This window comes from Vicia villosa, linkage group LG4 (genome assembly GCF_029867415.1).
Source record: "Vicia villosa cultivar HV-30 ecotype Madison, WI linkage group LG4, Vvil1.0, whole genome shotgun sequence".
In the NCBI taxonomy this organism is placed as follows: Eukaryota; Viridiplantae; Streptophyta; class Magnoliopsida; order Fabales; family Fabaceae; genus Vicia; species Vicia villosa.
Window position 1 is genome coordinate 169,226,322 of NC_081183.1, and position 72,089 is coordinate 169,298,410.

Below are 72,089 nucleotides of genomic sequence, written 5' to 3' on the forward strand. Positions count from 1 at the left end.
CCTGGAGATCAAGGGCATACCCTTCAATTCAAACGTCGAAGCATATGACAAGGTTATTTCTCGGGGCACTTCCTTCATGGCTTGGAGATCATAGGCGTCTTTTCCACTAAACATTGGGGCATTGGATCTCAAATCCATAAGACGCACAACATAAGGAGAAGGCGTTCTCGTGCTTTACAACATCTGACAAATCTTTCTCCTAACCACAATCTTCAAAGTTCAAAAAAAGTAGGTATTGGGGAATCGCGCTAGCATCCAACAACCATCCAACCTTGGCGAGCTATATACGCTTGGTTATCAACAACCTACCATTGGGGCATCATGCAAATACATACAAAACATGCATTACATACACTGGTTGATACATCACACCACACCTTTTTAGGTAGTCCTTTCTAAGACATTTTCTTTCTTTAAGAACCTTTCTAGGCAGTCTTCTCTAAGACAATCACCGTCATTTCCAAGAAACCTTTTCAGGTAGTCTTCTTTAAGACAAATCCTACGATCCTTTCTAAGAACCTTTTTTAGGTAGTCTTCTTTAAGACGAATCATTCGTTTCCAAGAACCTTTTTAGGTAGTCCTTCTTCAAGACGTTCTCTTTCTAAGTACCTTTTCAGGTAGTCTTCTTTAAGACATTCTTTTTCTAAGTACCTTTTGAGTTACTCTTCTTCGAGACATTCTCGTTCTAAGTACCTTTTCAGGTAGTCTTTGTCAAAACAATTTGGCATCCTTTTCAGGAATCCCTTCAGGTAGTCTTCTCTAAGACATTCTACGAACCTTCCTAAGTAGTCTTTTCTAAGACATCCGTTATTCTTTCTTTAAAACCCTTTTTAGGTAGTCTTTTTAAGACATTTTTCAGCCTTTCCAGACAGTCTTCTTTAAGACATTCCTCATCCTTTGCTAAGAACCTTTTCAGGTAATCTTCTTTAAGACAAATTTTCATATCCATTCCAGAAACCTTTTTCAGGTAGTCTCATAGAAGACATTATTTCGTTCCACTCATTACATCAATCAACATATGCATGAGCATAAGCATTATCTCATACATCGAAACATCCAATTCAGAGCTCTGGTACTAAACCACATTGTCCACTTGCTTCCCGATAACCTTACCGATGCCAGTCACCTTACTATTGGGTTGTTCTCAATCACCTGAATGACGTATCCCGGTAACCTTACCGATGATAGCAACCTTGCTGTTCATTTCTCTCATAAAACATATACATATGCATTAGCATTAGCATATACATATCATCTAGCGCATTCTCATACTACAAAAAAAAGCCCTGTTCCAACCCTCGTGTTGTAATAAGTATGTTCTCCGACCCACGAGTCGTAAAACTTTTGACATGCTATTGTCTCCAACCCGCGAGTCGTAAAACATTTGACATGCTATTGTCTCCGACCCGCGAGTCGTAAAACATTTGACATGCTATTGTCTCCGACCCGCGAGTCGTAAAACATTTGACATACTATCTTTTCCGACCTTCGAGTCGTGAGTCTCCAAGCAAGTGAATCCTTTTCATACAGGAAAATAATCTTCTATGCAGGTAAACTTGTCTGCACTGGGGCAAGTGGATCCCATCCATTGGTCTAGGTAGGCTTGCTAGGGTTATGGCAAGCGATCCTTTTGGGATTAATCAAAACTAAGATAGTAAGCAGGTATGGCTAACTGCGACGACTTACTAGAACTATAGTAAGTGGTTCATACCATCTACGATTAGCTTACTCCAATTGCGATAGCAAGTAGGTATGGCTAACTGCGACGACTTACTAGAACAATAGTAAGTGGGCCACACCATCTACGATAAGCTTGCTCCAACTACGATAGTGAGTAGGTACGGTCAACCGCGACGACTTACTGAATAGTAAGTGGACCTTACCATCTACGATAAACTCACTCCAACTACGATAGTAAGCAGGTATGGCTAACTGCGACGACTTACTAGACCAATAGTAAGTGGGCCCTACCATCTACGATAAGCTTACTCCAACTACGATAGTAAGTAGGTGTGACCGACCGCGACAACTTACCAGAGCTATGGTAAGTGGGCCACACCATCTGCGACAAACTTACTCAAACTACGATAGGGAGTGGGTATACCAACCGCGACGACTTACTAGAACTATAGTAAGTGGGTTACCTACAAACTGCAAACCCTCTAGCACTACAGCAAGTTAATTATCTTCTACACAGCATTCATCACGTTAGTCCCTCGGCAGTGATCTCCTTCAAATCATCTCGCTGATTAGTATCACGTTAGTCCCCTGGCAGTGATATAAAGCTACGTCTCTTTGCAAATAGGGATTTATTTTCCCTGATCACAACGTTTCTCAAATATTTCTTCAATTGGGTTTATCACGTTACTCCCTCGGCAGTGATCTTTTCCAAAACGTCATCAACAACAATCAAAGGTGTTATCTTTCTTTTCAGAGTTACTAACATACTTTAATTAACAATCATGCATCATTCAACTAACATACCTCATTCATACATATTGCATATACATACACTGCTCTCATTTATTTTGAGAAGCTCAATGCATCATGCATCGCATGCATCATAAACATTGCATAAAGTCAAGGTTGCCTTTTTAGGCCACGCTACGATCTAAATGCGTAGCTCCTTCAAAAAAAAGAGCGTCTGCTTCACAGTAAAAAATAAGGGGGAAGAGAGAGAAAGAATAGTATTCACCTTGGATGGCATCTTTAAAGCCCATCTCCCACTTAACTTCTTCCCAACAAATGCAAATTTCGGGGCATTCTCAGTGTCCAATCATCTTCTACCTTTAGATCACGATAGGCAGACGTGCCTATCTAACTCTTCAGGTTTAAGAAGATTGAACAGGGGCAGCTGTCATACCCCAAAATTTGCCCTCCTCCTTTCATCTCCAATAACTCAAGGCTCAGGGGTTCTTCTCAAGCAACTCTCTCCTAACCGAGGGTCTCAAAACTAGGGTTTGCAGGTTATCAAAGGAATTTGAGTGTCTAAAGTATCAAATGGATCCCAAGGTGTCTCACATGTATCAAGGCACCTCCATGTCAAAATTCAAGCTTATATTCCAAGGATTGCTCATTCAGTGGCTCAGATGATCAATGATCGACTATGTTGACCTAAAAGTCAACTATAGTCAAAATACAGTCAAACTTCAAGATTTTTGGTCAACATCAAGTATATGAGTTTATATCCATCATTTGATCAAAGGTTGATCATGATCCATCAATAGAAACTCAGAAATGAACAAATGCAAAAGGTTCAAATTAGGGTTTCTTTAGGAGAAAGTAAATGCAACTTTGACTGACCATAACTTTCACATGGAGCATCAAAAATTTCCCAACCAAAGCCTATTTTGAAGGAAATTTGATTCTGTACAACTTTGTCTCTCACAAGCCAAGGCTATAAATGCTTCATTCAAGAGATATGGCGCAATACATTATAGGTCCTCCAAAAAGTCAATGAAATATACCTTTTGGGTCAAAGCTCATAACTTGAGCATGGAAGCTTCAATTGGGATGAAACCAAAAAGGTCTTTTAGAGGACTCTTTGAGCTTTCTAAAAAGTCCTAGAATGTATTCATATGATTAAAATTGAGAGAGATGCGCATGGTTGAAGTTGGGCAATTTTCAAGATATGCATGAAACCCTAATTGCCCAAAACTTGGTTTTTGAACTAATGGGCCTAAGATTTTCACTTCAAACATATTCATGACCCAGATGAAGATCTCTAAATCCATCCCCATATTTTCATCATTTTTATTTATATTTATTTAAATTTTAGTCAAATTAAAATGCAAATAAATTAAATAAAAATATAAAATAGATGGATAAAATCTATGCTTTGGTATTGGATCATATTTGCAGCCCAATTAACACCATGAGGGCCTACAAAAACATGCAAGGCTAGGGCATAAGGAGATACTTCAAAAATAGCAACTTTGGTGTGATAACCTTCTCTAAGATTTTAAGGGTTTAAAATAAGAGACCAAGCCCAAAAAGAAAACCCTAAAGGGAAGCATATATATTCTAAAATATTGACAAGGAGAGAGGGGACGAATTTTGGCTAAAGAAACCCTATTCTATGTTTTCAAAAAAGACAAAGAAACTAGGGCAAGGAAGAGTGATGGTGGCAGTCCCTCTCAAGTACTTCTAAGCCTTTCATCGTGTTCAGGGGGCAGTATGGAGTGGTACCAGATCCCAAGCAACATCCAAATGCTCTTGAAACACCCTCATGCGTGAGCTTTATTTACATATATTTGTTTGAAATCGAATTGTTATTTATATTGTGTTTTAATGCAAACTAAGATCACTAACGCGTTCTTAAGGGTATATGAGACAGGTTAGGCCTACTGTTTGAGAGTTATCATGGCTAAACTGTGGGTTGCCATTGTTGGTACTCAAAAGAATTTGCTTTCGGTTTCATGGATACAGACCGCTACAATCCAAACCAATCACACCATTAAATTCACAAGATCTAATTTAGTAGATCTGGGCGGCTTAGGATCATTGGGAATGCTTGCACACGTTCTTGATTCGGGCAGATTGAAAAGGGAAAAAAACCTGCGGAAATCCGCAGGTAATTCCATAAGTGATTCCGCATCAATTTCCGCAGGACTGGAGGTTGATGGTGATGAACAGTATGCGCGGAATCATCAAGACCCAGGTTCGACTCTTGCCTTGGGCGTTTTTGCTGTTTTCTCTATTTCTTTGATAAAACTTCCAGATCCAGCGCTCCCTTCTCAACACAAGACTATCACGCGCCCTCACATCTCAGCCTTTGGATCTCCTACATTCCAATATAACGTACCAGAATTGCAAGGCTCCATCATGCACCTTCAAAGGCAACCACACAGGATTATAACCAGGTTTCTTTTATTTTTTATATTATTTATTTATATAATTGTTTAATTGTCTTAATATATTTTTGATATATGTATATATAATTTAATTATTCAATTTTAATTAGGATTAGAATAATAAAATTAGGATTAGGATTTAGATTAATTTAGGATCTTCCCGATTTATTTTCCCGATTAATTTATTTATTTAATTAATTTTAATTATAAAAACCATAAAAACCTGTATAAATATATTAAGATATTAGGACTCGCTCAATCCCATTGGCCAGTGGCCAGGGTATTAGGATTAGGGTTTTTTCAACCGACCTAGGTATTTAGACAAACAATTTAGAATTTTATTCGCTTCGATTAAATCAATTGATCGCGGTGGATAATAATCAATTAATTGTTTAATTAATTAAAATAATATAATTCAAATAAACTCATTTTGCTAAATGGTTTTAACCAAAGCTATTGGTTACGATGATTAGCATTTTCCCTTTATCAAAATTCGTTATTATTTGTAATCGAATCTATCGATTATGAGGAGTAACGATAATTAAAATACGCACATTTGCTATTCGTGATAATCGAATCTATCGGTTATAGTGGTTAGCAATCCTCCCTTTAATCTGTTAGCCATGGTAATCAAACCTATTGATTATTGCGACTAATGGTAACAAATTAAAATTAGGGTTGTACGCCCAAATCCTAAAACACTTCCCAAATCTAAAACATTCAAAACACTTCAAATCCAATTACGAATTTTCATCCTTTTCAATCAGGCAACTCAAAAAGCCTTCAAACAATTTCAAACAACCTCATACTAATTCAAAGACGCACAACCCTATGCCCGAACTACGTTGACTCTGATTCTCCCTAAGGAGATACGTAGGCACTTGGATAACCAAGGCGAGTCCCCTTCCCTAAAATCTCATTTTTTTCTCCTATTCACTTCCTTAGCTATTAACCTTAACAAATTTAGCCATAAACCTTCACTTAACATAAAACCTTAGGAAAGGGTTGAGGGTGCCTAACACCTTCCCTCGACCTGAATATAGTATCTTACCCTGATCTCTTAACTGCGTAGGTTTCCTATTCGCCTTGGTAGAATAGGTGGCGATTCTAAGCTATAAATTTTTAGGCAGGTTGCTACAGGATGCGCGAGCTCTTTTAAGAGCGATTTTTTAAAGTAGTGATCTATAGTTCATTTTCATCGACATCTTTTTTTTAAGGTAGGCTTAGAAGGATTGATTGGTACTACTTATATCAACCAAGATGCACCTTCTTTTATGTACCTTAACAAATAAGAACTTCATAGTTAAACGTGTTTGACTTTGAGTAGTATTTGAATGTGTGATTTTTTGAAAAGTTTTTCAGAAAACATATGAGTGGAAACAGAGTATCCTAAAAAGATTTGTGTTGGTTTGTGGGGTTAGTCGATAATTCCAAAAATAATCTGGAGCGTTAAAAAAGACTTTGAGAAGCAGGAAGACAAAAAAAAAATCAAAATACAATTTTAAAATGTTTTTGTAGAAAATAAAAAATAAATATATCTAGTTAAAATATATACTTTTAGTTTTAGAAGTATTATAACAAATATTTTAAATTGTTTTAAAAAGTGTATTACAAAGGAAAAATAAACTTCCATTCAAATTAAAGCATCATTTTTCCTTCTATTTTCCTTCCCCATACCTTTTACCTAAAGTTTTCTCCTCTCATCCTAAACTCCCAAACAAATTCTTAAAATATCTCTTGTATTCTAGTCAATAAAATTTTATATTTATAAAAAAGAAGAAATGGTTTTCTAAACATCAAATAGTAACCAACCAACATATCTTTGGCTAGTAAAAACTTCCACATAAACTACATTGGCTAGTAATTCAATTCTCAAATATACAATTATCAAACATCTATGATTTAGTATAAGGATTAAAAGTCAAAAATAAAGTACAAGTTTCAAACAACTATGATCCATATTTACAATATCATGATTAAAAACACACACAAATACATTTCTTTAAATAATCAATGATGTAAAGAAATTAAACTAACAAAAATAAACACTAGAAACTACATAACGAGTAGTCTACAACATGAAAATAAAATTAATGCCAGAAATGTTGGCGTAATTTGATTTATGTAGCGTATTCCACTTAGTGGAATAAGACTTAGTTGATATCCAGAACTTTTAAGAGTAGATAATATCGTCCAAGAGATCATCGAAAATCAAATCATCTATCTCAAGCCCAACACATTCAGAATCAAATTGAAGATTCATCCACCCATCATTTCTTGCTAGATCTTTACTAACATAGTAATCCAATGATTGATAAGCCTCATCAGGAGCTGAACTCAGATACCAAGTAATAAGTTTCCATACTTTATACAGAACATCATCTCTTCCATTTGGCAATCGATGAACATAAGACAGAGAAGATAAAGGTCTAGGATAATAGTTATACGATCGACCGAAAATCTCCAACAACCCTTCATTGATTATATCAAACAAAAGAAGATGATTGCAATGTCCACCTTCACAGTTGCCAGAACAATCAGGATCAAGAAGCAAACATCCCTCTAATTCTTCGTAAATCGATGGATCAAGTGGTTGCTTATCAGAATACCATGTATCAAGAGATTCATTGCTAGTGAAACCTGAGAGGTCTAAAACTTTCTTTACGTAATTAAACGCGGCTTCGTTACTCGTATCAATTTCGTTGCATGGAATTTTATATCCATGTTTAAGAAAATTCTCAACCTCCTCATATTGGTCTATTTTTGATTCTTGTTCCTCATACATATAGTTCAATTCCTCACCAGCTAGCATTGGCCTTAACTCTTGATCTGATTCTGTACATGATGAATTCATATAAACATTGAAATATGATCATAATGTTAAAATTAAAATATAGAAATGTTAAAGTATCTATATATATATAAACATACCTTCTAATATATTTAAGTTTTCCAACTCAAATGTACAATCTAAGAAGCTTGTATCAGAAGAGAAAGCTGAGTTTGCTTCAACCAACATAGTACTTGATTCTGTTGTATAACCAATGTCATGTTCATTGCTACCACAAAATTCACTGTCTCTCATATTTCCTAAACCATCAAATCCTATACTCTTTTCTGACTTTACCTCATCATTAACATCTGAACCTGAATCCGAAGCACTCTTAACGATAACATGTGTTCGTTCGTCTTTCATAATGCTTTCTTCATTTGTATGATCAGAAGGCGAAGGTGAGAAAATATGATTATTTGAGTAGCCATCAAGTGTACTCGAGCTTCTAGTTCTATCTTCAGATTTTCTAACTGAATTCTGAGGAGATAACTGAACAGAAGACTCCTCATTTTGGTTGAAGTAAGATTTTAGATTAGGTAATGAAAGAAACCTCTTAAACGATTTCGGTGTCTGCAGTACTGAACTTTTCTCTTCTGTTTTCAGTTTTAAGGTCTCAGTTTTAGGAGGCTTCTCTTCCTTATTGCTAACTACTTCATTGTGAAAACAAGTGTCGTAAAGCTGAGAGTATCGATTGACCGATTCTTTGAGAGATGATGTCCTCATGCCTGATAGTTGACGGTTATTGTGCTGTTTGAATTTCTCATGGTTCATCAACTTCCTTACATTTTTCGAAAACTTGTTACCACGGGGAATTTTATCGACTACAGCGTCCATAGTAATGCGAAGCTTTTCGTTTTTGCTTTCTTCGATTATATGCTTTATCTTCTTTCTAAGATCCTTGAAGTTCTTATTCTTCACATTGTTTGAAACTGAGGGAGTTTCGTTGTTATGATCTCTTTCAACCGATTCTTGATCCGGACCGAGTAGTTGATGATGATCAGGTTTATGTGAAGAAGAAGTTGATGGCCTATGAAAATCTGCTAAATTTGGAATTTCTGATTCTACCTGTCCTTTTGTATTGAACCATTCATCTACAATGTGCTCAGAATCTTTGGTTCCAGAAGATGATCCATTAACAGGTAATGAAATCGATTTGGCTCGTCTCGATTTACCATTGGGAGAATGTGGTTGAGTATGAAGCTCAAATGGCAAAGGAGAACCAGGATCATTTATATATTTCAACAGAAAGTCTTTGTTTGTGTTGATTAAATCAAGAGCATCAAGAAAGTCCTTGAAAAGAAGCGGCGAAGCATCGGTGGTAAGTATTTTCGCTTTTATCAGTTTATCTTCTTGCACGCCTTCGCTAATCGAAAGATTGCGATGCTTATGATGAATCTTGTCATTGTGTTTCTCCAAAGGGTCACTAGAAAACACTGCACCACATTCAACACATTTGTCATTGGTACTATTGTTGGTGATTGAGTTTTTCCTACCTGAGAAAACCGGTGACAGAACTTCCAATGTTCCTGCAGCAAGATGGTTTTGAAATGTTTCTAGAACTGGTTCTGGATTCTCAACAGTTAGCAGCATTTCACTCAGTGGATCAACTTCCAAGTGATGAACTGAATCGATGCGAGTTAGCTGCGATTTCGTAGGACAGGTTGAGCTTCTCTTGTGTCTCCCTCTCATTTTGTATGTGTCTTCATTAAGAAGTGCTTTTATTTTTGATTTTATTGATTGTTTGTTTTGTGGAGTGGTTTGTACCAGCTTATTTTCTTCAACCTGGAAAACTTTATGTTAGATATTACCCTCAAAACAACTTAATTTGTTTGGTTTGTTTGGAAGCAATCCAAACAAACCCTTCGGGATTGTCAGTATCGTGTCTGGTATCAGTGTAACTGATTCATATAACATAGAACAATATTCAAAAGGGCTAACATATTCTAGTTTACTTACATTGGATAAAGTTGTATTTGGCCTCAAATGCTCTCTCATATCATCATCCCTAGAATCATCAGAAGTTCCTGGAATTTCATTTCCTATAAAAGGCAGAAACAGAAACATTGGTTGCAATATTAAAAAAAGCTAAATGAAAGAATAATTGATTTGAAAAAGTGATTATTATTATATGCTTACTTGAATCATGATTACAAGGCCTCCTATGTGTAATCCTTCTCTTAACATGACGCCAATGATGATACTTGATTATATGAAGAATTCCCCATACTCTTCCTGGATGAGTATGATGGCCATTCATTCCATTAGAAATTCCACTCTCTTTATCCCTAACTCTCTTTCCCATTGCTCCTTAAATTCAATTTCAACACTGTTTCATCAAGAACCACATAGTTTCAGAATTCAGAAATTTTTATAATGACATTCAAATTTTCTAGAATTTTCAGAACTATAAGATCAAAAAATCAATCTGAATAGAAAATGAAATATATTGAATAAAACATCGTTAACATTATCATCATGCATTAACATGTGTGATTAATATGTATTAGCAACTAATTAGATATGAAAATATGCATTCATGAATCATGATCATAGAACAATGTTTACCTCTATGGTGCCGTGACGAAAACCGAAAAAAGAAAGTGACATAGAATTTTTGTGCAAAAATAAAATGTTGGTTTTATTATTCTAACTATGAGAAATGAAATAAGTGGTGTAAAATTCAGCTTAAAAAAGTAAAATTGTATCTATTTTTGTTATATATGTTTAAATAAATCTGAATATGTAAATTGAGATTATTAATGTATTCATTATTAGTTAAAAATAATATTTTTTATTGTTTATTTTACGAAATTATGTACTTTCCACATCATAACATTTTTGCGATTTTCAGTTTTAAATTAAATTTGTTGAAAGTCGTGAAGATGAAAGAAGATGACTCAAAGATCAACAAAGAAAAATAAAAGTGGAAGAAGAGGAAGTGAAATGATGAATGTGTTGGAAAGAATTCAAATATTCAAGGAGAGATAAGAAAGAATGATGTCTCTCACGACAAGAAATTCAAGAAGGTGGATATGAAGGAAATGCAGTGCCACTTTTGTCTCAAGTTTGGCCACTATGTAAGAGATTATTTCAATACATAATCTGATGTTAGTGACAAGAAGAAGCGCAATTCGCACAACAGACAATAGTGATTTTAATTAGGTCATACGAATGGCCAATACGCATTATGTACAAGATAAAATCAATGTATAGTATCTTGACACATGTTACAGTAATCACATGACAGACAACAAAGACCAGTTTATCAAGCTTGATAAATAAGTAAAAAGGGCCATTAGATTTGTTGATAATCGAAAAGTTATGGCTAAGGGTATGAGAAAAATCTTATGAAAATGAAGGATGGACATGAAGCAATCATAAGTGATGTATTATATGTTCCTTCTTTAGAAAGTAACTTAATAAGCTTAGGCAAACTAATTGACAATAATTATACCACGAGATTCTAAGACAAAGAGCTGAAGGTTTTTGATAAAAGTTCCAAACTGATTTCAAAGGCACCTTTGTCAAACAACATAGCTTTTGAAATCATGATCAACATGTTTTACCATCAATATCTTGCCTCAACCATTACTGAGGATCAAAACTATATTTGGCATAACAAATATGACCATTTGAATTTTAGAATTCTGAGTTAAATGCATATGAATAAAATGGTGTATAGTCTTCTAAAGAAGCTAAGTGAAGAGTGTTGTGAATATAAGCAAACAAGAAAGCCATTCAAGCATGAATTTCCTATGAAGTCAAAGTAGAAGTTGTAGATTGTTCATTTAAATGCATGTGGGTCATTTGAAGTAAAGTTAACAGGGGGTAACTGTTATTTCTAACCTTCATAGATGAATTCACCAAGTATATATGAATTTACTTGATGGATAAAAAAGGTGAAGTATTCACTCAGTTAAAGAAATTTAAGTTGTTAATTGAAAAACAAACTAAATATGACATCAAGCGGTTGATAATTGATGGATGTGATGGATATACTTCAACTAAGTTTGCATAATTATGTGAGAAAGAAGGAATTGAGCATGAGATAATAGCTCCCTACACACCTCAACACAATGGCATTGCTAAAAGAAAAAATAGAAACATATTGACCATGGCAAGAAGCATGCTCAAGGCAATACAATTGCCAAATCATTTATGGGAAAAGGCAACCTCAATGGAAGTAAATATTACAATAAATTACCAACAAAGAAGTTAATGAACATGACACCATATGAAAGGGATCCTTAAAATTGAAATTTTGTCGGCCTGGTGGAAAGATGTCAGACACAATGTTCGGCATAATGTGTATGACAAGATAATTACGCGGAAAACAAAATAAAGAAAAAATATAAATAACATAAGAATTGGTAATCCAGCTCGGTGCAAAATCACATATATCTGAAGGGCATTAATCCAATAAAGGAAATTAACTCTTAATAGTTAGAAGTAAAAATTGGTCTTAGTTGAATCCTCTTGTCATACCCTAACTTTTATCCCTTAAGACCCCACCTCATTTACATCTATACATTACATTAAGATCACAAGCTTGGAACTTTCCTATCTTAGCACTCTCGTGTAGGTCTCATCACTTGGGGATCACCAGGAACTATTGTGTATCTTTTGTTTTTAGTTTACTACTCCCTCCGTTTCTTTTTAAGTGTCATTTTAGAAGAAAAAAATTATTTCTATTTAAGTATCGTTTTTATAGTTTAATGTTATAATTTTTCAATTATACCCTTACTTTCTCAATAACTCCACTTCACATTTTTAATAAAATTAATTATTTTCTCCATTAGTTATTGAAAAAAGACAGAGTGTATGATTGAATTTATTGGGAAAGAGAAAATAAATGAGGCTATAATAGGAAAAATAACTCTAACAACCCACTATCTTGGTTGAAGAGCTTTTTGCTAAAACGACACTTAAAAAGAAACTGATGGAGTAACATCTAATCAAAATATAAAAAAATATGTCTTGTTTCTTTCATTTTTATTCGCAAACTAGGGTTTTGATCAGAGACATCCATCATGGTTCCTCGGCTAGGGTTTGAAGGTTCTCAAAGTCAAATCATTATCATCAGTGATTCTTAAAGGCTTATGCATCAAATATTTATCTATAACCCTAGGTCATATTGTAACAGCCCGAATTTTATTATTTGACTAATTAAATTAAATAAGGATTTATTTACTTAATTTGGACGAAGTTTGATAATTAATTGGATCGTCGGTGTTATTGAGAAACGTGTTTGGATTATTAAGTGAAGTTGGAATTTATTCGGTTAATCGAAGAATTAATAAAGTGGAATATGTATAGAAATAATATTAGAAATAATATTATTATTGGATTTTTATTTAATTGAGATAAAGTCGGATTTAATTGGAAAATAATATTAAGGGTAATAATAGTATTTGTTGGAGCATAATTATTTATTTGAACTACTCTATTTTATCGAATTGGGCCTAATTAGTTAGGAAGTGGAATTATATGGGTTAAGCCCAATATGAATAATATAGTAAGGGTTGGAAGAGTAGAGATATCATAACTTTGTTCATTTGCAAAAGAAGAGGAGAAAGGAGACTAAGAGAGGAGAAAGGAGAAAAAGCTAGGGGAAGAACAACAAGGAAGAAAGCTAGGGTTTGAAGCACATTGAAGAGGTAAGGGGGAGAATTCTTATTATTATGGGTTAGTATGATTGGGTCAATGGGTAGAAATATGTTTAGGTTGAAATCCCTAATTTTTATGGTTTTGATATTGTTAGGTTTTGTTGAGAATCCATAAAATTTGATGTTAGAAATATGTTTTGATGTTAGTAATTGATACATTGGTGAAATTAGGAGATGCTAGAGAATTACAAATTGGTATATATATATATATATATATATATATATATATATATATATATATATATATATATATATATATATATATATATATATATATATATATATATATATATATATATACACTGTAGCGCATCAAGTAAAATATATATGTTCTTTTCCTTCATTACAGTAGCGTAGATGCTAGAGAATTACAAATTGGTATATATATATATATATATATATATACACTGTAGCGCATCAAGTAAAATATATATGTTCTTTTCCTTCATTACTGTAGCGTTGTATGGAAATACATGTTTGGTACGAGTGTTTCGGTTTTTGGTTTCATCTACCTACAGTAAGTATGAATTATAGTTTACTTACTGTAGTGAAGCATATATTAGAAATTGGAAGTGATTGTATTGTTTCTTTACTGTAGCGCATTGTTTTTAATGGAAAATAAGGTAGCAATTCCATGCCCTGTTTTAGTTTGTTTCACCTTGTGTTATGCTAGTTTTTTTTAAAATAGTTATGAGATGAAATTAATAGAAACGGTAGGATGCTAGCAAGTCCCGTTTTGGTCGAAATAGCGGAATTAAATGGTATAATTAATTGTCTGGAATTTGATAAAAATTTACGTGGTAGCTAAGTTTAATTAGTAGATTAACGTGGTGGTGTTATTTTGTTGAAATTGTGATTTTTTACGAATCGACCGAAATTGTGTTTTATTTAAATATTCTTTATAAATAAATTTTAACAATTTAATATAATTGTCAATAGAGTTGTTAGAGTTGTCAATAGAGTTGTTAGAGTTGACAATAAGTTGTCAGAGTTGTTTAGAGTTATTAAGAGTCGTATTTTTATTTGTTTTGCGTAATTTTGACATGTTTAGAGTTGTTAGTGTATGATGTCGGTGTTTGTTTTTTTGTTGAAACTTTAACAATTCATATCTTTTGAACCGTAACTCCGTTTGAGTCTCCGTTCGAAGCGTTAGAAAGCTAGCGCGATATTCTTTTCAATAAAAAAATGGTCTTAAGCAATAGAATGCTATAAATTGGAATTGGAGTAGAAATAGAAGTGAATTAAATTAATATAGTGTGATTATAAATTGGTTAATTAAATTAATAGTTGAATTAATTTTAATAAGACTATTTATTTGGGAATATACTTGGACTTGGATAAATTATTCGGTTATCGGTAAATTACGGTATTTTGGGAATTTGTCCGTAATTGTGTTTTGGCTTGAATATGTTTATGTTGAGAATAAATATATGTATATGCGATGATGTTGTGCTAATATTGATTCTCTATGAGTAGTTGGATAGCATTAACTCTAATAATTAATTGTTTGATGTGGAAAGTGTGTGTTCATGTATAATTGACAAAAATGAGAATTAACATGAGATAGTATGGTTACTAGTGTTAATTGGATTGTGTGAATCGTAATTTATTAATTGACCTCTCATATATGAATGATGTGTGTGTATTGTGAATGTTGTGTACAATTGGTGGATAATTCATAGAGTTGAATTATTGTGATATGCGGAAAGTTAAGATGGTAGAGATGATCTTAATTGCATATATTGGTGATATTGTACATACATTCATATCATAGTGTGCCTTGAAACACAAGTGGATTTGCTTTGAAACACAAGCGGGCTTGGATTCTAGAGTGAATCGGAAGCCGTAAACTATATGTTTTACAATTGGTGGACTTTGGTCTTGTCCGGATCGGAAGTGTGGCTTAGATTCTAGAGATATGAATCGGAGGCCGGTGAAACTTAGAATTTCACATTGGTACCACATGCATAGTGTCACATGTTTCATTGAGTCACATTAGAGTTATGTGATGGTTGACTATATGCATTATGTTGTCATGATATGTGCATGATTGTGATAATTGATTATGTGCATTATGTTGTTGTAATAAGTGTACGAGTGAACAATTGATTATGTGCATTGATGTCGTAATGCTATGTGTATGAGTTTGGTAATTGATTATGTACACTTGGTGTTGTAGCGATATTTGTATTAGTTGATAATTGAGGATGGGTGATGTTTGAATACGTAATTGGTTAAATGCGGGAATATGTGATAACTATGGCTATGTGTATAATTGAGAATATAGTATTGAGATATTATACTCTTATACTTGGTGTATGCTTAATATATGTGAATTATGATTAGCATTAATTTTATGATTAGGCAAGTGTAATGCATTCCTATAATTGTTGATTTAACCATTGTATTTCATTATACTTTCTTCATAATGGTTTGTATTCTCACCCTTCTGTTTTAATGTTGCCCTCGTTTGGCGACATGCAGGTTCTGGAGTTTAGTAGCTCGTGCGTGATCTAGCCGGAGATTCTTCCGTGTTTGTTGGATATTAGGTAGTGAGTCGATGCTCTGGTCATGTAACACTGGGTAGACTAGTCGTGTTGAACTCATGTTTCTATTTGGTTATGTATTATGTTATGACTTGAGAACCTGTTTATTTGGCTACTTGTTGTTGAGAGGCTTTTAAGCCAAATATTCTGATTATGGCTTATTTTGTTGAGATGATTATTGAGATATGATCATGGTATGGGACATGAATCATTTTATGAAATACATGAGTATTTTAGTATTTTCCGCTGTGAATGCATATTCTGTGTGAATTGTAATTAAATGTTTAGGTGTTATTTGAAATGACCAGGTGTATTGTATATTGTAGATAAAATAATTTCGGTTTTTAAAAGCTTTTAGTTTTTGAAAACGTCGATGTGACACCCTTTTGAATTATATGCATGCTTATTCTCTGATTATATGCTTATTTATTTTGGGGTATAAAAGGGGTGTTACACATATCATTATCAAGTATCATTCATAATCAATTAATCAAATATTGATCAAGTATTGGTTACTTCACTCTTAAGAAAAGTTAAAAGGTTTATGTATTTATTTTCATGCCTTCATCATCAAGTAACCTCAAGTGTATTCAATTCAATCTTAATTCATTCAAGGAGACATCGTTTTAAGTTCATATATGCATCATAGTTCCTTGAATTACAATAAAATGTCAAAGGATTCAAGTTTGATCAAGGTGGTTTGACCTAGAAAGTCATCTTTTCAAGTCTATGATCAAAAGAGTGTAACTCCTTCATTTTTCAACGTTTTTAATGCTTCTTTGGGGAAATTAATTTTCTTGTTATCCTACACAACTTCTCTTGACAATTCAAGAGCCAACTATTCTTGGAAGATCATCAAAGATTTGAAAACATTATAAGTCATTTGTGGACTTAGTGAAATTTTGACCTAGTTTCAAAAGATCTTTGTCCAACTTACCTAGATCATAACTAGCTTAATTTTTATCATTTGAGGCTCCTTATTTTTGCATAATACACTTCATGATTCTCTCTTCAAGTTCTCCTCAAGGATCAAATTCTAAAATGCTTGGAAGATCATGTAATTCATTGAAAATTACAGATCATTTTAAGGCATTTGTACTTAGAATTTTTCAAAGTATGAATTCAGTTGCATCGTGCCATTTTTCAAGTGACATAACTTTTGACTCGAGCATCAAAATGAATACTTTCTTGGCACATTGTGATCTTTGTGATGTTGTCTATCAATTGCAAAAAAGAATGAGTGCAAAAAGCATCTTGTGCCTGATGCCCCATGAATTCGAAGATGGTTACTTGAAACTGATGTTTTCACTTGGATCAGATTTTTGAATCACTCTAATTCTAATTAAAGGCCAAATTAAGGTTCAAAGCGCAAGATTAGAGTGAGCTTTAAGCAAAGAAAAGTCACACTTTGTGCACCATGAGGGTGTGCACAAATTCACTCATTTCTGATCATTTCACCCCTTCTCAACATTGCATCACCTTCTCTTATAAATAGATACTTCATTCATATTATTTTGACAAGCTTTGATAGCCAAATTCACCCTACCAAACTCTCTTCCAAAGCTCCTTGTCTCTAACTTTGATTTCATACTTAGAAGTTTTCTCCATCCAATTTTTCAATTGTTATAGCTTCATTGATCTTCACTGAAGCATCTCCAAATAGAATCAAGTTGAATCGTGTCCTAAATCTCCCTAGCCAAGTCAAGTTTCAGAGCAAAATGACCTTACTTCGTTCAGGTAGCTACGAGCTTCAAATTGCTTCAAATAAAACACCGTATTGTAGTCCTCAATGTGTTAATGCTCACTGTATCATTGGTTTTCATTGATTGATTCATTAACCTTGTTTAATTTGTAAAATCATTTTCAAATATCTTCTGGTTTTCTCCAAAATTCTCATAGCTCAGTTTAAATAAATTTTAATGGTTGATATTGTTGAATTGGCGATGAGAAGATGAATCTAAAGAGACTAGTTTGAGCTTCATGGTTGATTCTTCTGGATTTACGACTTTTAAATCATTTTCTAGTTATTTTGGTGGCTGGAGGTTGAAGATGATGAGTTGTCAACGTCCAACCAATGACAATGCACCAATTGAAATATTTCTATTAGATTTACCTTTTTGCATTGTGTATATGTGCTTTGACTCAGCTCCACGTGGATCCTAGCTTCTGGATCATTAGATCATCCACGTATGGTTAATGAAATGGATCCAACGCTTCTATATTTTCTTATTTAATTTCTTTTTCTTTCCTTTTGTTTAAATTGGTTTTATCTTTAAATATTCATATCTCACTCTTTTTTAATCCAAAAAATTCATAAAAATACTTTAAATTATTTTGCTTCCGATGAATATTTTTTCACATTTTTATTTTTTCATTTGATATTTTTAAGGGTTAAATATGTTTTTGGTCCTTATAAATTTATCTAATTTTGTTTTTGGTCCCTATTAAAAAAATGACATGCTTTAGTCCTCACAAAATTATTATGCACGTAGTTTTAGTTCATGTTGTTTTTTAAAATTTTGAAAACTGTTTAATTACCCCTATAATTTTAAATTTTTGAATAATTTTTTTCATACTTCTTTAGAATACTATAAAATATTTCTTTATCAAATTATAGAATTTTTTAAAATGAGAAGAATTAAATGTAAATTTTTTAAATTTTAAAAGATAATGATAAAAGTAATGCAAATTTCGACTTAGAAATCAAATTTTGAGTTCCTTTTTTTCCGAGAAACTTTTTATAACGTTCTAAACATGTTTTAAAATAATCATTCAAAAATAAAAATTGGTTTAACAGCAGGGACTAAAACTACGTGCATAATAATTTTGTGGGGCTAAAACATGTCATTTTGTAATAGGGACCAAAAACAAAGGTTGAGATATTTATAGCGACCAAAAACATATTCAACCCTATTTTAAATGATTTTCTTTTTTTCTCTTGAATTTTAAATAGTTTAAATTGGTTTTCTTCATTTAAAAATTATGAAGAAATTGTTATATGATCCAATGATGGTCTTTGATCTATGGTGATTTTTGTTTGATTTTAGCTTGATGATTTGATATACTTTGCTATTTTCATCTTTATTTTTATTTTAAATAATCTTGTTAAAATCTTTTTTATGCATTTAATTTAATTTCATTTTATTTTCTTTTATACTTGATATTGATGTTTGTCTTGGATCTTGATGATATTTTGATTCAATTTGGTCTATTTCTTCATCTCCCTCTTCTTTTCAATTTTTTTTTATCAACTGTATGATTGATTATTCATCTAGTTCAATTAGGTCTGGACAAGTATCTGATGAACTTTCACCAATTCAAATCTACTTTCCACCTGATCAAAGAATCATGTGAAGTACTTTGGATTGATGATAAGTTTGTCCAAAAGTATTAAGAAGGACTTGATTGATGTAATATTCTCATCTCCTTGACTTAGTCTTGATCACTTTGTTTTGACTTGTGCTATTTGTTTTAGGAGAATGATCTCTATGATTTCTCTAACAAATATGGTACATAAATTTTATTGACTAGCCTCATAGATTCTACTTTTATATAAGTACATTTACGATTGCTTAACATAGCACTAAATTAACAAATAACACTAACAATTAATTCTTGCCTTTTATATCCTTGCAATTTATTTTATGTATTACTTTAGCATTTCATCTCATTATTATTGTTTACGTTTATGTCATTTCTCTTTGTCCACTTAGACTTATGTTTATGTCATTGTCTATTTGTTCACTTGGACTTATGTGTATGTTTATGCACCTTTTCTTTGTCCTAAAACATTAATAAAGGAAAAACTTAAAAAAAATTAATTTATTCTTTGGACTATGGCTACTATCATTGGATTTGGATTTGGACCTTTGGACTTAGGACTAGAACTTTGACTTGGAGATTTCATCTTATACCAATGTATCTGAGACCTTGGGACTTTATCAGTTGGTTGTTTTTTTTGGTTGTTTTGTCTGTGTGCAAATGTTCTATTGATTTGAAACTTTGAAAGTTCATCGGATACAATTTTATCTGATGCAAGTTCATCTGAGACAAGTTCAAGTTTTATTTGGTACATGTTTAATTGAATTGTTATTTTGAACTTATGGCTATTGGTTATTCATCAGCTCAAGTGCTTTAGTTCATCTGATGTTATGCTTAGAGGTTAATCCAAAGGAAGGGAATTTTTGTGTTAATTTGTTAGACTTCTTCTTGATTAGGTCTTTTTATTCCATAGCTTTTACTTTGTGTTTTAGGATAGTCCATTTATCTCTTGCACATCTTAAATTTTAAAATCTTCTCCTTTTTTCAAAAATCTTATTGTTTTCAAACTTAAATTCTTTCATAATAAACCTCGAATTTCGGGTTTTTGGGTTCGTTGAAATGCCCTTGTTTAAGCTTGTTATGGAATTTTCCTACAAAAATATGGTTAAGGTTGCTTACCTTGATCATCTCGTCATTGAAATACTCGAAATATTTCCTCTAAGATACAGGGTGTCCCTGTTACACATTGAACAAGCTTGTGATCAACACTTTGTGATGCTTAAGTGTATTTCCTCTCTTGTGGTCGACACATTGGCATCCGTTTTGGTATTAAATCGTATTCCTCTCCAAAATGGACTTCAATTATGACATAACGGCCCAATACTTATTTTATGTTTTTTTGGATCAGTTTTGAGCTATTGCACCGGACCAAGTTCAAGTTATCAAACTGAACTAAATTGTTTGCGAGCCTTGATCGAGCCGAGTTCGAGTTGAAAAAAAATGTTAGTGACAAATTCAAATTGAGTTTCAAACTAAACTAATTCTTATTGAGTTGAACTGAACTAAACTCAACTCAGTCATTTACATCCTTTCATAATGTCTATACACCTGATTATTTGAATTTTGCTAAGCCCTAAAAGAAAGGAAGAATAACCTCTTTATTTTATTTTAAAAAAATAAGTCAAATATTCTCTACGCGGAATTACAGATATTAATCTCTCGAGTCGGATAGGATCACAATGAATGGCAAAACTCTCAAGAAAATTTTGCTAAACCCTAAAAATAAAAAATAAATATTAACCCCTTTATTTTAATACAAGCAAGCAACTCGCCTAAATTTTGGGTCAAAGCAAAAGAAAAGCAAGCAAGTCACCTAAATTTTGGGTCAAAGCAAGAAATACTTTTTATTCAGTTAAGAAAGCAAAGAGTGGAAGAGATCTATCTACATAGCAACAGATTTTGTTGGAAACTTAAGTCCGATTCAACCCAAGAATATATATTAATAAATCTTAGTATGATGATTTGAATTATTCAAAGGAAAGTGGTTCATGAACTATTTGTTAAATCAAGTTGCTTTAGCTTCAATCTAAAGTATATTGACTCAAGACCATAAAAAGTATCATAAAAACAATACATCCACGGAAATCATGTTATTGAATAGTAGACATTCACATGGAGAAATCTTGAAACCCTCACTTTGATGCATGCATGGAACTTTACATTGCCAACCCATGAGTGCATGTGTATATTAATGCAAGCAACTAATTTAATATTCACCTCATCCTTTTTATTATAATATTAAATATTAATGTAAGATATTAGGATTAAAGAATTAGTTTAAAAGATCTTGTAAATGTAATTCAGATGGCAAAATATTGTATGAACTCCTTTATGAGTACTAAATACTACAAAGAAGTCTTTTTAGACCTTTGATTTATCAGAATTAGTTGCCACACAAAAATACCCCTCAATGAAGGGAAAATTTTATTGGACTGGGATATGCGATATTGTACGGGATAGAAAATTGAACGGTTAAAAATCAATATTTGAATAAAATAACTGTAGCAGAGACGAGATGTTGTGTTGAATATATGGTAAGATTAAACATGATAAGATTAGAAATGACAATATTAGAGAGAATGTTGGGGTAGCACCTATAGTTGAAAAGATGGTAGAAAATATTTAGGCAGTTTTGACATATAGAGAGAAGATCGAAAAATTTTGTGGTAAGAAGAATAGATTAGACGGAGAAAAGTCAAACAACTAGAGGTAGAAGAAAGCTTAAAAAAACTATAAGAGAAGTTATTAAAAAAGATATAGAAAGTTGATCCGTGTAATCGACCTTATTTAATAGTAGGATAACTATTAGATACTAATAATGATGTTCTTGTTGTTATCATTGTTGTTATCATGATAGAACTAAAATATTATCCTATTAGATGATGATGTTCTTGTTGTTATCATTGTTGTTATCATGATAGAACTAAAATATATTGCTTGATAAAGTATAAATAGGACCATGTAACAACATCAACAACTAAAATAACTATTCTTCCCTTCATCAAAACATTAAATGGTAATTTCCAACTGTACAATGAAGTTACTATACTGAATTCCAAAAGAAAATACATATAAGTGATGAAATCAATAAAAAGACAAGTATAAATTAAAATTCTCAACTCTAGTAGCATAATGAAGTGAAAGAATGTACAAAAATCATCATCCTACTCTCTCTAATGGAAAACAATACCATAGAATTGAAAAGAGAAAAAGAAAAAAAAATCATATCTGTTAACAAAACTCTCAAGAGAAGTTGCAGCATACTTTCATGTGTTATCTTTAGTAGGAGGAGGGTCATGGTTTGTTCGAGTAAGCGTTAAGTTTCCTTCTCGCTCATTCGACTCGATGAGCATCAACACAACTTCGCGCATTGACGGACGCTTACTAGGAGACATACTCGTGCACATTAAAGCCAGTTTCAAAACAGTGAGCATGTGGTTTATAGTGATTTGGTCTTCAAGATCAAGACGAGTATCGAGTATCTCTGAGCTCAATGTATTGTCATGGTTCCGGATATGGTTTCTCGTCCATGTAACAAGATCGCCTCCTTGTTCCATCGGTTGAACTGGAGATTTTCCGGTTAGCAATTCCAACAGCACAACGCCGTAACTGTATATGTCACACTTTTCTGTAACCTTCATGGTATATGCATATTCTGTAAAATAGTTTCATAGGCATGAAAATCTATGGTCAGAAAAAGAAATTTCAAAACTGTTTAATCTATAAAACTCAACTACTTGAAGAAATCATAAGCTGTTTTCAGACAATCAATGCTTCATTAACTAATAATGTAAAAATAGGAGCTTACCAGGAGCAATATATCCATAAGACCCAGCGACTGCGGACATCGACTTTGACTGAGGCATGTCAATCACTTTCGCCAAGCCAAAATCACCAACATGGGCCTCAAAATTTTCATCTAGAAGGATGTTGTTGGATTTTATATCTCGGTGAATAATCTTCGGTTTACAGTCATGATGCAAGTAAGCAAGGCCTTCGGCAGCTCCAAGAGCAATCATGAATCGAGTCGGCCACTCCAAATTACTTGCAGAACCGTGCAATAATTCACCTAAGCTACCTCTTTCCATGTATTCATAGAGTAAGAGATTGGAACCTTGATGATAACAAAATCCATACAGTTTCACTATATTCCGATGCCTTATCCTTCCTAGGGTCGATATTTCAGCCCTGAAACTATTATCGACGTTGTTCCCTTCCCGATTCGACGCTAGCTTCTTAACAGCAATTGTCTTGCCGGATTTCATCACGGCCTTATAAACTGTTCCGCATGCTCCGCTACCAATGACATAACTTTCATGAAATCTTTTTGTAGCTTCAAGTAGGTCTTGAAATGTGAAACCGTCTTTTGGAGGGAAATAGATATCCGAATCTGGCGAGAGAGTTTCGGGGTCTACAAAGGAATCAACAGGCTCCCGAGGTCGTCTCATTAAATATAAAATTACCAAAATCAAAATGAGAGAAACACCGCCAACGGTAGCTGCAATGACCATGACAATTTTAGCACGCTTAGAATCACCGTCTTTCGCCGAGGGAATAGAGCCAGAAGCTGTAATACTATTGCAGTCAACGAGAGGTGTACCGCAAAGGCCTACGTTACCACCAACAAAGCTGCTTAAAGCCATACTTTCGAAAATTTTAGTCGAAGGGATAGGACCGGAGAGGTTATTGTGCGAGAAATTACATCCCATCAAGCTAGAAAGTGCGCTAAAGGTACTCGGAATTTCGCCATCCAATTGGTTGTTATTGAGAAAGAGATATTCAAGCATATTGAGATTGCCAAGCCGAGAAGGTATTGTTCCAGAAAGATTATTGTAACTGAGATCCATTGCTATCTGTAAGCTCGAAAGAGAACCCAACTGAGGAGGTATTTCGCCGGAAAACAAATTACCATCCATAAGCAGCCAGTTCAAATGAGACAGATTTCCTAATGCTGCAGGAATATTTCCGGACAATTTATTATCCGAGAGCTTGAGAATCTCCAAGTGCTGAAGTGTTCCGATTTCATTCGGCAACGAATCAGTAAAACGGTTCTGACTGAGATCAAGCCGCTGCAGCCTCTGGCACCAAAAAATTTCAGGAGGGATTCTTCCGGTGAAAAGATTAGACGAAACATTAAAAGTCACCAATTGAGAGAGATTTCCTATTTCCTTAGGCAACTCCAATGTGAAGTAATTGTTTGCAATATGAAGCCTTTGCAAACTGTGGCAATTTGCGATCTCACGAGGAAGCGGGCCGCTAAACCTGTTATCATTCAAATCAATGGCGGTAAGGTTCTCAAGTTTACACAATTCCGAAGGGAAACCACCACTTAGCCTGTTACCAACCAAAAGCAACTGTGCCAATGATTCACAGTTTAATATACCTGTTGGTATGTTTCCATAAAGCTGATTATCGGCGAGATTCAACAGCATCAAATGAGAGTTTCGGCATAGATGAGGAGGTATATTTCCCGTCAAGTTGTTGTCGGAAAAATCAACCACCCAGAGATGACTATAAAGTCCAAGTCCCTGAGGAATAACACCGCTTAGGTTGTTGTCGAAAAGTTGCAGCTGATACATATGAGTCAAATATTGAAAACCGGACGGAATCGGACCAGTAAGATTATTTATCGACAGGTCCAGCTTCGTCAGGTTCTTCAAACTACCAAACTCATTTGGTATCACACCAGTTAGATGATTCTCAAAGAGAAAGAGCAAACTTAGACCACGGATTTTGCTGAACTCCGAAGGAATATCGCCTGCCAATGAGTTCTCCGAGAAATCAATGTGTAAAGCTGAAGAAAGATTTCCAATTTCCCTTGGAATGGATCCGTTCAACTTATTTCTGTAAAGATACAACCACTTCAACGATTTCAAGTTCCCGATCTCATGAGGTAACGGTCCAACAAGATTGTTTCCGTATAAAGCAAGGATCTCAAGCCTGCTACAATTCCCAAGCTCTTTCGGAACAACTCCTGATAACTTGTTTTCCCATAAAACCAATTCCTTTAAGTTTTCGAGCATCCCAATCTCCTTCGGTATCTCCCCGTCAATCTGATTTTGAGCAAGACCTAGACGTACCAAGCTCCTGCATCTGCCAATTTCTTCCGGCAAGCTACCAGTAATGTTATTCGCCCCAGCTCTGAAAGTCTCGAGATTCTCAAGATTTCCAACAGAAGTGGGCAACGGACCAACGAGAAAGTTGCTATACGCAACTAACTCAACCAAAGAAGACAAGTTTCCAAACTCGTCCGGAAGAACACCCGAGAGTTTATTGTTGCAAATATTCAAATTTCTCAAAACAGACAACTTACCTAATTCAACCGGAATCAGTCCCTCAAATTGATTATTGTTCAAGTAAAGATATTTCAAACTCAACAACTCACCAATCTCCTTCGGGATGTTCCCGGTCAAACCATTATAAGCAAGATTGAGATAAGTTAACTTGGTAAGACCCCCAATGCTACTATTTAGAGTTCCAGAAAGATCCATAGAACTCAAATTAAGAGAAATAACCACCGGATCACTAACACTAACACTACCACTACCACTGGTATTTTCATAAATGCAATTTACACCTATCCATCCACATGGAGTTTCATCACTAGATTTCCAATTTCCTAAAAGATTATAGTTATCATGAAGTCCACTCTTGATCTTTAAGAGGATTTGACCCTCTAAATTCAACCCTTCTGTGCTACAAAAGAGTAAACTCAATAGTAGCAACAAATTAACAGAATATCCTTTTGCAAAACCTCTTCCATGCTTCATGTTCCTAGACATCTTAATAATCAACACCTGCACAACCAAACAATTTATTAATCACTTGCATAACTAACCACATGATTTATATTCTAAATAAAACCAAAAAATGATTTCTTTTGTAACCATGTAACCTCAAAATTCACATTCTTTTTATAGGAAAATGTTAGGGACCACAAAAATTACAGAGTTAAAAGGCCCTTTGTAGCACAACACTTCTGGACTAAAAAAAAGGTGTGTCTTTGTCGGTATCTATCTATGATTACGTTCAATTTATTCAATTATTTTACCTGTATCGGTGTCGACGTATTAGTATCGGTGTCATTCGGTGTCTGTGATGCCATACTATCCTAATGAAACAATTCAATGGTAAAACAAAGATACACATACCTTTCAAAGCCCACCATCACTTTTCAAAAGATCAACCAATTCACCAATAAGGATCAATGAATCCATTTGAAGAAAAATTAAGAAGAATCATGAAAGTTAATGAATGAAACCAAATCCAAAAAATAGAATATACCCACTTCACCTTTCGATACAAAAAGTTAGGATCTTTGATCTGAAGCAAAAAAGATGAGATTTTTAGAATCAAAACAGAAACCCTTTTATCTAAGGAGCAATAAAATGAAGAAGAGACACTGAAAAGTTGATGAATCAGAAAAAAATGAATATCCAGGCAGAAAAGAAAAAGATGAAGAATGAGTGGGAAGGATCTTTTTTGGGATGTGAAGTTTGAATGGCCGACAAAGCATGGTTCAATCTTTCTCTGATAGGATCATTATAGTTGTCTCTTGAAAACACTAAAAAGGGTCTTTTTATTGTTTTGATTAATTCAACACTTTTTAGTATGTGATGATGATGATGCAAAGGAGGAAGAAGAACAAGAGTGAGAAATTTTTATAGGTGACATTTGGAGGGTTGTGATGGTGAATGAGAGATTGTGGTTGGTGGGGTCCAGTATTCTTGGTTGGTAGGTAGGTTTATGGGTCTGAAATGGATGTAGTTGATGATGTTGCAGGCTTGTAGCTGTAGTTGTACTGAGTCAGTTAATCAATCAGTCACTAGTTGTGTTGTTTTTTCTACGCGTCACTTGTTTAACCAACCTGGTTTTTTTGTTTTTTTAATAATGTTTTAAATGATTTGGTCTCAACTTTTACATCTTTCTATTTGTTTATGACTTAATTATCTCCTAATTAGATGTAAATTTGTTTACGTATCTAAAATCAAAATGTGAGTTATCTAATAAGATAACTTGGAGGGCACTTTAAAAATACTCTGAAAATAAGATAACTGATATTTCTTTTTATAGCCTTTTTTTACCTAATTTGTTTCTCTCCTTAGTAAGATAAAGATAAGTCTATTAGGTTACATTTCCGAGATCCACAAATTTTTTATGCATATGTGTTATAAAGAGTGAAAAAATTCTGAGTATATTTGGATTGATGGTGATAGAGAAGAGAAATCATTTAGATAAATAATTTAGTTATTTAAATTAATGTCTAATTTTTATTAGTAGTACTTTTATAGTTATTGGACTTTTTATAGTGTTTGGGTCTTCTAGTTAAGGATCCACTATGAATACTATATATGTAGTGTCTTTGACACAATTAAGGGTATCAAAAAAGAAATCAAAGTTATCTTTTATTTTAAGTCATTTTTATTGTTTTTCCCCTTTCCTAGTTTAAACCCTAGTTTAGAACCTTGGTAGGAATTGCTTCCTATCAAATGGTGCTTTCATCTATGTACTCAAATCCTCCAATGAAGTTTGTGATGCCATTTATGAATTTTTATGGAGTAGAAGAAGCATATTGGTGGATCCTTTCCACTGAGAAATATTTCAGAGACAAAAATATTGTAGAAGATGAGGAGAAGATGAAGATGGTTGAAATCTCAATGAGGGGTCGTGCTCTCAAATGGTGGAAATGGCGCTCCCAAATTCATCCATCGATGTCCTGGAATACATTTGCAGATGCATTTATTTGGCATTTTAAACCTGAATGGAGACACCTTTTTCAAGATTTAGATGAAGAAATTGAATCCAGATATGAAGCAATGGAGTCTTCAAACACTACTTCCTTTCTTGCGGATGTTGTTGATGACAAAGTTAGCCATCTACTCCTTACAAATGTTGAGGTAAACCTAGAAAAAGAATCATCAGTTTTGTATGGAACAGAACCAAAGCAACCCAATATGTATGAAAACCAACCACCATTGTTCTCAGAGGAGTCTGTATTTCCTACAACTATTAAGGTAGAACCAGTAATTGCAAAACCTAATCTCACATATTTTCTTCAAAAATCCTCATTAACAGAGAAACCAACAAGTTTCGATCACACTACTCAACTCACATCAGTCTTTGATTCTTCATCAACGTTCATGACCAAAGCTCCCGTCAAGGTAAATGCGTTTCAGGATGATGCAGATTTTTTAATTCCCCCAAGACCTCCAGAAGCGAATTCAACAATCAATTTTCCCCATTCTCTAACGTCTTCCGTTATGTTGAAAGGGGCAAAATCACCTGTTATGTGGGAGCCAAATTTTGCAGAACAAGATGAGGATGAGTCATTGTTCCAACCTGCTTTGACGAATCTGAATGATGTTATCACCACCACGAATCAGATAGAGCTTTCTTCCTTCTTCCTAGATGATGAACATCTTACCGAGGAAAATGATGATGTTGTTTCGAGTTCTCCGACTGCTACTCAAAATGTTGTTCCGGTATTAACCCCATCCAACATTAATTTGGAACTCCTAGTCGATGATGTTGATGTTGTGAAACCAGCGTTTGATGTTAATGTTGTGTCTGATTTATTCTCATATGTCAAAGAGAAATTAAAGGGTATTGTTCCTATGGATTTCATGAATCTCGACCCGGTAAGTTGGTTAGCGGATGGTTCCAACAGTGGATATTTTCACGACGTTGATTACGAAATTCCACCAAAACCTCCTGATGCTATTTCAAAGAGAGAATGCACACCTGGAGCGTTTAAGAGAGTATGTAGATTTACTATTTCTCCAACGCCACTGGAATTTTCATTCTCAGCCACGACCATGATTCTGACAGGGGAGTATTTTCTTATGGAGCATGTTCAGAAATTTGGAATTGTAAAATCTTCGGCTCTGTCATCATTTTCGTCGGTGTCTTCGTCGGTTATTGCAGGTCCTGTTTTTGATGTTTTAAATGGGAATTCGTCCAACAAAAACCGTGAGATGAAGATAGTTGATTTATTACCATATTGGTTCAACACAGTAAAAGGTGGTGCACCACAGATTGTAAAAGAAGCTATACAAGCAAAGGGATTTAGAAACGATATAACTTGCATCCTTGTTGATATATTAACTCAAAAGAAACCACCTGCTCCCGTGGCACAACAAAAGAAGCCAGTAAAAGGAATGTTCAAGGCCACTTTTCTTAAAATGTGTTCTGAATCATCTTCTATAGACACAGAATACATGGAGCCAGATGTGGTAGTAGTGGAGCTGTATGAGGAAGGCTCTGCTAAGCTTTCAAAGAGATATACACAATGTCTAGAAACTAGAATGTGGAGAAGAGGAGTTACATTTGAAGGTGACACTGCCAATTTCATTGAAACTGAACAGTTATCGAAAATTGAAGGGGTGCTGAGTAAATTTTGTAAGGAAAGAAATGATATTGCTCACGGGAAAGTTATAATGTGTGGAATGGTTTCTCTTAATGATGAGTTATCACAGATTAAGATTGAAGCTAATAAATGGGCTATTCAATTCTTCATAATTATTCCTCAAAAAGCAAACAAAGATTATTGTCAGATGTTGGAAAAATTAATGAGTTTAGATGTGGATTCTACTGTGGCACTTACTGCATTTTGGGCAATTCAAGGGGTGTATAAGGAGAGCTTTGCACATTGGATTGCAGAAGTTTGTTTTGGAGCATATGCAAAGACATGTGGTGATTTAGCAAAACTTAAAAATATTCTAAAACAGGCTGCACATGTTTGCTTGCTTTTGGCGAGGTACACTCCATTTTATATCCAACATGTTTCTTACTTGGCCTGTCCTAATTACCACAAGAGATGTTGCTCTAATTCTACATGTCAAATTGAACATATAGTTGTTATTGATGTTCAGAAGTCACATATTGAATATATTATTTATGATAAGATGGAATGGTTGATAGCTTGGATTTGGAATGTTTTTTTGAGGAAATATCTACATTGAAGAATGTCAAGAGGAAGAAAATATTTTGCCCCTGAAGGATTATTGAGGTCATAATATTTTATACAATGAGACCTTAAAGGGTGCTCTCTTATTTACAACCTTGAGGACAAGGTTGTTTTTGAAGGGGTTGGTAATGATAGAGAAGAGAAATCATTTAGATAAATAATTTAGTTATTTAAATTAATGTCTAATTTTTATTAGTAGTACTTTTATAGTTATTGGGCTTTTTATAGTGTTTGGGTCTTCTAGTTAAGGATCCACTATGAATACTATATATGTAGTGTCTTTGACACAATTAAGGGTATCAAAAAAGAAATCAAAGTTATCTTTTATTTTAAGTCATTTTTATTGTTTTTCCCCTTTCCTAGTTTAAACCCTAGTTTAGAACCTTGGTAGGAATTGCTTCCTATCAGACGGTGAACAGAATTGGTTATAACATAATTGAATTTGGTAGAATTGAGTTTAATAGAATTGAGTTTAGTAGAATTGAATTATGTTTGGATACATTTATGTAAAAGTGAGTTGAACAATAAATTTCAATGTAAAAGTCATCCAGAATCAATTATGAAGATAGAAGCTACAAATTCTAACTTCAAATAGAATCAATTCTAGAGGCAAAATCAATTATACTTTTCATTAAACAAACATCTCAAAATCATTCAGAATCAGTTCTACACCTCTAGAATTGATTTTGGGTCTTCCAAAAGTCAATTCAAACATGCTATATGTTTTTTAGGCAAGAAACTGTGAAGGATTAGAAAAGGTAAGGGAACAATAAAAACACAAAGAATTGGTTAAAACGGTTATTCTTTATTTTCTCTATCAATCAAGATTACAAGTGTTACAAGAATAACAAATAACTCTTTGTCTCTAAATTAATATTTGTAGTGTGCAAAGAGACTAAAATGTTATTTATAATAAATCTAACATACCAAATTAATGAGTTTTTTTTTCACAAATACTCATTACAAACTAACTTAGGGTACAAGCTAACTTAAATAATTGGACATAACAAACAGGCTCTATCTGAAATACTAACAACCCTAACATTTCGACACCTACATACTAGAACACACTTCGACTATATTAAGTAAATCTTCGATATCAGCATGTGAATATACTTCAACAGCATGCATAAATTCTATCGAACCAGAAGTTACTCTTCGAACCAATAGAGTTCAATCTAATTCTCACAAATCTCCACCTTGAAACAAACTTTATAACATCAAAGAACAAACTAATTTTCTTCATGCAGCTTTATCAACTGCATACAGTAGAAAAACTTGCAACTCGGCAATGTCTTGGTGATCATATCAGCAACATTATGATATGTCGAAACCTTCAGCATTTGGACTTCTCCACGCTCGATTACCCCTCTAACGAAATGCAGCCTCACATCAATGTGCTTGGTTCGCTCATGATAGGCTGAGTTTTTCGATAGGTGTATTGCACTTTGACTATCACATTTAACAGTGATACATCGACCTTGAAGTTTCAACTCCTTAGAAAAACCTTCAAGCCATAATGCTTCTTTCACAACTTCATTGAGGGCAATATATTCAACTTCAATGGTTGATAAAGCAACAACCATCTGAAGTGTTGCTTTCCAACTAGTTGTTGTGCCAAACTTAGTGAAAATATATCCAGAAATAGATTTTCTAGAATTCATACAACCTGCATAATCAGAGTCACCAAAAATTAGGACTCTGTTCAGAGACCCATTTATGTACCTTAGAATCCATTTCAATGCTTGTCAGTGAGCCTTTACAGGATTCGCCATGTACCTGCTTACAAGACTTACTGTATATGTTATTTCGAGTCTAGTACATATCATATCATATTGACCTTGAACCAACTTAATATGTTAATTCACTATAACAAATAACGTTTTTATGACAAAGCTTTCACCGTGTACAATAAAAAATTGTGGATACTTGTGACTGGAGCGCCTTGTTTTATTTAAAAAATAATATTAAATTTGTTACCTCAAATCCTTAATATATTAAAACACAATACTATGTACTATTTTAAGCGCCTAAATGCAATCAATTTCCGCCTAAACCTATTTACTTAATATTTGCAATTTTTTTTTATTTCAACCACATTTATTTATTGAAAAAGAACAAGTACACGTTTGTTGTTCCATTATTTCCTTTTTTTTTTCTCAACCACTTATTCTCTTTCCAATAAATGTGATTTCATTATTAATTATTCATTATAATTATAAATTATAATAAATTGTTAACCATTATCAAGGAGCCATTCTATATTTTTTTATCTCTCTCAACTACTTACACTCCCATTCTATATTTCCTTTTTTATCTCAATCACTTATACTCATTTTCTTTAAACCACGTTCACCTCCTAAAAAATTGACATATCAACTCATTATTATTAAATTGATTAATTGATTAGTAAATAAATTTTTCATCCCATTAAATTATAATAAATAAAAATTTATTTCATCAATTTAATTAATTAATTTATTATATGTTTTTTTATTCCCTTTTTTATATCAATTATTTATATTGTTTCTCTTTTTTATCTCAACCATTTATATTCCATTTATATTTTATTAATATCTCAATATTTAAAATCATCATTTGATTTATATTATATATTCTTTCTCTCAAATTATATTTTATAAATAGCTGAATATTTAAAACCACTTAATTATTTTTAAGGGGACGTATCAAATGAGAACTTTGGCTATAATAAGAACTGAGAACTTTTAATAATAACCATTGGATTTGAATTAATGGCTCAAATTTACCTTATATTTTATAATATTTAATAAATGTTTAAGTGAACAAGATATTTATGTAATATGTATTTAAAATATAAGATAAATCTGAGCCATTAATTCAAATCCAATGGTTATTATTAAAAGTTCTCAGTTCTCATTATAGCCAAAGTTCTCATTTGATATGTCCCCTTATTTTTAACAACATATTTAAAAAAAACTTTGATATTAAAAAATATTATATATTTAATGTAAGTAACAATTTAAAATTTTGATATTCTTAACTTAATTATTTTTAACAACATATTTAAAAAAAAAACTTTGATTATGCTATCGAATGATTTTCGGATAGTTACAAATTTTTTTACTTCAATACTTTTATATCTAAATATATAAATATATAAATAAATATATGATTTCATTAATTTGTGTGATGTTTACTTTTTTTTAAAATGGGTGGATAGTGCCAATTACAAATTAGAAAGGTTTTGCTGCACACAGCACATTACATACATATTGTGCAAGTTTGTTTAAATTGCTATTTTAATTCACTTTCAACATATGCATAATGAATTAGGTTATATGTAATTATCAGTGCTATAAAAAGTTTTACATTCTCTTTTATATTTATTCTTTTTGCTTTCAAAATTCAAAGATTAATTTACTATATTTTTGGTCAATTGTAGGGAAAGTCTGAGGAGGATAATTTATGTTTCATGTTCTTATTGTATTAGTGGAATGTACTTTTTTGTTTTGTAGTATGAAAAAATATATATTTTTGTTATTTTCATACATTTATATTTTTACATAAAAATACAATATATATATATATATATATATATATATATATATATATATATATATATCCACATTTTGTCCCGTGCATCGCACGGGTAGAAGTACTAGTTTAAGTAAAACCGACATACATATATGCTCAGGGTTTGATGTTCGATTCACGGCTCTTACTATTTAATATTTTATATGGAACCAAAAAGGCGCCTTTTTTGTAGATTTTACGACGGATATGTTACCTCGGTTTTCTGTAAAACCGAGATAAAAAATCCCTAATTTTTTATTCTTTTGCAACCAAAAATGCACCTTTATTTTTTATAAATTTTATGTCAGCTATGTTACCTCGGTTTTTAGATTAACTGAGATAAATATTCTTTATATTTTTTATTCCCTCAATGTCTACCTGATTCAATTTTGGCAAAATACTCTTTTTGGTCCCGTATGTTAACCTCGGGGTTCATTTTGGTCTCTTTACTTCAAAAAGTTCCATATTGGTCCCTTAACTCTTCAAAATGTGTCATTTTAGTCCCTTTTGTCATTTTAGCGACGGAAAAACTCAAAAATCAGTCGCTAAATCAGTTGCTAATATGACAAAAAGAACTAAAATGGTACCTTTTAAAGAGTTAAGAGACCAATATGAAACTTTTTTTGAAGTTAAGGGACCAAAATGAATCTCGAAATTAACATACGGGACCAAAAAGGATATTTTGCCTTTAATTTTCGAGTCCTAAGGAAAGAATACTACTTCTCCAGTCAATGAAATAACACTTCATCTCCAAGGAGTCATAGCGAACAAAAAAACTCTTTCACCATTAATCTAAAAAATCTTCTCTGTGGTATGTTATTATTTTTTTTTGTTCTTCATTACTGTTTTTCTTGTTGTTATTCTCCATTACTGTTGTTCTTGTTGTTCTCCGTTGTTGTTGTTCTGCTTGTTGTTGTTCTCCATTATTGTTGTTCTTGCTGTTGTTGTTCTCCTACTATTGTTCTTGTTATTATTGTTGAGAAGCTTTATTTTTTTGTACTATTTTTTATTTTAATTTCAGAAGCTTTATGTAGTTGTGAGAGATTCTTTTATAAATGAAATAAATCAAGGTTACTAATCAATTAATTAAAATATAGTTCACATTAAAAAGTTAAAATCTAATTCCAATGTTAATACTATTTTTTATGTTTGTATTTTTTTTGTTTTGATTGATTTTATTTAACAATGATTGGAAATAAAAAGAAAAATAAATAGTAAACTAAAAGAGCAAAAACAAGTGAGAAACAAAAAAAAAAGGTTTTGTCATGGCTGAGAATTAAACCCACATTCTTGGAATCACCAGCAAAATGCTCTAACCATGGCAAATAGTGATTTAGGTCCTGTGACAAGTCAAACCTGCTATATTTAATCTCAGTAACACATTAACATTGTTAGTTCATATTGAATTCAACAATAATAAGAAAACAAAAATTTTAACATGGATGAAGAATATGTTCATGATGTGTTCATTCTGAATGTTATAAACCAATCCTTTGATCTATACTTACTCTTTGATGCTTCAAAAAGAGTTTAGGATAGTTGTTTTGGATTGAGAGTGATTGGAGCAAGAAATATGAAATTGCACTTTTCTTTGAAAGTTTTGGAAGTTTGAATAGAGTCTCTTGGCTAGCTTTTTTCGTTTCCCCTGTGTTGAAGAAGTGTTGTCAATTTATAAAGTGGATGAGTGAAGGTTTAAGGCAAGAAACCATGCCTTTGATAGTCTTGAAAGCTGAGTATTTTTTCCTTATTATTTTGAAATATTTCCAAGTTCATGAGAACATATTTTTGATGGTGATTAAGGGCCTTGAAGGAGCTTGATTTGGCTTCTAAAAACCTCTTAAAATGGGCACCCACATTTTGCTATTTATTTTGGCTTAATAATTATAATAGTAATAATAATAATAATAATAATAATATTAACACTAATTCATAAAAATAAAAAAGTACTAGAAAAAAAAACTTACTCTTAGTAGAAAAATAAAAAAAAAAATAAAAAAGATTTGGATTTTTTAAATATTTTATGATTTTTTTTGGATGTTTTTGCGAATGCAATATGAATAAAGAGAAAAAAATATTTTTTAATAAATAATAAATAATAAATACGAAAATAATATTTAAATATTAAAAAAAAATTGTGATTTTTTGAATAAAAGTAAAAAAAATGAATATTTTAAAAAAGCTTAATTAAAAAAAAAACAAAAATTAAAATTAAAATTAATTGATTAAAAAAACTTATTTTTTGTGATTTTATTTTTTTAATATAAATGAAAATAAAATTAAAACTATAGTTAGAAACAAATAAAAGGAGAAAGTGTTAGAAGTGAGATTCGAATCGAGACCTTATACTTGCAAACTTACTTCCTTACCAATTATGCTATATAATTTATTCAAAATAAAAAGCCAATTGAAAGTGTATGAAGCATCGGCCAACATTTTTCTATTTATTAAAATATAAATAATTTAAGAGTAAATTATTATATTTTAAAATAGACTTTAAATCGAATATTTATAAAATTCAGGATGTCAATGTAAATAACCCAAGATTTTATAAAAATCCAATTTTGAAATAGTTTTAAATTTTTGAAAAGTGTGGGCAAATTTTGGGGTACAACGGTCATATATCTTAAGACTATTTAATCTTAAGGCAAAAGGTGGATGGACGGACAAAAGTTTCACTAAATTGCTTGAATTGTTGAAAAAATTGCTTCCCGAAGGTAGCACGTTGTCGCATCGTGCTTATGAGGCCAAGAAGATATTGTGTCCAATGGATTTGAACTATGTCAAAATACATGCTTGTCATAATGATTGCATCTTATATAGGAAAGAGTTTGAAAACTTGAAGAAGTGCCCGAGGTGTGGGGTGTCGCACTAAAAGAAGAAGGATAATGATATTGATAATGATGATGGTGCAATTAACAAGGGTGTTCCTGCCAAGGTGATGTGATACCCACCGATAATTGCAAGGTGCAAGATATTGTTTGCTAATATTAGTAACGCAAAGAATACTAGATGAACTAAGGAACCTTTGGCTTGGACTTGCAACCAACTGAATTAACCCTTTTGGTAATTTGAATATTAACCATACTTCATGGCCTGTTATTCTCTTATTTTATAACCTATCTCCATGGTTGTGCATGGCAAGTATATGATGTTATCGATGATGATTCCCGATCCAAAACAACGAAGGAACGACATAGATATTTATTTAACGCCATTGATTAAAGATTTAAGACTTTTGTGGGAGTAAGTGTTGATGTTGATGATGCGTATACAGGTGATACCTTTAATTTGTGTCCCATATTGTTTTGCACAATCAATGACTTTCATGCATATGGTAATTTGTCTGGGTACAACGTCAAGAGTCATAAATTGTTTCCTATATGTGAAGTTGATACATGTCACCACCAATTATAAAAAGTAAAAAAGACAATTTATCTTGGGCATCAAAAATTTCTAAGACCTAATCATCAATATCGTAGATTGCTCAATGCTTTTAATGGAGAGCAGGAGTTTGGTATCGCTCCAAAGCCCTTAATCAGGTACATTACAGAAGAAGATATTGAGTTTCGTACAAATTATTTCTTAGATGTGAACTTTAAAGGAGTTACCGAGTCTCGTCATGATGGATTTTATGATGGTATGGGTATTCAAGATTTAAATGTTAAGACATTTAGTCAAGAAGTAGTTCTTCAATCACATTTGTATATATTGAACAACCATAGTGAAGTTGGTCCTTACTTGACCGCTCACGGAAGTCTTATAAAATAAAAATTCCCCTAGATGAATGAAAAATGATTGCTGACATAGCATAACAAAACTTTCATATATTGGTTTAATGAAAGTATTTCTAAATAGAGTGGTGCATCAGATAATTGCAAATGGATGCCACGTATGTCTAAGTTTAATGTAATTACTTGAAGTGCATACGACATTAGTAAATATTTGTTCTATACAAAATCAAAAGATGATCGTAGCACTATGCAAAATAATGGTGTTATGGTTGAGGTTGGATCCATGTACTTTTCTAGTTCCAGAGATAACAATCTTGTACAAGCATCTAAAGGATACTTTGGGGTCATTAAGGAGATTTTGGAGATTGACTATGTTTCTTTTAAAGTGTTTTTATTTAAGTTCATGTGGATTGAGAATAACACTAGTGTCGAAACTGATGAATTAGGATTCACATGGTTGATCTTTGAAAGGCATCTTATAAGAACGAACCATTCATCATGGAAAACCAAGCAAAACAAGTTTTTTATGTCACTGATCCATCTAACACTAGAAGGTCAATTGTTCTTCAAGGAAAAATATTCCCGATAGTACATAAAAATCAAAATTTTAACTATGAGACGCCTTATTTAACAACACGTGTACGTCAATATCATCTAAAGAAAATGATTTAGATGTTATGCATGTTATTTGTTGTGATCATGAAGAGGCGAAATGGGAAAACTAATAAGTAAATGGTTTATTGCTTTTATTTATTAATCATTTGTTTTAGTTTTGATGCAAAATTATAAAGTGTGTGCCATTTTGGGTTTGCATTTGGTGTAATCAATGAATATTTGTGTTTTAGATTGAATAATTGGCAAAATGTACAATGTCTCTGTTTCAGGATTCTGCAAAATATGGTTATGTATTCAGTTATACACGTGAAAACAACAGTACAAAAAAATCTTAACCCCTCAGTTTTCTCAATAAATCGTGGTAAGAACATTAATTTATCACCTCGGTTCTTAAAAACATCGAGTGTTAATATTGGACGCGCCATCCAGTTCTGAAAATAATAAAAATGTTGATGATGGGAATCGAACCCACGTGCTTTTAACTTTGCCCCTCGATAATTTAATATCCGAGGTGATAAGGGGTAGATTTTCATGACACCTTTCGTTACCTCGCTTCCGTAGCCAAGGTCAAACGCATTTCATGTATGATGTTAGGTGCGTTTTTTGTAGTAGTGATTGCATATTAGTTTGCTGTAAGCCATAACATACATGATGCTTCCAACCCCACTTTCATAAGTATTACTCTCCATTATTTTATTTTCTTCTTTTATTTGAGGATATTACATACCGGAGGGATTTGTGTGATAACCTAAAATAATATTGATGGTTTTAGCATCTTGCATTATAAACCATTCCACCAGTTTTTTCAAGTAACTAGACTAGATAAGAACAATTCACTTCTTTTATGGGTTCTTGTGATATCCATCCATATAATCCACTTAGCTTCACCATTATATTTCATCTCAAATTATCCATTTAAATTGTTTTTGAGATTGTTGATCTCTTCCACATAAGATATTTACATCAAGATATCATCAACATATAAAATAATATAGAGAATGAATTCCTCATTCCTCTCCAATATGTATACATAACTATCATAACCACTTCTCACAAAACCATGCTTAAGAAGATATTCTTCAAGATGGAGGTACCATTTCCTTGGGATTTGTTCAAACCAATACAATTAATTCTTAAATAAACACACTTTAGACTTTTCCTCTTCAAAATCTTCTAGCTATTCCATGTAGATTATATTTTCAAGATCTTTGTGTAAGAAAATCATTGTGGCATCCATCTGTTTCAATTCAAGATCGTATTTACTTACAATTTCATAAGTATACTTACAGATCAATATTTTACCATGGGTGAAAATACTTCATTGTAATCAATCTCCTTCACCTGAGTAAACCCATTTCCAGCAAGTCTTACCTTAGATATTGATTCTTCAATCTCCATAATACCTTCCTTCTTCTTGAAGATACATTGGCATCCATCATTTTTTTTCCTTAAGTAGACTCACAAGCTCCCAAGTATGTTTTTTTTTATCAACTAATGCATCTCATCTTTCAACCATTTTTTACTATCTTTTCATATGAATGCTTACCTTAAAGTATTTTGTTTTGATTCTTGCAATCATTCATTCACATTCAAATCATGACAAATAATATTGTCATAATTGTATCTTTGAGTTGGTATAATCTATGTCTTTACCTTGTCATAATTGTATCTTCGAAATGGTATAATCTATGAACATAGATCCTTCTTTTTTAACATTGACCAATATTGTTTACCTATCTATTCTATACCTCATAAGCCTTTTCCTTTGCATGACTAATCAAGTATTAAGATCGACTAACAATCAATGATATATGGTGTTCGGATTTATTCCTAGCATGTTTCTTGTTCACAATGCAAGCGAACTTTCTTTCAAAAAATTATTAAAATCCTTTCCAGTAACTTCACTCTTAGATGCACATATCTTCATGATTTGGCCATGTGACAATATGTTTATTCCCCTTTTAGTTGTCTAAAGGATGAGCTCAATGTTCATCTCTTTCTAAGTCAAATCTAAGATCCAAATCTAGAATATTGTAATGTCACTCTTTTTTCTTTAGTTTCTCTTTTTTTTCTCCTTATCCACAATTTGTATTTGTAGAATAAGAGGCAAGTTGGAAATGTCGCCCCTAACATATTCGTGCCTCGTGAGACAATAATTGTATCTTATGAAGATTTGATGCCAATGATCATGTACTTCATACACCATTTTTGCATTCTCTTGTTCATCTAAAGTCGTACAAAAATCCACATACCCATTGATTTGTACTTGCACCTCCCAAAATCCCATGAGGGTCCCTCCACACATTTTAATGATCTCGTGAGGAAACTCCATCATCTTGGAAAATTCTCATTTAAGAATACTATTTGAGCTTACGTGATCTACCAATATACTTAGTTAATCATCAAATTTCTTATTACCATTTATGTGGCTATTGTATCATCTTTACATGGTTGAACTTCTTCAAAGTATTTGACTGTAAACATAATAAGATAATGGTCCTTAAAGTTAATCATTTTTGTCAAAGTATCACTTTAGGAGAAACCTATAGTGTTGTTTTTGTTTATACATATAAGTTCGTCCTCGTATTCTTTTTTTGTAATTTTTTTTCAAGTACACCCATTTTTCTTCAAAAGTTTGATTTGTTCTTTCGGGGGATAGTTAGAATACTTAGGCACTTACAAATATGGTGATATGGTTTGTGTCTTTCTTCATCTTCATACATATTTCTCGAGTTTTTAGACTTAACTAAGATGCTTGATCCTATTCTGCAAGACTATACATTCCCTAGTGTCATAAATTCCACCTGATGATAATCACACCAATTTCTTTGCCCAAACCCATCAACTTGTTTACTAGTGGCAGTTGAGTAAGAAGTATGAATTTAAATACTTTCATCAGGATATTACCATGTATGTTTGTTGGAAATATAAATGGGAAAAAGTTCAAGAAGGGAGAGTTGAATATACCGGTCTCCTTTAAAAATAATTTCAAAATTTTTAATACAAAATTAGAGTTTAATGGACAGAAGTGAAAACAAAATAAGATGAAAGCTTAGAATCTGATCAACATGAATTCTAACCAATATATTTCAATGGTGTCTCTAAAAACATGATCCTTTCAAGGAAATAAACTAAATATTATAATTCAAGTTTCTTGATCAAAGCAATTTAATATCCCAATATAGTCATGCTTTTCATCACAATTTACTTAAAGATGATTCAATATGTTTGATGCAACACATACCTATGCTTATACAATCAACCAATATAAGCACAGTCTAACCTAGATTGCATACAAATTATGCTATGATTTAACATTTACATGATGAAATCATAAAATTAAAGAGAGATAGGTAAAAATGAGAGTACACTGAGATATATATTGGTTCAATGGTATTGTCCTCGCAGGAATCTACTATAGTCTTCAATGGTTTAAAACCATTAGGAAATAATCAGGTTTTCCACTATTTTCAAGATTTAATATACAAGTATTCTGATACAACAAACTATTATCAAACCAAATGCTAATAGACTCACTGTAGTAGCCTAAACACAAATCAAATGAAAATTCCTTTTATTGATGTAGATACTCAAGTGATACATACAAGATCCTCAATGATCTTGATCCAATAATCTTTCTGTCCACAATAACCCTCTCCAAGCTTCATTTCTGCAGCATTCTTTCCTCGAATCTAACAAAGACTTGTCGGGGCAATTGCCATTAGCCTCGAATAATCAGATAATTCCAAACTTTGTTCTGCAACAACCTTCACAAGGTTTCACCAAAGTCTTCGATGGAGTATAGAGACACTGTTCTCTTTTTATGAACAACACAACCAAAATCCATGTACAAGAAATGATTCTTCCACCTGATACACAAATATTAGATTCCTAAATGTAACTTTAGTCTCCTTCTCACACTCAATCTTTAAAGTTCGAGATCCACTACAATGGTTCTTGAAAAAGGTTGAAGATGATGAATAGTATTTGAAGAATCTCTCACACATACAACTAACACTCACAAGATCCACGTTGTATGAGGCTAATCGCAAGAGATCAACAAGGAGATGGGTTTGGTGAATGAAGAATACACACTAGGTTCTCTCAAGGTTCTTGGCATAAATGGATCTCTAGGTTATTGATGATGGTATAGAGATTGATTAGTTCCATCAATTAATTAATCAACTCTCTCTCTCTCTTCTTTTTTTTGTTCTACTACAAAAAAACAATGATGTTACTAGAGATTGTGTTTTCTCACACTTTGAGATTCTCACTCATTTTGTGACACAGTTTCACTCGTACACAAAAACAAAAGAGATCGAAGAAAAATTATGGTACTAGAGGGTAGAGACACTCTAAAAACAACAGAGACATGGGTTTTCACCAAATCATAAAGTAATTATTTGAAGCAAAAAAATAACAACTTGAGTCAAAGGTTGGGAAGAAAGGAAAGAAACTATGATTCGAGTCATGTGTATCTCATGATTCTATTCGAGTAGAGTTGTAATCTGAATCACACTCCTCTATGATTTGACTCAATGAGACAGGGCCAATTCTCAACTTTCACAAGACTTCATGATTCGAGTCACATTATGCATGATTCGAATCACACATCTTTACAACCTTGATTCAATTATGCTAACTTGTGATTCAATCAATACATAATATATATTGATACAAAATCAATTTATAGGCTAAAAAAGAAAAATATTTTTATGGATACAATTACCAAATCAACTAATGGAGAGGTTCTTATAGGTACAAAAACTAGTTATAGCTAAAGTAAACGAATAAAAATTATTCCAAATGAATTACAACAACAATGTAAATAAATTCATACAATGGACAAAGTACAAACATGCGATAAATCAAATAACACATATACATGCAAATTGACAAATCATCAAAACTAAAATGATATCAACGATGGGTGCAATTTCAAAGTCATCAATTCAAAGGTTCTAGATCGTCATACAAAGGCTATATGGCTTCATGCCTTAGATGCTCCTGCTCTTACAGCCTCACATGTAGCTTTTCAATATGCTCTTACAACTATATCATCGTTTTTATTAGTTGATTTAGTACAATGTCATTCAAGTCATTTTTGGTAGTGGTTGATATGTTGTCATTCCATCATGCTAGTGTCGTGATAAATGGTTCATGTTGATGGTGATGGTGAGGGAGAAAGGTCATCTATTTTTTCACTGTAACCTTATGAAAGGCTTCAACGTTCTAGTCTATAACACGGTCCTAGGGTCTTTCCACATAGTGAGGGATGGTTGCCTAGGGTTTTTATTTGATTATTAAGTGTATAGAGAATCAATCACCACCCAAAAAATTATGTACTCCCTTCGTCCCACAATGAGTGACTCATTTGCAAAAATAAAAATGTTCCAAAATGAATGACCATTTTCAAATTCCAATGCAATATTAATTACTTTTTCCAATTTTACCCTCTAATTAATACTACTTTTATCGTTCTCAATACTTGATAAGGGGTACTTTAGTAAAAGCATTATTCTCTCTCTTTTTTATTTATTTTTTTAATCTGTATAAAATGGTCAACTGCGTCACTCATTGTGAGATGGAGGGAATATAATGTATATACTTCCTTTTCTAGGGTTTTGTGAGTTTATGAACCCTCCAATCATTGTCAGACTTAAATCCATGGGAGTACAAGTTATATGGAATATTTTGTCTTTAGCATACAATAATTGGATAAGGTACAAAAATATAGGGTATGGACGGGTATCTCATGGTGAATGAAAGTTGTATTTTTCTGAGATGAGTAAGGCTCAGATCGATCACTCGATAATAACATCTTAGTATGAGATAAACCTTTATGACCCTATTCCATAGACCTCTTACTCCTCGGCTTGATCGTTTCAAAGAATCTTATGATTATCATTGGAATTATGATCCTACATTGTCGTACACATTCCTTGAAGGTCAAGGTCGCGGGGAAGCAAACACTTTAAAAACTTGTGTGTGTCAACCTCCTTAAAGGCCGATCCTACGATACATTACAATAACAAAAAAAATGTACAAAATATTGTCATTCTACCAACAATATTGAGTTTAGCAAAATCGGGTAGACTACCAGCATATGGAGTATCAATAATTGAATAGACTATGAGAGATATTTATATTTAGTGCACCAATACATCCCAAATGAGACTATTTTCGGTAAAAGAAAAATATAGGACCAATCGTTAGTTCGTCTAATGGTGATTGACGTTGAATTTAATAAGGATGTTCACAATTCAATTCTCCGCAACTCTGATCGAAAAGGAATTGAAAATCAATTGATATCAGAACTGATCCGAACAAAATTAAATTGTCTAGTGAACTGATGAAAACCAAAAAAAAAAATGGAAAATAAAAAATACTATAAGAATATATTAGAAAGGGTCCCGTAAGATTTTGATCTTCTAGAAAAAGTGATTTTACTGCCAACAAAAAAAAATACATGGCTGATAATAGAAAAAGAAAGAGTTTTACATACAAAACAAACATTTAGACGTCAGCACATATGTAATAATTAAGTAAATATCAACATGATATATTTAAAATTAAAGGTGAGCAAAATATAAACCACAACACACACGAACTGGAAAATGGCCCCCACCAAATATCCAACCAGTATACCCAACGTCCCTACCAATCTAAAGGATACAGACATAAAAAGTTAGGTGATAAATATATAAAAGCATTCCATTCAATGTTCTGTCTCTTTCAAGGGTGGGTTTCTCCATCTCAATCTCATCATGTAATCTTGAAAAGTTTCACCTTTAGGACCCTACAAAGAGCCATTCCACAAGCAATTGGAGCACATGTGAGGCCATCACTTTCTCTCATGACTTTGTTGCATTTCTATTGTGCATGCTTCTATGTGTTTGTTTGGCTTGATTCCACTCAATATCCTTTAAGATATATGCCAATACCACTTACCTGAATGAGTATATTTTGTAGAGTTGTCCTTTTGAAATTTTAGTATGGTATAAAACGCCAAAAATTTAAGACTGTTTGCCAAATTGTTTTCTTTTTAACCACTATCTTTTCCTTTTCATTATCTCTAAGATTTTAGATAATGACTCAAGGTGGAAGTAATAATAAACTTTCTAACTAAACTAAATAATAAAAGTACATATGTCATTAAAAGATGCATCTAAAATGTATCATGGTCATGGGCATTAGTTATATGTGTACTTTTAAATTTAGATAAAAATATATGTTGAATTATAAAATACAAAATTTAAAAGAAAAATATTAAAAGCTAAAAATAAGAATTACATTTTTATAAAAAGAATAAAAAAAAATTGTCTACACTAAATGTTAGTCAATCTTGATTATCGTTAGTATTTTATCTTACAATTGAATTAGATGCATCATGGGCATTGTATGAGTATTTTTAAATTTGGATTAATATGTAATTAATTTATTTCGTTCATTAATTTCAGGGTTTATATTGTTTTGACAATATGGATTTATTGTTTGAGGTGAGTCAGTATTATTTGGGTGAGTTCCTCAAACGTAGAGTCTTCTTGGTATTGATTTTTTAGTGGTGGTCTGGCAGCGTATAATTGTCTTATATGTCACAAGGATCTTTCAGTGAAGATTCAGTATATAATTGTCTTCTATGCGACAATGATCCTTCAATAAAGGTTCGTTGAATTTGTTTTAGACCGCAACGATACTTTGGTGAAGGTGCAACGTACAATTTTCTTATAGGCGGCAAGGATTTCAATGAAGGTCCTGTGTATAATTGTCTTGCAGGATACAAGTATCATTCAATGATGGTCTAACATGAAATTGTCTAGTAGGCGACAAGGGTTCTTTAGTGAAGGTCATGTGGGTAATTGTCTTATAAGCAGCAAGGATCCTTCAGTAAATTGAGGCGAACCCTAGAAAGTTTCAGACAATCATTAGCATGAGGAACCCTTATAGCATCAAGGGGGTTCAATAACTAACTGAGCTCTTAGCTGAATTATCACATTTTCTTTCTTTTGCAAGTGACAAAGTAATCAACTTCTTTGCTACTCTAAAGAAGAAGGATAAGTTCGAGTGGACAAACGAACGCAACGAGGGGTTCGCGACATTGAATATTTTTTGTGACACCACCCATTCTAATAGGCTTCGAGGTAAGCACATCATATACTTTATCATATACTTGTATTCATCAGTCACTAAGTCACTAATAGGTCAATGAGCTACGTACTCGTCTAGGAGAAAAACAAGGTTGAACCACTAGTCTACTTCATGAGCAAGGTATTCAAAGGTGCTAAGACCGTGTATAAAAAATTGAGAGATTAGCGTTTTCGACCATGATTACTGTGAGGAAACTCATACCATATTTCCAAGGATAATGTTTGATGGTCAAAACCAATTATCTCATTTACTAAACCCTTAAAAAGTCGGATCTAATAGGTATAATGGTGTCCTAGTCAATTAAGCTATTCAAGTACAATATCCACTTCATACCAAAAAGAAGTATAAAATCTTAGGTGCTTGGAGACAAAGACCAAATTGGTTATTCCCCCAGACAACACTTAAAAGAATCACCTTTGCAAGTCGTGTTTGAAGGACTCACCCCGACAAATCTTAAAGGATTCATTATCGAAGATATTACTTAATTTGGGGTGTTTCATCATTGACTATTCCTTTTTAACTCCAATTTGGGAAGACTTTTTTGAGTAAAAAATTAGAAAATAAAAAAAAAATCTATAAAGACCTTATAAATTATGTGGATATTTTATTAATTATATATTTTTTAAAATGTTGATTTGGAAATATCAATAACTTGTTTACAATAATATTGAAATATAAGTAAATATTAATGTTAGGAATTGAATCATCTTTGACTAGCCGATTACACTCATTTAATAGATATATCATCCACCTAATTATATAGTGAAAAGATTCTCGAGTAACCCGTGTGAAGTCATGCATATTAATCAAACAAACATCTATTTGATTCTGAAAGTGGTGCAACCGCAAATGATGTCGCATTTTTGCCCAATCTCTTTATGCAAGTCTGAGTTACTCATAAACTTAATACAATACACCACCAAAACCTACTTTTACAACAGCCCCAATAGATTTACATAGCTAACACTTCGTAAGGATGATGATACCAATCATAGAATGCACACATTCTAACCTCCCTAGTTCCTAAAACCTGCCACTGCCAGCTTAAGATTTTTGTATCATGGAAAATTTTATCAAGATCCTCAACAACATTATTAAATATAATATTATTTCTTTGTTTCCATATAGCCCAACAAGCAGCTCCCCAAATTCCACCTGCAGCTTTTTCCTTGCATATACTCTTCATGGACTCAACAAAATTACAGTAGAAAGATACAGAATTTGAATTAAACTGTACAATAATTCCTAACCAAGATTGTATCATTTCCCACAGCTTACGAGTTTTAAGACACCCCGAAAACAGATGATGATTATCTTCCCCGACTTGGCAGCCAAAAACACATACAGAATCAGAATCAGCAACAACAATACCTCTGTTCCTCAATAGCAATCTTAAATGTTGTTAAAATGTTTGAATTGGGAAAAACTCAAATTATAGAGAGGGAGGTTCGATGATTAATTAGATTTTACGCCTTATGGAGATGCATGATGAAGTAGAATAGATTTAAAATTTGGAGTTCATTTTCCAAATTTCATTAGACAGTTTTTTGTTTTAAATGCATCCGAATATTTTATCTCGAAATTGATATTGATGTAGTTTTTTCCTTTTTTCTTTTTAGGCCTTAGCCCTCTTTAATAAATAAAAAGGCAGGTGCTTATTTTATTTTACTATGCAAGTTGAAATTTAACTATGACAAACATATGCCTTCTAGCACCGGCAACCTATAGCTAGAAATAGTTTTTAAGAGTTGTATACATAACAAATGTTAAAAAATCAACACATCAAATATTAATTGACTATTTAAGATCTCGCCTTGAATAAAAATCATTAAAAAAATAAAACGTAGGTTTAAATACTTCTAGAAGTTTAACTGCATTATTGCTTTTAATATTGGTAGTAATAGTCACAATTATCAATTATGGATAGAGTAAACAAAATAGTGGAAATCCAGAGCTTGAATAACTAACGTTGAATAAGCAATCTATCTAAAGATCAATATATTAATATATTAATGTTGGGTATATATATATATATATATATATATATATATATATATATATATATATATATATATATATATATATATATATATATATATATATATATATATATATATATATATATATATATATATATATATATATATATATATATATATATATATATATATATATATATATATATAACTTTGTTTTTGTGTAGTTTATTTTTCTACAATTTTTATTTTTAGAATATTGTATAATTTACATAATAATTTTATTGAAAACATTATTATACTTTTACATAATCTTATACTATTAATTTTCAAGTGCTGTATTTTTTAAAATTAAATTTAATTAAAAAAATGTTGCTCATATTTTTACGGATTTATATTATAAAAACGGATAAACGGACACATAAGTGCGTGACCATCTGAACGCTAGTAATAATGATAATATTATATTTGCGTTAACGGTTGAATTAGTAGCATATATATGTTTGATTTCAAAGGTCATATATGTTTAATTTACTGTGTTTGATTTCACATGCCAGTGGGTATGGAAGAACTTTACTTTTTCTTTTCTTTTCCTTTTAAAAGTGTGCATAGAAGAATATATATCATGCTACTCTTATTCAATTATAAGTAAAAAAGAAGATCAATTTATTGGACTTACATATTAATACAATATTCTATTCACGCTTAAATGTTTTACTCACTACTAGAAATACACGTATTATCTGAGGAATTTCCTGCGGAAATTATTCCGCAGGTATACCTGCGGAATTTCCTGCGGAAATTATTCCTCCCATCAAGCGTTCTTTTTTCGATTAGCTTGACATGCATATTCATGAAATTCAAGGTGTATCAAAGTACATATCTGGTCAATTAGAGTGCTTGACTATTTTTTGTGTCATTTGCTTCGATGATGGAACTTGATCTTCAATGGTTCTGCCTTTTATATGGTCTTGGCTTCCATATGATTCAGATGGTAGATGTTTGTTTGTTTGTGTCATTTCATTTCCCTTTATCAAATAGATGAAATACGACCTTTTGATCATGGTTTTTTATTAACATTTTCTTTTTATCTATGTCAATATTCACTCTTGTGGTTTGTATGAATAGTCGTCCATTTGGATCTATAGAGCCGCCAAAAGTAATACTTTTGGTAGAGGTATAACTATTATATTGTAGCCAAGTGAAAAATGGCAACATTGATAAATTATGTGACCAAACTTATTTTCAAAAGTGCATTGCTTTAAAGACTTTTTCATCTACCAAAACTAGTTATTCCACCATTACCACAACTAAATCCATTCTTACGAACATTGTTACCGAAATAATTTTAATTTTGGTCTTCAACAGCCATAAATAAAATCTTAGAATCTCCATATGAAGCATCACATGTCTGGCTTTCTTACTATAGAAATTTTCCAATACTTGGTAAAGGCTCCAAAATAATTGTTGATAATATAGAGAATCTCATTCTTATATTGATTCAATAAGAATTCGTATTTACATGAATTTATACAAGTACATTGAGCCTTAGCTTGCTAAGTAAAACAAATCTAACTTACTTTCAACTATCTTCTAACTTCTTAAACTAAATATAAATGTACATGTTATAATGCAACTAAAAAAATTAACATACCGTATTGAGTAAATATACTACTTGACTAGTCTATATAATTGAGTTGTATAATCAACTAAAAGTGTTCATAAAGTTAAAAACATACACAAATATTACAAACAGAATCTTGTACAATTCATTTGAGAGAAGAAAAAAAACTACTTCAAGCAACTAAAGCCACGACATATTGACATAAAAATCATCAAAACTATTGCTAAGCCAATACCGAAAGCAATTAATTTGACTTTCATATTTTGAACCCACATCTTTCTTTTCATCTTCGTTCCTTGTGTTCTAAAATCTTGTGCCTGCAACATGTGATATAAATACGTTAAATGCACGTAGAAATGAAACAGATGATAATTCCCTACAGTCGCCTTATACATATTTACGCATTCAGAGCATTAACATATCTTTGATTATGATCAGAAAGTTCATATTGAAACTTGTAAATTAACAAATAAAAAGTAAAAGCTATTTTAATTTAAACCTTCTGATCAAAATAGAACGATCAACAATGCTTTAAATGTGTAAACGTGTCAAGCTTTTGATTGCTGTGGATTCTATTTCAAACAAAAGATGATTAATGAAATATTTTATGTTTACTACTAACTTGTGATCGAAGGTTGTCAGTCTTATCCACTAGCATCTCAATCTTTTCTCCACGATCAAGAACCTATAAATTAAATAAAAAATATTTTATACTATGGTCATTGAATAAAGTAATATTTTCATATTAGAATTTTAACCAATAGTAATTTTAAAGGTCTTGCCTTTTCAATGTTTTCCATCATAACACCCTTAACTTCAGAAACTTGAGCCTTTACTTTAGCAAGTTTATTAATCTCTTCAGGATGATCAATACAGTATTGCATTTGTTGCTTTAATTTAGGCCTGTGTAGATTTTCATACATAATGGAACAATTAACCATCATGTTTTTATAGCTTATTTTTTATATCAAGCACATGCATTGTAAAAAATGTTGTGTATACCATTACTTAATCATGTTTAAGTACATGTTTAATAATCTATGAAATATTGACCCAAATATAAATACAAACATTAAACATGAAATTGACACGTGTTAGACACGAACATTATTAATAGGAAAAAATGAGATACCCGTATTCTTTGTTAAGGCTATGAGCTGAAGCAGTTGTAGCTTTGCCCCCACCATATTTTTTGCTGAATTCTTCCTTGACACGCTCAAGATAAGCAATAGGAATCTGTCTACCAGCAGATTCAACTGCCACCACACAATAGGCTACAAAATCCATGACAAATGAAATATTTTACAACAAAATTCATACACGTTATATGAATAACTTGATAAAAATACTTTAAGATCTACATTATAAAAAATAAAAAATCCGTAGAATGTAATCAACCATCACACAAAGCTATAAAAATTACGACAAAACATGAGATAACATACTAAAGCCATTATCAACAAGGTAATTGAAAGTGTGACCATCACAATTGTAGGTGAATCGGTTATTAGAAGAAGGAAGCTTTTGTAAACATTGAGATGCAATGGTTGAAAAATTTCCAGAAAATTCCGTGTACTCTGCAAGAATTACGGTTCCACGAGCCACAAAGCTATAGATCAAAGTTTGTTGCCCCATCTCCAAAAACCATAAACCAAAACAAATTTTGAAATGTGAAAAGAATGAAGAGAAGGGGTTGAAAGATTGAGAGGAAAATGAAAGTAAGTATGAAGAGAAAATGATTGATTTTGGTTGAATGAGTTTTTATTGTCTTGAGTAACATGCGGGAATACCGTTACTGAGGTTTTATCTTAATATAGTATATATCTTTTCATAATAAATAGAAAATCATTTTTTATAGTTAAAAGTTAATTTTATTTTTCATTTCCTAAACACAATTTGTAACTTATTTTAAAAAGATTCTAAAGAAAAAAACAAACTTTTAACATAATGTTATAATATTATCATTCTATTGAGAAAATTTTCAGACGCTCAATTTAAATATTTCTCCTTCAAAATATAAACACTCTTTTTTATATGGATATAATTATTTTTAACTTTTTGTATTCTAAAATATTGTGTGGTACTAATTAAGAATTTATTTGAAGAAGAAAAACAATAAACGTGAACAGACGTTTAAGAGAATTTATTGATTTATTTTATCATGTAATGAATTGTTGGTTGAAAGAATATAAGTTTATTATACATGATTACAAAATTCTTTGTTTTTTTTACTTAATTTGTTTATTTTATTTATTACTTGGTTCTTAAGTAGTAATTTCTAAAAATTTATATATTTTATAAGTGCTTATGTTTGGATGATTTTATATCATAATCGTTAACTTTAGCGTAATTTTAAGAAAATTAACGATTATGAATTTGGTAATCGTTGGATTGAACTAATTTTAAAACACAAGGTTCATAAGACACAGTATTACACTTTTATTGGTTGGATCGTCGAAACAAGGCTATGAAAGGAATTACCGTGCTCTGACTCAGAACCCCAGATATTTTAAGGATCCTCTATTAGGGTTTGAAAGAAAACTTAATTGCATAAACTCCTTCGGGGCACGTCATCATAATGGAAACCTTCCATGTTGGCTCTTATTTCTCCAATGACTCCTACGTCTCCTTCCCAACCTCAAGCACAAGAAAACCTTTGCACAAGTTCTTTGAAATGCGTGTGACATCCCAATTTATAATTTTGCCAAGCCTTATCTCAAAGGTAACTGTCTCTCGATAAAGATACCCAAATAGGCTTTCAAAATAGAACTTGAATACTGTAAAAATTACTCACATGAGAGATTGATCAATAGTAAAGATAATATGTCATTGAAGGCATCCAAATTACGTGACAAACTCGTGAAATTATGAAGTGTATTCACTCATTGGGATTTAACTCTTTTGGGATGTGGCTAATTTTCATTCATATCAAGGGAGAAACTGAACAAAATTTGGAGTTTAGGGACATGGAATGTTAAGCCTTCACTCGTGTATTTGTTTGCATGGAATCCAAGTTTTAGATCTGGAAATTTAAAGATTACACATGCTCAAGTGTGACTGAGGATGTATTCTTTGTCATTAAAGTATTGGGAGTCAAATACTTTATTTGCAATTGTTTTTGGTATTGACACTCCTTTATCAATTGATAAGCTTAATAGAAAAAAGAACTCTAGGGCATTCTACACGTATGCGGATATACCTTAACGTGTCAGGTACTCTCTTTGATCGTATTTGGTGGAACGAGAAGGTTATGCGTTCTTTGTTGGATTGTAATACAAGAGTTTACCTATTTTTTATGATCACTTTTTTTTTGTGCATCATAGTATTCACATATTTTGGAAGTTGAAAGGCGGGAATCCTGGGAATCCATTGATTACATAATCTACAAGATACACGCCTAAAAAGTCGAAACATGTTATACCTGCTAATGACTGCGTAAAAGATAGAGAATGATGAATAAGAAAATGTCATAGCAAATGAAATAGTGGATGATGACTCTGTAGATTTGAATAAGGCAAAAAATTATACTCTTGAAAATGACATGGAGAATCACTACTTTGTTGTGGCTATTCAGCTAGCGAATTAGGTTAACGCTAATGAGGAACATTTATCTGAATCAAGCTATTGTAATGAAGAAAAAATAGTATTAAAGATGATTTGAATGAAAATTTGGTGATTGAGAAAGATACAGCCGGTGATAGAAGATAGCAACTTGATCCTAATCTCATGGTTGTGGAAAATAATGGTAAGAATTTGGTAAGAGATTCCTGTGATGGTTTGCATTTGGAGAAAAATAATAACCCTTAGGGTGATGAAGACAGTCATTCTGATCCATATTAAGAAGAATTTACTATGGTCTGAAAAAAGGATAAGGGAAGCCCGTTGAATTGTACTAGTGATGCTGGATAAGTAATTCCAACAATCTCTCCCTAGTGACATTTGGCGAGATTTGAACCCATGACATTGCTCTGATGTCAATTTTTGGAACAAGCTTATACTGCTGCTTTAAAGCAATTGTTGTTAGTGAGGGCTCAATTATATTTTCTTATAGCAAAGATCCCTCAGTAGGTTAAGCCCTGCATCGGTGATGCTGGATAAATAAATCTAGCAACTCAGACCAATGGGAGGAAATGTGGTGCTTACTCCATTGTTATGCTTGATAGAGCCATTTGTAATCATAATTGGCTAGATAATTGGAACACGATCAATTGTTCCATTTTGTTCATGAATCACTTAGGCCATTACCTTATTCTTCTCCATTATGATAAAGGTAGGTCCGTTTTGGCTAGGCCATTCAAATATTCTAATGTAAGGACTCTAGATGATGGTTACAAATAACTGATTGCTGATAATTAGAATATTTGTGTGGTTGATTTTTTTATGTTTATTTTATATGCTAAGTTGAGATATTGTAAACATATTCGTAAGAAATGGATCAAATATACATTTGGCAATATGCATCTTAAAGTTACCCAAACTATTATTAAGTTATTAGGATACAAAGTTTGACTAATGATGCAAATTACAATGATGATCTTGGATCAAAGAAAAAAAATGATCAACTTATGTTAGAGGACCGGTTTTGGAGGAAAATGGTAAAGAATAAGTGGTTTAAGGATGGATATAGAAGGACACATTTTTTCTCAACAAAGTCAAATTGAGATATACTGGTAACAAAATCATTAGATTGAGCCATGAAAATATTTTTTAGAGGAAAGTATTGAATTAGATAATCATGTCAGTAACTTCTACAAATATTTGTTTAGCTTATAAAAATTGTAATTATATCGATTCGGTGGAGATAACTATCCACCAACTTATAACTCATATGGATGGTGAATATCTAACCAGAATGCTTCAGCTAGAGGAAATTAAGAATGCAACACATAATATGGATGATAATATTCTTCGTGCCTTGATGGCTTTGGGGATGTTTTTTCCAAGCCTATTGGGATATAACAGAGATTGATGTGATCAACTTAGTGAATCAATTATTTGAACAAGGTTGAATCCTTCATAATCTCAATTCAACCAATATGACTTGGATACCTAAACAACATGGAGAATATCCCATAGAGAAGTATATATCTCTTGCACTTGCAAATTCATAATTCAAAATCATCACTAAGATGAGTAGGCTATCTGAGCTCCTAAAATTCGTTTCAGAACACAAAAGAGGTTTCATTAGGGACAAACATATTTATGACTGCGTTGGGATTACTTCAGAAGCCATTAATATGTTGGACAAGAAATTATTTGGAGGTAGTATGACTTTGAAGATAGACATAAAAAAAAGCCTTTAATACTTTAGATTGACAATGTCTTATTAAAGTTCTTGTTCAATTTGGCTTTTGTTAAAGTTTTGTGAATGTATTCTTACCATTTTACACTCAACCAAACTATCAATCATGATAAACAAAAATCTTTCATGATTTTTTCTCGCTGTAGAGGACAGAGGCAATGAGATCTTATTTATACAAGTTTTGGATCACTTTGGATCTTAGAATTATTATCATGTCATTAGGACACTCTTAAGAGATACATATCTAGATACACCTTTTTTTTTTAACGAAAAATGGTGTTTACGGACATGCATGTCCGTAAAGTGCCTTGTTGTGTTCTTTTAATTAGTATGAGGTGTATTCGAATATGCATATTCGGAATCCCCCTTGAACCAGAAACAAAGCAAAAATTGTGTAAACATAAAGAGAAGTTGTAAACCATAAAATTTATAAACATAAACAATCAATATTTACACCATCATTGCTGAATATATATTACTTATGTATTAAATCGTATCAATATTACATCGTTGACGATAATACATTTAAAAAGTGTATCAATTACAATATAAAACGCATCTAAAGATGCATCACCGCATTAATATACTATTGGTTTCTCCTTTGATTTTTCCTTATTTGATTCTCTTTCAAGCTCGCTCAATTTGGTAAACTCTTATATCCTTTTCAGAAAGTGATCCGACAAAGTTTTTGCCTCTTTTATGGAATGTGACGTTCACTTCAATGATGTACTTGGTATTGGTATAGGAAATCCAAGTTTCAAATAAACCTCAACAAAATGTAGCGATTTTGAAAGTCATCCAACAATTTTCAAAAGCGGAAGCCTATACTTGTTGGTCTTTCACCTCATCCAATTTAACATCATCCTTCACTTTATCGGACATTATTACTTACAGTCGCTCTGGGAAGCATACCCGGGTGCACAATATCTAATACAAACCAAAACAAAAAAACAATTTAAAAAACTCACCGTAACATACAAATTTGGAGATGCACATCCAAACACGAAAAGGAGAATTCAAAGATACACATCCGGACGTACATATATATTTTTAGCTCAAAACAAGATTAATGCAGGCAATGTGGAATGAAACGAGTGAATTTTACCTTAAATTGCTACTTCTTTTAATCCCCTAAATGTCATAAAACACATAATGATTATTTGAAGTCGAAAAGTTGATTTAGAAAGACTTTTTCTTGAGGGTTTTTGGTTATGGAGGTGGTATGGAGTGTGAGGGAGATGCTCATGCAAGGTGGTGATATATTTAATTTCCCGTTTAACATTTTTAAAATGTATCTCGAAAAATATCACTGAATGGTTAAATAAACCACTTTAATGAAAAACACATAGTAAATGAGTCCAATAGTATTTTTGGAGATGTATTTTGGAACGCACCTCATAGAATTTTCACAGATGCATCTCTGGACCAATTTTTGACAAAAAATAAAGTGACTGCATCTGGAGATGCATCTCCTCCGAAAACACCTGGGGACAATTTTGGGTTTTCATAATTGTGAGCCACACCTTAAAGGTGGGAAAATAAACTTCCTAGGAAAATTTATTTAGGGCTCATTTACTTATAAAATTTTAAGCGCCATATATTTTTGGCCTTAAAATTTAGACCCCGACCTTCTAAATTGACAGCTCTATCTCTGCATTTCCGCAGGAGCTTTTACGACTCTATACATTTTTGATTTCGATAGAACAAAACTAATAAATAATATTAAAATAAATTAATATACTATTCCATAATCCATACTAACTAAAATATTTCAAAATCAACGATTTACACTTGATCTTACAGGATCAGGAGGATCGTCAGGGTCTGCAATGTGTTGGACTTCTGAAAACCGGGGGGTGTATCTGCAAGGTACTCCGATGCCATAGTGAGAAGAAAGAGCAATCAGAGTGCAAATACAAGGTAAGAGTGAGAATAACTGAAGTTACATGACCCTTTAGTGAAAAGGGTATTTATAGCCCCAACGCCGGGCCAAAATCTCCATATTGGACTGGATGTCCAAGCCCAAAATAGAGACTACCAAGATCATACGTGTGTATTGGAGACTAGCACGTGGTCTCCATCTTGGATCAACCGCTTCGAAGTTTCAGGGGAGACGCGATCTTCTCGGAGGTGCGTGGACTCCGCGTTATCCGGAGGATTGCGTGGTGAAGGAACCTTACGAGGAGGAAAGTCCTCGGCGAAAAGGGTAGATGGAGGTGCTCGCGGGGCCCTGGTCCACCGTCCTTCTCGTGGGCTCATGGACTTGCCAAGTTAAACTCAACGTGGTGAATGCCCGACATCCGGACATGGGGTAAGCCCTGGTAACGAGGAGTTAGATTTGGCCTTACTCTTAAATCACGCTGAATTCGGACCTCTCGCTATATTTGGGTCAGACGTCGGTCCAGTCCAGAACAACACTTAAAAAAAATTCAAGAAGATTAGTTTTTTTATTTTTTAAAGAATGTGAATATTTTTCCTTTTCTCTCTTATTCTTATGAGTATTATTTTGTATTTTTTTACTATTACTATTTTATTTTTTATTATAATAATAAAAAGTATCGACCATCACTGCGTGTGTCACTTATCTCTTTCCCGCCAAAAACTGTCCAGTATTTTCCCTCCTTCTCACAAGCCTCGCCACACTTCGCTTTCTCTCCGCATCAAACATTTTTGAAGTTAACCATCTCACTCGCCGCCATCAACCAATCCTCTACAATGGACGACGACATGGACATGATGGACATGGACATTCCGCTCCCTGAAGAACTCGAATTGCTCGAATCAAGCTATCGTATCTACGAACAAGAAGACGATGACCACTACTTCTACAACCCTCCCGAAGATGAACTCGAACTCCAACCCGAACAATCCCCACCACCAGATCCCGCGTCTCCTTCCGAACCTCAATCCAAAAGCCACAAACGTTCTCGCTCGAATTCGAATTCCGATTTGAATTTGGATTCGGATTCTCCCGATGTTGAGAAGAGAGAGAAAGTTAGGGTTAGAGCTGAAGATCCTCCCGCGGACGAGGATTGGCTTCGGTACTCCCCTCCTCCTTCTCCAGTTAGAGCTGAAGAAGTGAGATTCTCCAAGGAAAAGACATTGTCGCGATTTGCATCGGAGATTGATGGTGAAGTTATGCCGGTGACTGCACCTAATGGAGATAGGGTTTATACTAAGCTAGATAGGTACTATGGTGAAGATCGAGCTACGAAGCTGAGTAGCGGAGCGTTTTCTTCTGGTACTAATTCGTTTTCTGAATTAATTTGATTTGTTCACTTTTTTCATAACTTTGCTAATTACAATCTCATTTGGCTTATTAGAAATTATGATTCAAATGTTTTTTGTTTTTGTTTTCAGTTCATTTTGATTTGATTAGTTACTTTATTTGTTGCCAATCTCTATGAATAGATTGAAAGAAAATGAGATTACATATTTCAGATTGGCATGTTATGGATACTTGGATTTTTATTTTTGTATTTGCTTGCAGATCTTGCTTTAGAACCGATCAGTGTTCTGTTTGAAAGGTTGGAGGAAGAGACTTTCGCTAAGGTTTGGACTTAAGATTCTCTGCTGTGAACTTCAAGTGGCTTAAAGTTGATCAATAGTTTCTTATGTTTTTTTTTTGCTATAGTTGTAGGATGCTTGAAAAATGTTTAGAGTTGGTTATATAATATGAATTTTGATGTTATTTTTATGGTTTTTATGATGCTATAGACCTTGGAAGCTAGTTCTGAAAGCCAAAGTGTTGTAGATGTTCCTGAAACATTAACGCTCCATGAAAAACTTTGGGTAGATAAATACGCTCCAAAATCGTTTACTGATCTTCTTAGTGACGAGCAGACAAATCGTGAGGTACATATTTATTGCAGCATTTAACTAGGGAAATTGTTTTGTCAAAATGAAGTTGTAGAATCTGTTTATTTAAGCTACTATAGTTGAAAATACATTCTTTGGTTATCACGGGTGACTTGGATGTTGTTCCCATAACTGATTAGAGTTTTTGTCTAAGACAGGTACTATTATGGTTAAAACAATGGGATTCTACTGTGTTTGGATCTGAAATTCGAAGTACATCAGAGGATGTTTTGTCTGCTTTGAAACGGCATTCTACTATTTCCCATAATCAAAAACCTATGGGTTCAGGTTTTCCTAGGACAAAAGGAGGGCACGTATGGAGTAATAACAGGTATACAAATTCTAGAAGCAGGGATGAGAGTGATAATTCAAAGAGTAGTCAGGATACGCACAATACTAAGACACGGAATATTGGTGCACCGGAGCAGAAGGTACTTAAATTTTTTGTTTGCTGTACTTTCCCCTCTAGAGTTTCCAGGGCATTGTATTTTCTGATTGTATTTAGACCAGTATCAATTTTACTCTTACTTTCACCTCACATCTTTCATACTACCTCTCTTTTAATGACGCTGTAGTATGTGTAAGTCAGTATTTGGTATTATCTAATCGAGTTATGTTTAGAGTATAAATTACTGCACATCACTTTTAGTCTACTTGGCCAGCCTTATGCATACTCACAGATACTGATGCACTCACTGGTTTGATGAATAACAATGAAGGTATTAGTTAATCTTTTATGTTTGGGTCCGATTTCCGTTTCAAACGTACACAGGGGCTCAATTTGGATCCAAATGTACGATAGCAGTTTATCAACTACAAAGCATATATTAACTTTTATCTCTGAATGTAAACATGGTTTGGTTGAAATATGAAACTGTTGCCGATATTTTACATGTTTGAAACTTAGCTCCTACTTCAGCATCTGACCCGGGCATTTTTTTTTTCTTAAGCTGTGATCATTTACTTCTTTGAGAAAAGTACTTATATTCTCTCCAATTACAAATCTAACACGTGGAATATTAATTGGCACATAGTGAATCTTTTTATCTTTTGTTCTCTAGAACTAGAATATTCATTGATGGACCAGCACACCTGATGCAAGTCGACCAACTTCCTATCTAATGTTTTTGGCGGGCTGTACAAACAAATCTGTTAGTTTTTGAGCTTTTGGGACTTCCCAATTCTTTGTCATTATCATTAATATTAAAGCACTTTCAGTATAGGACATCCAAGAATTATAAAGTTTTTGCCATGGCAGCAGGTTCTATAAAATTTCATAACGGAATACAGGTCTATTTTAGGCATTGCATTAGGCTGATTCAATAACTAAAACCTGTTATGATAGGAATGTGCCTGTTAGTAAGGAAGGAGATATATTGGCTAACAAAGGAAATGTTGGACCCAAAGTGTGGTGTGTGTATGAGAGAAAAAGTGAGAAAGGAGTCTCAAGGAAAGTGTGACAGCTGAGGTGACAAAGTCAGTTAAGATATTTCCTATTCCCTGAATAAGTAGCTTAGTGGGGGAAAATTAGTTAGGAGATTATTATTTTCCATTTTCACCTTAATGGTTAGGCAGTGGGAGGCTAGTTCTCTACCGTGGAGCTTTGCTTTGGTTTGTAAGTTGTTTTCCCTTATTCCATATATCAATATACACTTCCCATATATTCCTTGATCCCTGTTCTACCATGTTAACTCGTGTAATTTGGCAGCAACTGCAACCATTATGCCTAACCTAGGCTCCCATTATTTGAAACAATTTTTAAAACACAAACATGTTATTAATAATGTTATCCCTCTAGTCCTTTTAATCACGTAGTTGCACAGTGGTTATGGTTTTGTGAGCATATGGCTTGAGATGCGTTTATTTGACTTATTTAAATGTTTCTCAATCCTGCTGTTAGATATTGAGAGGGGAATTGCATTAGTTATTGAAGTTTTATGATGATTACAGATTCTTCTGCTATGTGGACCACCAGGCCTTGGAAAAACAACCCTTGCACATGTAGCGGCTAAGCATTGTGGATATCATGTGGTGGAGGTATTTGTCTATATACTACTTTTCATGTACAATTACCTGTCTTCAAGCTGTAGCCTCTTTTATATGCTGGGTTTTCTATGCACTTAGTATCATTTGACTGCTAAATTTGTTGGCTATTTTGTACATCATGTAAATCTAGTTTCACTAATTTATGTATTAGTTTGATGAAGGGATTCATTTGTATATGTCCTTGTTAGTGCATATGGCAGAGTCTAACTGAATTTTAAATATAATTGACACCTTCAATGTAGTGTAGTGCCTGTTCCGAATGTAACAGTAACACATAGAAGCTACAGGAACTAACACTACTTGAAAGCCATAGACACTAGTAGAACACAAAGCACACTGATAGGTAGTAAAACACACAATATTGCACATAATACAATACTCTAATAGTTTCCACGATTATTTTTTCTTCTGATTAGCAATTAATAGGCTATGAATGAAGGGGTATCGACGAGCGTGCAGACACTTGGTGCAGAGACAAACGATTTCTCCATTACAATAGGTTTGCATCAAGGTTCAATCATAAACCCCTACCATTTTACATTAATTTTGGATGTACTCACGGAACACATCCAAGAGCTAGCACCGAGGAGTATGTTTTTTACAGATGATATAGTCCTACATGGAGAGTTGAAGGAGAATTTAGATGAGAGGTTGGAGACTTGGAGACGAGGTTTAGAAACACATGGTTTTCGTTTAAGTAGAAGTAAGACGGAGTATATGGAACGCAAGTTCATCATAAGAAGTGTTTCTAACCTAGAGGTGAAAGTTGGAGACCATATCATCCCTCAAGTCACACGGTTTAAATATCTTGGGTCTGTTATACAAAATGATGGAGAAATAGAAAGGGATGTAAACCATCAAATTCAAGCTGAGTGACTGAAATGAAGAAGAGCTTTGGGGGTTCTACGTGACGCAAGGGTACCGCTCAAGCTGAAGGAAAAATTTTATCGGACTCCGGTAAGACCTATGATGCTGTATGAGACAGAATGTTGGATGCTTAATAATCAACACGAGAATAAAGTAATTGTAGCAGAGATGATGATGTTGCGTTGAATGTATGGTAAAAATAGAAAGGATAGAGTTAAAAATGAAAATATTAGAGAGTTGGGGTAACACCTATAGTAGAGAAGATGGTGGAAAATAGACTTACGTGGTTTGTGCATGTAGAGAGATCACCTGTACATTCCTTGGTAAGGAGAGTAGATCAGATAGAAAGAAGTCAAACAACTAGAGGAAGACCTAGAAAGACTATAAGAGAAGTTATTAAGAAAGTTCTCGAAATTTACAAATTGGATAAAAGCATGGTTCAAGATAGAACGTTGTGGCGAAAGTTGATCATGTAGCCTACCCCACTTAGTGGGACAAGGCTTGGTTGTTGTTGTTGTTGCCATTATTAGGCTCTTTATGGAAAAAGGAGTTGTGTATTTTGAAGGAATGGGAATAGGGCATTCGCTTTTAAAGCAAGGCATGCAGATGTGTAAGAGGAAAAAGAGATATATGTCATGAAATGAAGAGGGGAGAGAAATAAGGAGGGAGGAAGTAACCAAAAGGACAACTGGCAACAAGGAAACTGAGGAGGGAGGTGATGAAGTGTTAGAGGAGGGAGAGAGAGGGGGATAGTATATAAAAAGAGGTGATCAGGTGAAAGGGGTGGAACTAAGATTGGGGGAATTTCTTGTCTCAAGTTGGGATGGTCTCATCACTAAGAGTATCATTTTACTTTCATCATTTTGCTATCTCTTGCAATTGTATTAATTTACTATTTCATTCATCAATGTGAAAAGGACTCAACCTTGGAGTTTTAAAATAATTTTATTTATTTATCGAGATCAACAGTTGATATTGAATTCTGTTGAGTCCTATCAGCTATCTTTGTTGTCACATTCTCCTTCAAGCATTCTCTCTTTCTATCCTCATTACATTTTTTCGTGCGTCTACTGTCTCATGAATGTGCCCTTTAACTCGCAACAACTAAAAGCCCTGGTGTATCAAAATCAGGTAACACTTGAAAACACATCACAATTAGAGAGATGATTTTTTATCCACAATAAATTATACTAGTGATGACCTATGTTGACTATGACTCACACTAGCCTTGCCTTTGTCCTAGATGCAATATTTCTTGTCTCGGCTCTTGCATGTTCTTGTTGTTTTGTCTTTAGTCCCAGCCATTTTCTATTTTGACTGTGTTAAATTTGAGCTTATTTCTTTTAGTTACTCCCTCAGTTCCTAATCTTTAGTCTTTTAAGATCTTTACTTTGTCCCTTTGTGACCTACCAAAATATAATTAATCATGTTTTTCCTTTTGACCCTTGTAAAAACTAAAAGCATGTGTTAAATGAATTTTTGCTTTTACTAAATGAATTATTGGCAAAATAGTCCTAACTTATCTAAATTTATTTTTTCTTAATACCCATGCCCAAACTTAAAAGACCAAAGATTAAGGGACGGAAGGAGTACTTAAATTTAACATGCTTAAAGCCAAGTCAGTTTTATTTATAGAGAAATGCCTGAGTAGTTAATAAATATATCATAGTATTGTTGTATATTACAATCTTTTAAATTATTTTAGGAAATTTCTCTGAGTGGTTTTCAGAATTTTGCATTTTAATGATTTGTTTCCTTATTAAACTAGGATCTTATTAAACTAGGATAGGAATCTAGTATGTGTAAAAGTACTTTATCTTTTTTATGCATTAAACAAATACAATTTTAGATTGGACATTAGCTTATTCTCTTTTTCTCTCCTTCTTTAAGTAAATCCCTATAGTTTCAATGCATATCAACACGAGTTTACAATTTTGCAGGTTAATGCTAGTGATGATCGTTCTACATCAACAATTGAAGCAAAAATCCTTGACGTGGTTCAGATGAACTCTGTCTTGTCTGATTCAAAGCCAAAGTGTCTGGTATTTTTATCATCAGTATATTCATTCTGTATCTTATTAACAATGCCTGAGGTGAAAATGGTTGTCTCTTACATTTATTTTCTCAGGTGGTGGATGAAATTGATGGAGCCCTTGGTGACGGAAAGGGTGCTGTGGAGGCTCTTTTAAAGATGGTTAGTTATAGATGCTATAATTGGTCTCCTTTTAAGTGAGTTGTCTAAGCAGGCTTTCTTAGTCATAGTAATTTGAAGGTTCTCTTAGCACTGTCTAAGGTCTATGTTTCTTGAAACAAGTTTGTATCTTGCTTTTTATTTGTATTTTCACTAACTTATTTACTACTTGTTGTTCACTGTTAACTATTTCTACATTTTGTATGTATTTGAATGTAGTTCTCTGGTTCAATTTTGCTTTCTGTAGTTCAGATTTTCTGCACTTAACTTCCTTGTTGCCACACAATTATAAGAGAGAGTTGACGCACTTTAAGAGGCTGAAGTTGGATATTTAAGCCCCAATAACAGGATATCTGAAATATTTAAGTACTTTTTATTATACATGAGTTTTCCTTGGTTTTGAAAGCAATGATATGGCTTTTCTAATGGGTCACATGCCATTAATCTCAAAGCACCATACAGTTTTCTAACCAAAGAATATATTATACTGTTATACAGACCATAAACTGGAAAATTAGGGTTAAGGCTTCATTTCTTAAGGAAATATCAAGCAACATGGAAAAGAACTGCTATGCTTGTTTGTCATTGGAAATTGATAAAACTCAATTCTATCTAAATCATGCAGATTTCTGCTGAAAGGAAGCCCGATGCAGGGAAGCAGAGTTTGGATAAGGGACAAACAGAAAAGAAATCATCAAAGAAAGGGCGGAAAATTGCATCCCTGTCAAGACCCGTGAGTTTCAGATTTTCATACTGTCATACATCATTCACTAGACTATTCATTTACAATGATGATCTTGGTTCTGAATGTAGGTGATTTGCATATGTAATGATTTATACGCACCTGCCTTAAGATCATTACGTCAAGTGGCCAAGTAAGTTACTAATCTGGATAATAAATGTATGACAATGACATTGATGTTCTAGATCCTGAAAATTCTATATATTTATCATGCTTATTTTCCATCTTGTGAAAATTTTGCTTGATCAGTACTTTAGAAGATTGTTTATTAAGTTTCCCTTATCATAATCCATTTCACCCAACAATATCAACCAGATCTGTTCCCAATTTGGGAAAGTGTTGAAGGAAAACTTTTTTATTTTTCTACAGCCCTTGATGTCAAATCTCTTATACGTTCTACTTCTTCCATAGTCCATGACCTTGTATATACTCTATTTAGATGTAAAATTTTAATAGTTAAACCAGACATCTTTTTAAAGACTCAAGGCAATAAATACAAAACAAATATAGGTGATACTATTCCTATTTACATGATTAATTGTGATATAAGATGCTTGCACAATGATCCTCTGCAATAAATACACTGGTTTTAATATATTAACACCCCCTTAAGTTGGAGCATATAAATCATATACTGGAGCATATAAATCATATTCACCGGGCTTGTTAAAAAGATAACATATTGGAGGACATATTAGGGATTTGTTGAAGGCATCTTGTAGTTGATATTTGGAGTTGGCAAACGCAAATCTCACAGTATTGTCTCTTGATGCGATTTTCTCCAGATTGAAGTGACAATTTCTAAATGTTTGATCCTCTAATGAAAAAATAGGATTAGAGGCAACATGCAGTATTTATTGATTATTACATACAGGTTATTATTTTGTACATTATTGCGCTTCTATGTGTAAATTGAGTCCCGATCTCTTCCATTTACTAAGGTAAGAGATGTATAATTAGAAGCTTCCAATAGAAGTTTCTCCTAGCTCCCACTGCCACCTATAGGAAGCTTCTCTTGGCTTTCTTTGCCACCCCAACATAACAATCATAGAGTTAGTTATGACTAGGTAGGTCAGGACACTAAGTGGCGCACGATTAGGGATGCTATATAATTCCTAATCATTCTTGTGACCAACTCACTTTTACAATAACAGAATTTTCAAAGCAATGAAACAATTTTCTCTCTTTTCTCTAATCTTAAAACTGATGAGTCCAGTTTTCAGTTTGTTCCATAGATGTCTGACACTTGTCACATCAAAATTTTCAACAACCAAGATTAAAATGTTAAAATTTAGTATTTTTAATTTAATAAAAAATAAAAATTGGTGTAATTCTTTATAAAAGTAAATTTTGTATTCGAGAGGTTTGTTTCTGTTGTTGCAATTGCAATTTTGATCTCCCATCCTTTAATATTTATTTTATATCAAATCTACCGTTCCCTCCTTTTTTCTGCAGCAATTCATGTATTATTTCTTTTTGACAGGGTTCATATATTTGTTCAACCAACAGTTAGTCGAGTGGTAAACAGGTAATGATTAACTTGAAATAGTTCACATATCTAAAATGGATTCAAGTTTAGTTATAATTAATATCTATTTTATTTATTTTCTGACAGTGGACGAAGTTGATTACATTTTGGTTCAGATAATTATGGTGATATAGATATAGATATTTAACCTTACATTTTAGCACCGAACACTAAGCTTGGAACCCATTGTTGTAGGCTAGTGTTGTCAATAGATCACTGTACTAGTGTAGTGGAGCAAATGACATGTGGCCTTCACAATACAGTATTGGAGTGGTTTGTTACAGTGGTCGAAATAGGGAGTGGTTTATTGTGGTGGCCAAAATAGGGAATTTCGCTGCTGCTATAGCGCTACACCAATGAATTCAAATATTTCAAAAATGCTTTTAAAGTTTAAAGGTTACTGCTTTTTTGCTTCTAGTATTTTAACAATTTTGCAATTAAAATAACCAAAATAGGTTTTTTGTTTGTGTTTCTCTCCTTCTGTGTCGGTCCACTATCTTGCTGAAGTGTTTTTAAGGTCCGCTACGCACAATCAGAGTTATTAATCTCGGATAGCGGAGCGGCCGTCCCCCAAAAATGGGAATAGTGGGAATAGCGGGATCCCGGATAGCGGGATAACTTTTTGTATACTAATAATTATATAATAATCTATAAAACATATGTCACGTAATATAGTCTTAACATCTTCAGGTGTTTTCGAGCAAGGAACTACATCATCCGGAATTCCTAGTTGATGCCTTTTTGCTCTACTTATTCCCCCACTGCTTGTTATATTACAAAAATCACATGTCACCTTCTTGTAATTCAAATCCTTCAAATGATTATATTTCCATCCTATGTCCTTACTATTGGTTGGTTTGAACGTTGGAGCACATGAAGTTGGTGTTGAAGAGATGCTGCCATATTGTTTTAGTCTCTAAAATATAAAGATAAACGGTGTTTACAACAGAACAAAATAGAAGAAGTAGAAAGTAGAAAGAAAAGAAGTAGAATAAGTTGAAGAAGTAGAATAAGTTGAAGAATTAGAAGAAATTACCTGAGATGGCAGAAGGAGATGGAAGAAGAACCGAAGAAGGAGAGTAGCAAGGAGATGGCAGAAGAACGAAGAAGGAGAGTTGCAGGGAGATGGCAGCAGAACTGTAAAAGGAGAGTTGAGGAATTAGGGCACGATAGAACACATCGAATGAGGGAGAAAGTAAACAAAAACTGTTGTAAAACTATTTTAAAACAGGGGCATTTAAGTAATTTGGCCCAGAAAATTGTTAAAAAAATAGAGAACCAGAGCCGCCCCGCCCGGGATCTTCCCGCGACCCGGTAACGCAACTGAAGCGGCTGCTTTTCCATCTCCGCCTCCGCACCCTGCATTTTGCGGGTGGGGGGGGGGGGTGCCGCGCCGCTACGGTGCGCCGCGGTAGCGGCTGGAGCGCCTGCTATTGACAACTCTGCGCACAATTAATAATGGTCGCATACTAGTAAGATATGAATACAACGAGCTAATATTTTATTAGGTTAATAGTAATTCACCCCCTTGTAATGTTAGCGAATTTTGCTTTTCCCCCCTTGCCAAAACCTGCCTTTGGCAACGATGGGGGGTAAACCGAAACTCGCTCATATTACAGGGGGTAAACTACTATTAACCCTATTTTATTTGAATGAATTGTAACTCTGTTGGTCAGTCACACATTCTTGCTTGACTGCATATTTTGCTTGCTAAATTATTGTTTAGCATTTCCCTATGTATTGATTCAGCCTCTCGAGTTTCTGAGTTTCTTCGTAAATGACTTTTGTAGACTAAAATATATATGTAACAAGGAGACGGTGAAAGCCAATGCCATTGCACTCACTGCTTTAGCGGAATATACAGGTACTTTCTTCCAAGTTTTGCAAATTATGCAAAGAAAGGTGTCAAGAGAGTTTAGTGTCATGAAGGTGTACGTGGTATATTAGAATAATGCACATGCATTTGCATTCAAACCTAAACAATCTAAGCTAATTGTAGAAATACGTGGTATATTTCATTGTATTGGAACTGGTACAAGTTAGGTATGAATAGAATACAACAGGATTGAATTTGAACACTAATCTGGCCTAATAATTAGGGAAGTAATTTCCCATAAGTGCTACTACCTAAATGACATTAATTGAGAATAATTCTATTTACTTTAATATTTGTAACTGCTGCACAATCAGAATTATGTAACGGCTGCATATTAATCTTAAGCATAAGATTCTGATACTCTCCAACACTAATAGTAGCCAGGGAAACACTTTCTGTGCACCACTTAATGCTTATTATCTGCCACTTTTGATATATGTAATGTAAGTGGTGCACCGATGCCCGGAGAGTTCTAACTGTTGGATTTATTGAATGATCTACGTGAATTACTATCCAATAATTAAAACTACACTCACATTACTAGAGACGTGATCTAAGTATAGCTTATAAAACTTGCGTGATCTCATCTTATAAGCTAGTTTTGGGGGTTGAGTTAGACCCAAAATCTAAGATTGTATTAGCATCTATCTTAGATCTGTTATTGGGCCACCCATATTATCCAAGACAAAAAATCCAATAGGCCTATGCGAGAGAGATTGTATTGGAGAAAAGTTTAAGACACACATCTTCTATGGCTATGGTCTAAATAAAGGTTGTGAAACTTTGGCATTCTTTACCTTGCAAACAAGTTTTGTGGGGTTGAGTTAGGTTCAAAACCCAAAAGATGCAATGGTTAGTGTCACAAACAATCAACCAGTTTAATTTCTTCTGACGTTCTTAAACATCGATCTTGCCATTGGATATATACCTTTATCTGAAATGGGAAAGACAATGAGAGCGAGATTTGAAACAATATCCACAAACTTAATTTAGGCTCCTAACTATTATATCCATGCATTCAGATTTGGATATGTACATACATAGTGTAAGTGTCATGTAAAAAATTGTAGCTGATATACTAATTCTAAAACAAACAAATCTGAGATAATCCTATCCTTTCAAGCTGATTTTGTAGAGTTTTTTTGGCCCAAAATCTAAGATAATATTAGAGCACATCTTAGAACAATGATCAGAATACCTGCATATGTCCAGTATTAAGTGTGAGGGGTGTGTTGGATGTCCCACACTGACTATTGATATGACCGAATAGTGGTTATGAGTATGGTAGCTGTTGGGATTAATTAGGACCAAAATTATTTGATAATATCAAAGCCTATCCTAGATTTGTTGTTGGACCACTCGTATTATCAACACACGTGACCCAATGGCCCTGAATGTGAAGGGGTGTTGTGAAGAAAAACCCAAATCCCATATTGTCTAAAGATATAATTATAACAGTTATAAAACTTATGATATCCTCACATTACAAATTGGTTTTGTGGGGTTTAGTAGACCCTAAATTCTAAAAAAAAAAGAGGATGAGATCAGTATAGGCAGTTGAGTTTGTGATTATGTGTTTTTAAGTCAGCCTACACTCACCTTTGATTATACTAGTAAGTAGAATAAATACATTAAATGCTGTTGATACAATTTGCTAATTTTAATCGTAATATATAATTTTAATCTTAATAAATGGAGGCGAGTTGGTCAGCATGGTTTGGGGTTGGGATTATTAAGCAAACTCATCTGCCATCATTTACACCTTCTGGACCTCTGACCTTGAGTTGGGTTTAGGCAATAAATTCTATTTTGAGCAACAAAGTTTCTAACCATCACACTGTCCAAAAGTTGGTGCAGGCTTACATTGCAGCTAGAAACAATTCTTTTTATCGGGCCTTGTCTCAGCCTAATAATAATGGCCACCATATCACCCACATTTACCTCAGGAATGCTCTGAGAATCACCTTTTCCTCCTCTACCACTTCATCTTCTGTTTAAAATTTTAGAATACTCTTTATCTACTATGATTATAATGTGTCAAAGTATATAATATGCATTTAGGATCTTTTGCTCCCTTACATACACTCTCATTTAATATCATTCTAGTTGTAAGATAGTTATTGTATCTAAGCTCGTCAGTCTGTCTTTACTGTTGTAACGTATTGCTGATGCATCACCTATTTTAACCGTCTCCTGTCACTTCCTCATCTATAAATGAGTCAATGGGCTTAAATAAGCTAATATCAATTTATTCAGTTTCTTTTCAGATATACATTTTCTCCCAAATTCCCCTCTAACTTAGAAACATAATAACCATCATTCTTAATATAATATTTGATTTTACGGCGTGTCTATATGTTGCAAAGCATTCTTTCTTTCAAATCATTTTTGAAATATTTGTCCTTTTGTTATGAATATTCTTATTGACTTTTTTACCCATCAATACAGCATGTGATATACGCTCATGCTTGAACACACTCCAGTTTGTCTCCAAGAAGAAAGAAACCCTCAATGCGGTAAGGCTTAAATGTCAGTAGCTTTCTATAACTTAATATGAATTCATAAGGTTGATTGTGCTGTAGCCATTTCTTATCCAAGCATGGTCACTCATAATATCCTATTGTGAAAAAAAAGAAGAAACTGTTAAAGAAATGTGTAGATTCTTTATTTTAATTAATTAATGATATCCCTTTTTTTCCGCTATTATTTGCAAAATTTGTAGCACTGTGAAATTGGTTGTGTTAAATCTTAAATTTCCATAATTGTCTCGTAGTTTCTTCCCAATCACTTTGTTGCATGAAACCTTGTTTAATTTGATCTGAACTTTTATTAATTCCGAACTTGACCGTATAATGTATATTCCAGTCAAAGATGTCTTTGGGTAGTAGGTTTAATCTTATTCTTTGAGTAAAAGAGATGAAGAGAGAAAGAGAGAGATTCTCATAGGGGATGTCTAACTCAATACTGTTAAGCTCTCAACCTAGTGTGTGTGGATGGATGTTTAGTTCTCTTGTAATCATGAGCCAGTCCCTGTAACAATTCATGGACTTGAAAAAGAAGAAAAAAAAAAAAGAGAGATGATGTGCTTGCAAGATTCTATTCTTGTTGTTTATTTTTGGACATTATTCTTGTTTTGTTTTTAAGAAGACTTAATTTCTCTTTTGATTCCTCGTGTGTATGAATGATATTTGCTTTGGGCGCTTCCCAAACTTCCTTTTGATCCAGTTAGTAAGATACTTTGGCTACATCAGCTTGTCAAGCTGACTTAATTCAATACTTGCTCTAACCTTTATTGGCTATGTAGGTTCCTAATATTAAAAACTACTATAAATGGATATACTGGATTCTAACAATTGGAATACTTAGGGGTCCAACTCCCACAATTGAAAAAGTGGATCTAAATTGTACAATCATGATACAAAATAGTGTAATTTAGCCCTTACAATTTAGCTCACGGAAAAATGTTCAAATCTTGTTTGATGAACTTTGTTGAGAAAAAGTTCTGAAAGCTTGAGGGTAGTCAGGCAACAGTGGCAATGATTACAGATGGGATGGTGACAGTAGAGAACTAAATTGAGAGTAGAGAATATATGAATACATAGAAAACAAAACTGAATTAACCATGTTATCAGTTTCTACTCTAAAGTTAGATTATGGAGAATGAGTTTTAAAACTAGTCGGATAAAAAATGATATGCCTAAGCATATTTTATGTTTTAGTATTTTAAAACAATAAATTGTTTATGGAAAAGAATGAATTTAACGTATCACTCTTATCTCTAATTTCGAGTCAAGGTCATTGCAGAATCAAGAGAAAGGTGGATGATAATGAATACATATATATAA

The 72,089-nt window shown here is 32.9% G+C and overlaps 4 protein-coding genes across 5 annotated transcripts in view; 1 reads left to right on the forward strand and 3 right to left on the reverse strand.

Moving 5' to 3' along the window:
• Positions 1–6,737: 6,737 nt before the first annotated feature.
• Positions 6,738–10,337, reverse strand: LOC131600233 (uncharacterized). Its single transcript, XM_058872424.1, has 5 exons — positions 10,252–10,337; positions 9,823–10,012; positions 9,643–9,725; positions 7,785–9,468; positions 6,738–7,688 (listed from the first exon to the last, which is right to left on the reverse strand). Exons 2-5 carry the CDS (start codon positions 9,986–9,988, stop codon positions 7,027–7,029), a joined length of 2,595 nt encoding a protein of 864 aa, XP_058728407.1. The 5' UTR covers positions 9,989–10,012; positions 10,252–10,337; the 3' UTR covers positions 6,738–7,026.
• An 11,988-nt stretch (positions 10,338–22,325) lies between these two features.
• On the reverse strand, positions 22,326–27,038 carry LOC131595860 (probable leucine-rich repeat receptor-like protein kinase At2g33170). Of its 2 annotated transcripts, XM_058868362.1 has the most exons (3): positions 26,371–27,038; positions 23,028–26,016; positions 22,326–22,874 (listed from the first exon to the last, which is right to left on the reverse strand). In XM_058868362.1, the coding sequence occupies exons 2-3, from the start codon at positions 25,999–26,001 to the stop codon at positions 22,486–22,488; spliced, it is 3,363 nt and encodes a 1,120-aa protein (XP_058724345.1). In that variant the 5' UTR covers positions 26,002–26,016; positions 26,371–27,038; the 3' UTR covers positions 22,326–22,485. The 2 variants fall into 2 exon arrangements, with proteins under 2 accessions (XP_058724345.1, XP_058724346.1); XM_058868363.1 differs by having other exon boundaries at positions 23,028–27,038.
• Positions 27,039–49,880: 22,842 nt separating this feature from the next.
• LOC131600234 (putative vesicle-associated membrane protein 726) lies at positions 49,881–51,541 on the reverse strand. The gene is made up of 5 exons (XM_058872426.1): positions 51,280–51,541; positions 50,967–51,108; positions 50,617–50,737; positions 50,457–50,519; positions 49,881–50,151 (listed from the first exon to the last, which is right to left on the reverse strand). Exons 1-5 carry the CDS (start codon positions 51,467–51,469, stop codon positions 50,002–50,004), a joined length of 666 nt encoding a protein of 221 aa, XP_058728409.1. The 5' UTR covers positions 51,470–51,541; the 3' UTR covers positions 49,881–50,001.
• Positions 51,542–57,736: 6,195 nt separating this feature from the next.
• The window catches only part of LOC131595861 (uncharacterized), a 20,259-nt gene continuing 5,906 nt past the window's right edge, over positions 57,737–72,089 (forward strand). The window contains exons 1-12 of the mRNA XM_058868364.1: positions 57,737–58,377; positions 58,627–58,688; positions 58,854–58,991; positions 59,153–59,425; positions 60,945–61,031; positions 63,848–63,949; positions 64,036–64,101; positions 64,724–64,831; positions 64,912–64,973; positions 66,324–66,368; positions 68,159–68,232; positions 70,693–70,760. Of these exons, the coding sequence (XP_058724347.1) occupies positions 57,852–58,377; positions 58,627–58,688; positions 58,854–58,991; positions 59,153–59,425; positions 60,945–61,031; positions 63,848–63,949; positions 64,036–64,101; positions 64,724–64,831; positions 64,912–64,973; positions 66,324–66,368; positions 68,159–68,232; positions 70,693–70,760 (1,611 nt within the window). The 5' untranslated portion in view covers positions 57,737–57,851. The remainder of the gene's footprint in view (positions 58,378–58,626; positions 58,689–58,853; positions 58,992–59,152; positions 59,426–60,944; positions 61,032–63,847; positions 63,950–64,035; positions 64,102–64,723; positions 64,832–64,911; positions 64,974–66,323; positions 66,369–68,158; positions 68,233–70,692; positions 70,761–72,089) is intronic.

Excerpts from the sequence above, each read along its gene's own strand:
- LOC131600233 (XM_058872424.1), bottom strand. The coding sequence starts at position 9,988 with ATGGGAAAGAGAGTTAGGGATAAAGAGAGTGGAATTTCTAATGGAATG. Across the intron at positions 9,726-9,822 it reads GCCTTGTAATCATGATTCAA|GAAATGAAATTCCAGGAACT; the intron begins GTAAGCATATAA and ends TGCCTTTTATAG. Across the intron at positions 7,689-7,784 it reads AAACTTAAATATATTAGAAG|AATCAGATCAAGAGTTAAGG; the intron begins GTATGTTTATAT and ends CATCATGTACAG.
- LOC131595860 (XM_058868362.1), bottom strand. The coding sequence starts at position 26,001 with ATGTCTAGGAACATGAAGCATGGAAGAGGTTTTGCAAAAGGATATTCT. Across the intron at positions 22,875-23,027 it reads TTATGGATATATTGCTCCTG|AATATGCATATACCATGAAG; the intron begins GTAAGCTCCTAT and ends ACTATTTTACAG.
- LOC131600234 (XM_058872426.1), bottom strand. The coding sequence starts at position 51,469 with ATGGGGCAACAAACTTTGATCTATAGCTTTGTGGCTCGTGGAACCGTA. Across the intron at positions 50,738-50,966 it reads AGCCTTAACAAAGAATACGG|GCCTAAATTAAAGCAACAAA; the intron begins GTATCTCATTTT and ends AAATCTACACAG. Across the intron at positions 50,152-50,456 it reads CTGACAACCTTCGATCACAA|GCACAAGATTTTAGAACACA; the intron begins GTTAGTAGTAAA and ends CACATGTTGCAG.